The sequence below is a fragment of the Tasmannia lanceolata genome, unplaced genomic scaffold, assembly GCF_043159265.1.
Source record: "Tasmannia lanceolata isolate RefF3 unplaced genomic scaffold, GAP_Taslan_0.1 ptg000037l, whole genome shotgun sequence".
NCBI classification, from domain to species: Eukaryota; Viridiplantae; Streptophyta; class Magnoliopsida; order Canellales; family Winteraceae; genus Tasmannia; species Tasmannia lanceolata.
In genome coordinates this window covers 2,188,032-2,260,120 of record NW_027518714.1, presented here as the reverse complement: position 1 = coordinate 2,260,120, position 72,089 = coordinate 2,188,032, and the positions used below count along the sequence as shown (strand labels likewise).

The following is a 72,089-nucleotide window of genomic DNA, read 5'->3' as shown; positions in this document are numbered from 1 at the left end:
TTGGGGTTATTAGGTATCAAAATGGGGTTACCAATTTCAGAATGGGCTTATCAAGTCCCTGAAAATTGGCCGAGAGTTCTGGAGTTTTGGAAGAGGGTTTTCAAGTCTTTAGGAATGGGGTTATCTAGTATAAAAAATGGGGTTACTAATTTCCGAATGGGGTGATCAAGTCCTTGAAAATTGGCCAAGGATACTAGAGTTTTGGAAGGGGGTTTTCAAGTCTCTGGGATTGGGGTTATTTAGTATAAAAATGGGATTACCAATTTCCGAATGGGCTTATCAAGTCCTTGAAAATTGGCCGAGGGTACTGGAGTTTTGGAATGGGGTTTTCAAATCTCTAGGATTGGGGTTATCAAGTATCAAAATGGGGTTACCAATTTCCGAATGGGCATATCAAGTCCCTAAAAATTGGCAGAGGGCACTAGAGTTTTGGAAAGGGGTTTTCAAGGGACTTGATAAGCCCATTCTGAAATTGGTAACCCCATTTTGATACCTAATAACCCCAATCGTAGAGACTTGAAAACCCCCTTTCAAAGTCAAAACATGTTTTATATGCCAAAGGGTATTTTCGTTCAGCTTTTACTGACAAGACAGATTTTGTCCCCCATTGGTAATTTCTGAAAAGCCTGGGTCCAGCTGATAATTCTGCCTAATGTTTGTCCCCCATTGGTAATTGGTCCTAAAAAATAAAAATAAAATAAAAATCAAACAAAGGGCAAAAGTCCTCACTCTTTCACATATTTGCACCCCATGCCACCTACCTATTAACTACCCAAACAGCTCCAAACTTCTTCAAATTTACAAAAAAATGCCATTGGGCTCAAAAACGAGATTTCCTCTTTCCTATTGCATTTTCCCCCAAATCCTATTTCTTTGCCCTAAATCCTTTCTTATAGGGCCGAATCTCTTTGAAAAACCTAAAATCTTCCCCTAAATCCGTCATCCCCTCAAAAATCCCCATCAAATCTATTTATTGCTTGGTTTACATTTGTTTTCTTCCAAAAATCTCACCCAAACCCGGTTTTCAAACCCTACAAAGCTTTGATTGATCCTTCCCAATGGCTATTTTTGCCCATTCCCCTCTATAAAAACCCCTCAATGATCCTCTTTAAGGACACAACTTTCTCACAGAACATTCTCACACGAGAAATCCATAGCTACAAGCTCCCATTCCCTTCAAACATCTTTTAAGCAATTTTCTTCCCTTTTCTTCATTTGTTTTCTACATTTTTCTCCACTTCAATCACGAGGCAGCGACAAGACGCCATCTCTCAAGCTTCAAACAGGGTTTCCGAAACCCACCTTCATCATCAACTTCTGTGAGCTTCATCAGTTCATTTACAAACCTAAACTTACTTTATTTATTACTGATAGCAACTTATATTCCTGCGTATTTTAGTCTGCCACAACAAGCAGCGAGTTAATAAGCTTTACATATCTTTTAATCACTGTGTCCACCTTTTGCAATCTCATTATTCAAGCATAACTAAAATCCAATCTTCTGTCATAAACACACAATTATTTTCAGCCACATATGAGATGCTCTCTTTCTAATTGGCACTTATATCTATTCGTTGTCTGAATTTTTGCACTACTGTTTTTCATGACTCGTCTGAACTTTCAGAACATGTTCATATTATTGTAATTAAGTTCTCCAAACGCATAGTTACTCAATTACATTGCAGGTTCGTGTTTCTTTATCACTTGAAGAGATAAACAAACCCTTATTCGCTTACAAAGAAAAAGTCGGTGGCTATACCATCTCTGATTCGACACAATATAGTTGTCTTGCATACTGACCGTACTATTTAACCTCAAATTTAATCTATTATAGGAATCAAGCCCCTATTCTTTCACATGCTAAGTTCCCTTAACTGCTATATTCTTCAGTTTTGATCCAAAGTTTAAAATTTTCTCAGCCGTTATTTGACTCACACTCAAAGATTCAAAACTCCAAAATTTGTTTAAAAGTTTTCAAATTTTTATAAGTTTTCACTAGGTTTTTAGAAAACCTAAAAAATAAACATTTTCTATTTTGCCATGCCTTCCCACCCAAGTAACGGTGGTGGGAAATAAGGCAACTTTCCCAACACCTTCCTTCAATGGCTATAGTTAAATCCATGATTTACAAATGCATGTGTTATTCAGCTTTCAGTTTCTTAAAGTTAAACACAAACCATCTTAAAACTCCACCCAAATGTTTTGTTTCTTTTGATTGTACAGTTTGAACTGAAGCTGTATCAAAGCAATTAGTCTTCCATACTTTATTGGGTTTTCAAGGGACTCTACGAGAAACTCTTTGATCCCACCATGTATGCTTCATTCTAGTACAATGAACCCATCTTCTCTTTCTGCTGGAAACATACATAGGGGCATGTTTGTCCCAAATTCAAAATTTTATCTGCAACCAAATGGCAAAAAGTTTTATGTCCTTATTCAAGCATCGTCTTTAAGAAAATAGTTGTACCTAAATCATTCTTTGAACATGCTATGAAACCCTTTACAAATGAACAGACCCAAAAAATATTATGTAGAAATGAAAGTCAATGTTATTCTTCTGACATTGCTTACTCTTCATTTGCTATCGGAGAAAATTTTCAACTTGATGATGTAATTGAGGCTCAACAATTCAATAGAGATACTTTGAATGCTATATTTGAAGTGGCAAGAGAGATGGAAAAGATTAAGAAGAATTCTCGTGTAAGTAAAAGTTTGAGAGGCTATCTTGCCACGCCCCGACCCCACTGTATAGATATTGTCCGGTTCTGGGTCACCTACCCTCCCCGGTTTTGTTTTGCAGCAGCACTAACCGTGCCCGACCCACTCTGCGGGACCCGCCCCTTGAAGATGCTGAAAATGCGTCTACACAGGGCGAGGGGAAATCCACATATATAGACCAGTAACTTTTCCTCCCTTTCCGATGTGGGATCTTTCAATCCACCCCCCTTAGGGCCCAGCGTCCCCGCTGGCACACCGTACTGAATGGGAGGTCCCGCTCTGATACCATTATGTCACGCCCCGACCCCACTGTGTAGATATTGTTCGGTTCTGGGTCATCTACCTCCCCGGTTTTGTTTTCCAGCAGCACTAACCGTGCCCGACCCACTCAGCGGGGTCCGCCCCTTGGAGATGCTGAAAACGCGTCTACACAGGGAGAGGAGAAATCCACATATATATATCCCAGAAACATTTCCTCCCTTTCCAATGTGGGATCTTTCAATATCTACACAGTGGGGTCCGGGCGTGACATAATGGTATCAGAGCGGGACCTCCCATCCAGTACGGTGTGCCAACGAGGACGCTGGGCCCTAAGGGGGTGGATTGTGAGATCCCACATCGGAAAGGAAGGAAAAGTTACTGGGCTATATATGTGGATTTCCCCTCTCCCTGTGTAGACGCGTTTTCAGCATCTCCAAGGGGCGGGCCCCGCGGAGTGGGTCGGGCACGGTTAGTGCTGCTGGAAAACAAAACCAGGGAGGGTAACACAGTGGGGTCGGGGCGTGACATATCTCATGGCCACTCTCTTTTATGAACCCTCAACACGAACTAGGTTGTCCTTTGAGTCTACCATGAAACGGTTGGGTGGAGAAGTTTTGATGACAGAAGATGCATGGGAATTTTCATCAGCTGCCAAGGGGGTGACACTTGAAGGTAACATTCATTCATTACTTACATTGCTCAATTTTGGAGACTGGTTTTTTTTTCTTTGAATGGGAATTTTCTTGATTGAGCTTCATGTGCAGATACAATAAGAACTGTTGAAGGATACTCAGATATATTGTCATGAGACACTTTGAAAGTGGTGCTGCCAAAAGAGTTATTAATGCCGGGGATGGTCCAGGACAGCATCCAACACAAGTATGTATGTATGACATCGTGGTGGTTAATGATGTTTTATAGCAGGGGTAATCAAATTACATGCCTTGCACTTTTTATAGAGGATCTATTACTTTTGCTTATCATTCAAAAAAAAGAAAGAAAGAACTATTGATTTTTTGCTTTCTGTAAATATCTCTTTTGACAGCCTTCTGGCTTCTTTGAAAAGCCTAGGGTGCATTTGTAACTGGAAATAGCTTGTTATAGTAATTGTTATTCCATTGTAATGATGCTGTTAGATTTATTTTCATATTTACTAGAATTGGTCTTTTATCTTGTTGTATGGATATATTAAAAATACTCGCTTGCTTCCAATGAAACATGACTCTAGGGTTGGCATGTTATGAGTGAGTTGTGACTGTAGGCTTGTTTGAGCTTCTCTCAAGCATTGTGCTTTTTATGCGGCCGTGGGCTCATGCTATAAAATGGATTCATTAAGTGGGGCAGATCAAATGACGCATCTCTCTCTCTCTCTCTCTCTCTCTCTGTGTGTGTGTGTGTGTGCGCGCCATTTTCAAACATGGAATATACGGTACAACACATAAACACTGACACGCGTGCACATGCAGATGCATGCACTCAAACAAACACATGCACATCTCATTATGCATGAACTAGCACATATGCACCCTGATTCATGCACATGCACATCCATGTAGTCATGCACAAACCAAATACACTTCAATTTTTTTATTTTCATTTCTGTGAAATTCTGTTTATAGAAATAGATAGTCCATATACTTTTATTTTTAACAGGATGACATAAAAAACTATCTGACATCTAAGGGGGTTTGAGTGGGAAGAAAGCAATGATCTGATGGAAGTGGCTTCTAAATGTGATGTGGTTTATCAGACGCACATTCAACAAGAAAGATTTGGTGAGAGAATTGATCTATATGAAAAGGCTAGAGGGAAGTACATTGTGGATGGGAATGTGTTGGGTGTGATGCAAGGGCCCTCTTTATGCAAGGGCTAAAGAATGGCCCCTGAATAGATCCATGTCATTAAGTGCAACCGAATTCAGTTTCTCAACCGGCTTTAAAAATGGCGTGAATCTATTCAAGGGCCCTTCTCCGGCCCTTGCATAAAGAGGGCCCTTGAATCTATCATTCCCCTTTTCTCTAATATTGTGTTTTTAATATTCTGTTGTGTATGTTGTTGTAAATCACGGTGGATGTGGATGGTGACCTGAGTGATGCATATTTTAGACAAGCAAAGAATAGCCTCTATATTCGCATGGCTCTATTAAAGCTTCTACTTCTTGGCTGGTGAGGGTATCAAATCTTATTAAATTTTTGATAATCTAATTTATACTTGCTGATTGCATGTTCATCGTCAGTCAGCAGAATGAGCTTACAATAAAAACGGAATGGAGACAATAATTTGGGATTTGATGGTGTTTGCTTTGTTTATTTTTCTATTTTCCATTCACAGCTCAGTTGATTGTTGATTGTGTCCCTACTCTTTCTTTGTTTCTTATAATAAAGTTATTATTATTTAATTATTATCATTATTTGGTACATGAAGGACCAGCAGCACTAGGATCTTTGCATATCTTTTCGTCTGCAATGCTGAATGATTCTAAGGTGGATTATGCTAGTCTTGCATATCTTTTCCTCTCCCATTCTATTCCTGATTATTCCAAAACTAGTGAAATCCAGCTACGGATATAAATAAAGTGCGTGGTTCCAATTCTTGAGCTTGCTTAATCCTCCCCCTCATTATACTTTGCACGCATCTCTGTGGTGGATTTTTGTGCTTCCAAGCCGTGCACCCTCATCTCCTCCATACTTGCAAGGGTTTATTTCGGGCCAAAGTTCTTATCCTTCCTAGGCATTTGGCAAAAAAAAGGCCATTATTTTTCAACCTCAGCTTCCTAGGATCAACAACATTGCCATTGTTTTTGGGTGCATTGTTGAACCTCCTTCCAAACCCCTGGATGCTTACTCCTTGTCTTCTTCCTTTCCTTCTTAAACAAGGTTTCATTGGAGCTTTTCCTTTTTTTAGCAATGTCACCGAAGATATTAAGACCTAAAATGCATATTCATCTCCGAAGAGGTGATAAGACTACTTCCAAGGGAGCATTAATTGCCAATGTCATAGTGAGCCCAAGATACAAAAGAATGAAAATTTATGGACTCGGCCAGGTACAGAAAGTTGACTTGTTTTGAGTCGGGATAACATTCCATCAATTTCCTTCTGTATATTGAAGGAATTTGGGGGACAATGTTTACACCCATTTTGGTCATGAACGGTCGTCGAAGACCGAATCAACTTGGTGCTGACTCACTGAGCTTGAGTCAAAGGAGTTACAATGCCATCCTTCTGATGATAATCATTTTGATTTTTCATAAGATATCATTCATACATTTTCAAGATGTTGCTGTGCATTTTCGTGGTTTCAAGTGATCTATGAATATTATTACAAGTGATTTGCTAGGGACCCTCGCAGAAGGCATTTCGCTAACGGCATGTTGCATGAGATGGTCCCTAGCAACTCCCTTATTATAATCATGGAAAAGGTGAGAGGAGTGGAGATGTTTTGGCTATCGTTTGTTACAATTAGCAAGTGATTTTAGCTCTTCGGACTTTTTTTAACACTATCCAAAGATGAAGGTTTAGACTTTGAACCCGAGTCAATGAAGATTTAGAACCAGATCTTCTTCCACTAAAGGAGACCCAGTGCCTGCGTTTGAGGATTTTGAAGCTAATGTTGCTAAAATATAGCCATGAAGTTTACATATAAGCATTGGATGAATGATGATTTCAAGTTTTCAATTTAATTGGTTGTAATATAACTTAGTTGCACGCGGTAGTCTGGACAGAGAGACTGAACATAAAGACCGAAGTGAAAATGGCTGAAGATAGTCATTATCACAGTTTTAGGCTTTTTGTGGGGGTTCGAGCTCTCCTCCTTGTTTTCTTAGGGTGATATTTTTTGTTTTATGTTGTAAAAATGAACATAAAACAAATTTTACATCCAATTTTACGTCGAAAGGAACGGAGCCAAAACGCATTTCCGTTTCCTATGACTTGCTAGTCAAGGAGTGTCAAGCCTAATGCCAACCACCTTTAAATCTCTAAACCCTAGAAACCCAAATTTCCAAATTGGGCCTGGTTGGAACTAATTTGGTTAGGGTTAGCATAGGGCAAAGACAAAAAAAGACCCATAACCCTAAAATTTTGAAAGCACGATAAAAATAGGGGCGTGGGACATTGGGATGGGGTAGGGTTCGTGTCAGGCCTGGCTGCCCAAGGTTTCAATGATAAACCAACCAAAAATTAAATCAAGTTGGCTTTTCCAAACCCTAACCGAACCCAACCCAACCAAAGGAAATGCCAACCCAACATGGGCCGAAATCAGGTAGAAACCGTCAGGGTCGGGCTTGAACCCTGCCCAAGTTACACACTACTATTTTCATTTTCACGAGAATTTATATGATAAAATGCCTTATAAACATGTACTCATCATCCCATCCTTGATATTTAATCGATCCAACAACAGCTCACTTTTTGAGGAGCTGCTGTTTGATCAAATCTCAGGGGTGGTGCTTCTACCGTACAACCTTTATGTGTTTATATGGCCTTTCATCATATAATTTCTCCCATTTTCACATGAAGAATGCTTAACCCAGCAAAAGTCAATTCAACCAATAAGGAAAATGAAGAAGGCAGAAAGTGAATATATACCATTAAGAACGATCATAACAATGGATAGTGTGCTAACCAGACGATAAGTCGTTACATAATTGGCTATACTTTAACCCACATTTATTTACTAGGACATAATATTGAGCAAGAGGTCCTTAGCAACTTCAGTCTCTTTAGTAATTACCAGGTAATCCTGCAAGAGAAAACAAACTTAGATGGAGAGAGAGAGAGAGAGAGAGAGAGAGAGAGAGAGAGAGAGAGAGAGAGAGAGATTTACTTAAATTGGTACAGTATTACAGTTAATGTCAGGGGTGATGGGGAAATTGAGTTTAACCCCACACTTAGGAGGAAGGCCAGCGGCACGGTCCAAATTGATCCGAGAAAACTTCTTTAGATCGTCCTTGAGACACCTGCAGATAGCTTGACGATCCGCCTTAGTTTTTCCCTCGTTCTTCAAAACCACAATCCCTTTGCAACACGCAGACGGGCATTTGTTCGTCCTATCTGTCAAGTAACCCAGGCAAGGGGCAAGCTCGGCAGTAACATTGTCACATGAGATATCACCCATAGCTAAACCACAAAGTAGCACGAGAATAGCCAGGGAGGCGAGACTGCGACGACCCATCTCCATAGCCTTTTAATTATTGATAATTCTTTCACTAAGAGGAGCTCAAGTAGGGCTAAATTCTATGTTTAATGTAGCTTAAGGTGTCATGAGGTGTGCTTTATATAGGTTGTTGTGGGCAAGAACGAGGGAGGAAGATTTTGCATATCATGGTATTTTCATGCATGCTCCCTTTTTTCTTCTTCTTTAGGTGGGTACATCATGCATGCTCCTGATTTCATGCAAAGCGAATGAACCTTGTTGAGAATTTCGTAAGGGAAAGCGTAGTCTAAGGATATGTTTGTTTGGACGTAAAATTGAGTTTAAATTTGTTTTTCACCCATTTTTAGGTCGAATGAAAGGGAGTAAAAGATAAATAAAAAATAGAGGAATTGGAGGAAAAGAAAAATTTATTGTTAACAAGTTAATAAAAAAGAGAAGCAAATTTACATTTCATTATAGGAAAGATAACAAGATAAATTGATAGAATATATCCTAAAATTACTATATGAGATTTTTTTTTTAACAGTCACTGTTTTCCTTGGGCTAAGGTTGGATTGCACGAAAGTAATTTGTTTAGGAAATTAACTTTTTTTATTCGTGCACCCTATTAGCCTTTACTAATAGGGGCTCAAGTTAGCCGTTTTAATCTGTCTTTTTCTGGTTGTTAGAGGTCTTTTGTATATGAGGTATAAATTAAGTGTTCTGAGTTAAGACTGAAGCAGAGAATGAATGGCTAACCGAAGGAATGATATCTTGAGGCTTAGGAATTTTTTTATTTCCATAATTTAGAGTGTGAGGATAATTTGTAGGGATATCATTGAAAATTAATGGTCCACGCTAATAAAACTAGAGCAGCGGTGGTTCAAGTCACTTTTTTTCATGTGTATTCAAACAATGTCAAAACATGAAATTTTTGGAAATTTTTTTTGAACTTTTCCAGAAAATGCCTGCAATCCAAGCAGGGCCCGAAGGACAAAAAAAATCCTGTTATGGACCCACTGCCACGTGTATGGAGATTAGGTACATGAATATTGTTGGCCATCAAAAGTTTGTGAAAGTTGGTGGTGGAATCTCTATGCATGCCGCGGAAGCTAGTATGCACGAAAAACAAAAAAAATTCGATTTCCACCAACACAACCAAGATCCTGGTTACTAGATTCATATTAGTGATGAAACGGAAATACAAGAGCAAAAGAAAGCTCACAATTGATTATCCTTTTTTGGTTAATCGCTGCATGATCTAATCTTCGCTAAGTGTGCTCGACGTTTCTCAAACCCGAACTCTCCTTCAAACGTCGAAGTAGTGGCTTCTATTGCTTGCAAGGATGAAATGAGGAAGAAGATGATCATTGGGTTCTAAACCCAACTTGATATCTAAGAGGTACTTGGTTTTCAAGAACTGAAAACCCAAATCAAAACTATAACTAGAGCCAAGATAGAACTAGAACTTGAGCTCAAACTAGAAGGGAAAGAGAGAGAAAACTAAGAGAGGGAGTTGGACGAATTTCACAAGGGAAGGGGATGGCTTGCTTGTCTATTAAAATTTGTACACTCCCAGCACCATTTTATAGAGCTCTCACAGGACTTCCTTTCCCACTAGGAATCCCTCTTGATTTTGGAAAGTGTGTGCAATTACAACACTATCTCCCATCAAGTTTCCAACTTAAAAAGAAAACAATAAGGGGCAAAAACAATTTTATAATTTTTCCATGGTTGAAGTGTGTAGAAGCCTTCCAAACTCGAGTGGGTTTCCAAGTTTAAATTCAAACTCTCTTTCCTTCCAAAATTCCAACCGATAGGAATACACCATTCTAGTAGTCAATACTCAATAGGATTTCACTTAGATCCCACTCACTATGATTCAACCTTTAATTATGCACATGCACAATAAACCAATTAACTACCAACCAATAAGATTTATGCTTCTAACTTAAACCCTCAACCAATAGGATTTAAGTATTCATTGAGCACATGTTAATTAAACATAACACTGCCATAATATGGTGTATCTTTTTTTCTATTAAGTGTGTATGCACCTTATGTATGGTGTGTGTCTCATTCTGGTGTGATATACAGTTTATCCAATCCATTCCTCGCGCGCAATAAAGTACGGAACCCGGATTGTCCAACAATCCTTTAAGGGTCTAGCGAGTTGTGAGTGGGATCGTCGTAGGGATCCAATAGTCATTCCACTAAGATCTCACACAATGTATGTAATTACGACCGCATTAGGCAAGTGGCCCCCACCAGGACATTACCCTGAAGAAGACCGTCAAATCTAAATACCCTAAGCACTTCCAAGTGCATGTCCTTCCTCTAATCCTATATTTATCTAGTTGGATCCTACAGGGGGTGGGCATAATTTACCCCCTGTGCCCACTCAATGGTATACCTTTCAATCTATCATTTTAAGTCCGCAAATACATTTGCTAATTCTTTTAAAATTAAACAAAAATTTTCAAAACCTTTTGATAGACACTTTATCAAATCGGTTGGCTAGCCTTTAACTAAAGGACTTAGCTGAGATCGAAACCTTAAATGCAATTCCTCTTATAAAGAGGTGGAGGATCGATTTGTTGTTGGCCATCACTATTGATCCCATGGGTTTGTCCAATAAGACACTACTACCCTCTTGTAATTCTATTTGGACTACGGTTAGTTAGACCAAAGGCATAAGACTCGCACACAGATCAAAATGATCTCTTAGGTCTAAGGACACATATGTAAGTGTCCTATATGATGGAATAGCCTTATCAAGTCATTGTCCACAGGTTATTCCATTAGGTGATCCGTTCAGTGCGTGATTCAATCATCGCACCCATTCCACCTGCTTAGGGTCCACTACCCCAATAACCAAGATAGGCCACCCAATGCGTATATGGAGTAGGATCAATGCCGGTTGTGTCAGGTACGAGGTATCCAACCCCAACCCCAACCGTGAACATTTTAGGTTTGCGAAGAACCGGAAGGTCATATCTCCCTACCACATAATCTTTATGTGCATGACCTTTCCAACGATGCTACCCAAGGACTAACATATGTCAAGAAGCACATCAGAATTACCCAATAAATGACATGAAACAATATTTTATTCATTAAGTATAAGATTCAATACAAGTTGAGTTGGCTTTTAGGGCACATACTCTAACAATTCGACCCATTTGTACTTGATCTTATGCTCATAATGCTTACATGTAATGGGATTTATCACCACCAAGTGAAAGGTAGAGAGGTGTGCATGCCGTTGATCTGATGGGAACGGGCGGCTAGGATCATTCTATGAAGGTGGGGCCAGTGGCAAACCAACCATTGTCTATATAATGCTCGTTTTCTTTAAATGAAGGTGTGCTTGTTCTAAAAGGTTCTCTGTATTATCAATCTGAGTCTGACATGGTTATTATTAAGAAAACGTTCTATCTTAATGTAGATTAGTTTATATTAGCCGAGTGGTCTTATCTTGAGTAGACTTGGCAAGAAGTGACCCGGACCCGCGGGTGCCCGTAGAGAAGAAGTGAAACAACAATTTTTTTTCCTTTTTCCCGTAGTTTTCATATTTTGATGCATTTTTTCCGTAATTTTTCCATAGAGGTACATTCTTTTGGTATTTTTCCGTAGTTTTTCTAATTTGTAGCATTTTTTACTGTAATTTTTCTCCAAAACTTAGCACCTTATCCGCATGATTATTATTGCTAGCCCACCTTTGTAGAAAAGTACTTCCGCCCATCCTTTGCAGTTTGCACCTGCCAAAAGTCAACATAAATGACTATCATCACATGATCACGTGCAATTGCAGAGGACGACACAAAGTAGACTTTAGCGAAGGTGCTAGCAAATCCCTATAAAAACAACAAAAATCTTAAAAAACAAAAAAATAAATAAATAATCATTAAAAAAAAGGGTGACCCGCGGGTCCACCCGGCCCATACGGGTAGGGTCAGGGCCAACCAATTAGTGACCCGTAAATTTCCGGGTTCATTTTTTACCCGGCCCGTTTGACCCAGACCCGTACGGGTCGAGTGAAACCCGGCCCGGCCCACCCGTTTGCTAGGTCTAACCTTGAGCTTATAAAAGAGAGGAGATGTACTGATTCGGAGAGAAGCAAATAAAATCTTCCATGAAGCTAAGAAAAGGAGGATTTCCTACCTCAGGGTGACTAATTGTTGGGTGGTTTCGACAATAATGAGCAAAGGTAGTGTTTGTTGTGAATGCTACGATTAAGCACTCATGCATTACTATGGGAACTCTCAATTCTTTGGCAAATACTATCCTCTTTATCATTTTTTTGCATGTACCTGCAGTAACATTCAAGTAATGTCCTTTGGCAAATACTATCCCCTTTATCATTTATTTGCATGCACCCGCAATAGCATTCAAGTAATGTCCTTTGATTCATTTCATAGCTTTATAAATAACCTCGGCACAAAATAAGAAGGTTGTTTAAACATGCATAGGTCAACTAAATGGTATTCCTATAGCAACTGGGGCTTTGAATTTTAAGTTCATGGGGTAGTATAGATCCATAGTGGGCGAAAATTCACATATTTGATCTGTGTACTTGGGTTCAAAGCCCTATGAGCTATTTGTTTACAGGATTTGTGAATTCCTCTTTGCATATGTCGAAACAGCCCACCCATGGCATCCAAGTTGATTGATAATTTGAGTGAGTACCAGCTTAAAATTACGATAGAGCGGTTTATCATTGTCTACTCAATGGACTTTATTTTACAAAAGATGATAAGAATGTGGCCAGGAAACGAATTCAAGACCATATTACTAGCCATTATGCCTTCATGCAGGGACTCGTAGCATTCAATCTAAAACTGAGGTCAAGTTTTTTGAGTTACCACATCATTGTGGGATCGTGACCTTTTGCCTCGAATTTGTTTAAAACAACAAGTATTCTCATTCACAAATGATGCAAGAGGCTTTTGTAGTCAGCGTGGAAATTTCACTCTTGTTGTCACCCATGGCTTTTGTTGCAAGAAAATAGCCCCATTTTCATTTTTTTTCTAGCAAACCATATTTAATCAAATACTAGAATACAACTATGTTACAGGATTTCATAAGAAGTACACATGGGATTTCCAATATTTTTCAGAAAGTACAGCGGGGTGCACTTCTTACGGTGATCCAAACTGTTCATTTGATGGACCACAACGTAAATAGGTTATAATCCGTGAAACATCTTCATAAGATGATCCTAACTCTCCGATATGTGGAGGGATTATACATTGTAGAAACCCCTGCAGATCGGATGGTTAGGATCATCCTAGGGAGATGCTTCACTGTACTGCTATTTACACTGTGGCACATCAAATGAATGGTTTGGATCATCGTAAGAAGTGGGCCCCACTGTACTTTCTAAAAAATACTAGATTTCTGGCACACACGTCATGTAAAATGTACTATGCTACATATTTAGAGGAATGCTAAACTAAAAGGCGCCCGTGCAAAAACCACCGCAAACAGCACCCTATTGAATGAGCGTCATTACCTATTCCATTATTTCCATATTTTATGTGATATTATCAATGCAATTGATGACGTGGATCCAATAAGGGCGCCCCCCCTTGGGGGTGGTTTTTACAAAGGGACCTCCCAATTAGTATTCCCCTCGATATATTGGCTTTTTGGTTGGCTGCTGAGCGGATTTTGATGACGGGGAGTGATATATATTCACCACCTTTTCTTCTCTTGGACAGCCTGTATTAATGCCTACGTTTTATATTACATGGGGATAGCCCAAGGTAGAAAAAAGGGGCGAATATATCATTCTCCATTTAGAATTGTAAAGGATATCATTACAATCTAACCTAATCTAATCTAACTACTATATATATATAAAGGCGGAATCGTGGGTTAAGTTCTTCCACCCTTTGCCGAAAATCCCATCTATATCCGAGCTGTATTATGCCTATTCTCTTTAATAATAAGTTATGATATTAACTACTTTCTTTACAAAAAGTACCGACACGGGTACCTGTCTATGACAATTACGAAAAAAAAAACCAAGTAGAGGCAAAGACATATGAAAATGACGAAACAACTACTTTATATTAGTCATGGAAGACACTTGCAAAATATTGACGAATTCCAGGCACCTCAAGAGGAACAACAATTATTGAAACCTCTATCGATTGGAGGGCTAGGATAATATTAAATAATATTAATAATTATTGAAGAGGAACAACAATTATGGAAACCTCTATTGATTGGAGGGCTAGGATCAGCCTATATCGATTGGAGGGCTAGGATAATATTAAATAATATTAATAATTATTTAATATTATCCCGAAATTTCAGCCAAAATTTCGGTCAAAATTCTATACGAGAAAAATAGTCGTTCATTGATTTAGTCGGATTTCAGGTGAAATCAACGAAATCCGTAAAAATCAATTTAAAAGATACTTTAACTCGGTCAAAATTTCAGTAATTTTGGCCGAAATGTCAAGATAATATTAAATAAGGGATAAAATCTATATTTTTGGGGATATTCCTTAAATTTCGGAACGAGATTTCAGGGGGAAATAAAATTTCGATCGAAAATTTGAAAATTCGGTTAAATTTCGAGGCCATACCATTTCGGGTGGACCGGATTTGGATTTCGGTCGAAATTTCAAACCATGCTTAAGAGCAAGATTTTAAATTTCAATTTAAGTTTCGATCGTCTTGGAAATGTGGACGTTTCGGTAAAAGGTAAAGTAATACTGTTTTCCCTATTATCTGAATAGATCCTAGGTAGTTGTTCCTTTTAATCAACTCCAATATTAGATAGCCACTTCATTTTGCACTATTTGAATTGATATTTGGGTCCCATGTGCAACGCACGTGCATTTTTCCTAGTTAGTACAAAATGTAAAGAAAAACAGTTTGAAAATGGGATTTCGTTTGGAAAATAAAAAAGGTTAGACATGATCGTTGATTTGACCATTTTAAAGGTGTATTTATTGCTTTTATGGGGATTTGAACCCCTTCCTTTGTTCTTTAGTGGACGTGGCTCCATTGATTGATGCCCCTTTTTTTTTTCCAAAACGGATTCCCATTTTCCTAGCAAATCTCAAATGTAAAATAGAGGTGACATTATCAAAACACGACAGTGTTGCCGTTATTTAAGATTTACAAGTGTAAGTTGGATTTGTCACCATTTTTATGGGTGCAACTCTGGCCGGTTGGGTTGGGTTGAGGCCAACCTTAGCCCAACCATATGACCGAATGCCTCAACCCTAACCCTCTCCCTATCCCGACCCAACCCGCCTTTAAATCGCTCAACCTTGACCCACCCTGAATTTCCAAACTGGGCCGGGTTGGATTGGGTTGGAATGAATTGGATTTGGGTTGGCCCGGGTCAAACACATAAAAAACCCCATAAGATTTTGAAAGTGCGATAAAATTAGGGGAATGGGTTTGTGTCAGGCTACCAAAATTAAATTGGGTTGGCTTTTCTGATCCCTGACCCGAGGAAATGCTAATCTGAGCCGAGCCAAAATCAAGTTGAATCAGTCTGCCTCGGGTTTGAACTCAGCCCAAGTTGCAACACTACCATTTTCACGTGAAGAATGCTTGACCCATCAAAATTCAATTCAACCAATAAGAAGAAGGAAATTTAATTCAACATATAATATTAGGAACGTTCATAACAATGGATAGTGTGCTAACCAAACAATACTTCGTTACATTAGTGGCGTTACTTTAACCCACATTTATTCGCTTGGACATAATATTGAGCAAGTGGTCCTTAGCAACTTCAGTCTCTTTAGTTACGAGTTAATCCTGCAAGAGGAAACAAAGTTAGATATATAGAGTGAGTGAGAGAAAGAGAGAGTGAGACTGACCGAGGACGATGTTGGGGACCTAGGTAGAACTCATACTTAAAAGCTAGCCTTTAAGGGGATGGTGCATGCCCAATCAAGCCCTTCCACACTTTCTTTCACTTTTCGGATGTGGGATCTTTGCTTCCGCATGGAACTCCCAACAATCCTTTGAGGGTGAGTTCTTCTGGGATCCCCAACGAGAGAGAGAGAGAGAGAGAGAGAGAGAGAGAGAGAGAGACCATCCACATCTCTTTCACTTTTTTGATGTGGGATCTTTGCTTTCTAGTGGAGCCCTCAACAATCTCTGTCCAAAATTACTTATTGGGACCCGGGTAGAGCTCACCCTTAAAGCTAGCCTTTTAGTTAGTGTGTGTGTGTGTGAGAGAGAGAGAGAGAGACTTGGTGCAGTCAACGCCACGGGTGATAGGGAAATCAAGATGAACCCCACACTTAACAGGAAGATCAGCAGCACGTTTCAGATCAATCCCGGAAATTTTGTTTAGATCATCCTTGAAGCAGGTGCAGATAGCTATTCGTTCCGCCCTAGTTTTCCCAATGTTCTTCAAATCCACAACCCCGTTGCAACACTCTGGTGGGATATCGGTCTTATTGTCTCTCAAGTAACTCAGGCATGGCTTAAGCTCTGAAGTAACTGTGGCACATGAGATTTCATCCCCCATAGCTGACCCACAAAGTAGCACGAGAATAGCCATGGACGCGAGAATTTGGGCCATTTGAGCTTTTAATTATTGCTAATCTAGCACAAAGAGGAGATCAAATGGGGTTAAATTGAATAAAGGATGTATGTTTAATGTAGCTTAAGGTGTCATAGGGTGTGCTTTATATAAGATTTTGAGGAAAGAAGAGGGAGGAGGATTTTGATCACCATTTTATTTTCATGATCCTGATCATTTCATGCAACGCGAATGACCTTGTTGAGAATTTCGTGTGGGAAACCGTAGTTCGGCCCTTAAGGCTATGTTTGTTTGGACGTAAAATGGAGGTTAAATTTGTTTTAAGCTCATTTTCCGTCGATAGAAAGGGCATACCAATGCTAGGGTCAAGCGGTAAAATAGCCGCTTTAACCTACTCGGGTTTCTATTGGATAAAAATCCTCCATTTTAGCACTCATTGATATCCAAAATCCATCGATTAACTACTGTTAGAAGAGAATCCCTAATTAGTTTGTTGCATTACATTTTCTCTTTGTTTGGTTTCTCTCTTTAACGAGTTACCTTCATTAACGCAGTTAATTGCGTGATATTTTGATGCTTTTCTTTACTTAATTTACCAACACTGCACTTATAACAACCATCAAAATCACACCTATTTGATGTTTCTTTCCTTAATTTACCAAAACTACCCTTATAACAACCATGAAAATTACACCCATCACCAATTCAGGATCTTTAAAATATCAGTGGGTTACTGGCTATTTTAGTCTACAAAAAACACATCTCTCTCACACCCTCAAAAAGCAGTGGGGCCCACATTTTTTGGGTGATCCAAACCGTTCATTTGTTGGGCCTGATGTAGATAGGGTGGGCGAAGAAAGAAAACCTTCTCCGTAGGATGTTGCTAACCCTTCGATTTGTGGAAGTTTAAAATGGACGGCACAGTATAAAAACTTCCACCAATCGGAGGGGTAGGATTATCCAATCAAGAAGACTTTCTGGGCCCACCCTATCTACATCAGAGTCCAATAAATGAAAGGTTTGGATCACCCAAAAATGTGGGCCCACCATATAATTTCTTATCAGAAAATCATAAATCATCTTCACCGTCAATCCAGACCGTTGCTTCATAGTTTTTCCACTGCCCATTTGACAACCTCAATTTTGATGGTTAGACTAGTTCCCTTCGGAGCGAAATCTGATCCATGGAATTTCTCAGATTCAGATCTTTACCAGCATTTTCTTATTCTTCTCCTCCTTCATCTTCTAGATTTCTTTCTTCTCCTCCATCTTCGAGAACCATGGTTTTGCAGGATTTTTAACCACAATTAAAGCATTGTACTATTTTTGCACTAAAACAATGCCAAGGCGCCGTTAAAGCTAACTTTAGAAAGATAAAAAGTAGCGGAAAGGGAAAAAAGGCAATTAGTAGCGTTAATGACGGTAACTCATTAAAGAGAGAAACCAAACAAAGAGAAAAAGTAATGCAACCGACTAATTACGAATTCTCTTCTAACCATAGTTAATAGAAGGATTTTGGATATCAACGAGTGCCAACATGGAGGATTCTTATCCAATAGCAACCCTAGTAGGTTCAAGCGGCTCTTTTACGGCTCGACCCTAGCATTCCTCTCTAATAAAAAATGGGAAATAATATCACCATAACCATGTTTTGGTATTTGCACTAACCCATCTTGTCTTTTATTATTTAAAGGAGAAATTACATGGTGGCCGCCCTTTACATATAAAGGGCGGAAAGAGAAATTTAAAGAGCTGTCAAATGGCATTACAGTTCCCAAAAAGCTTTCACAACTCAATTAAAAATGAAAATCAGCAAGATTTGTCCAATTATTAAACCATGGTTGCGCTGATATCATTAATTTCCCCTAAAAATAAAGGAATTTGTGAAAAGGCAAATTTTAAGTTAATAAAAAGTAGAAGCAAATTGTAATTCTTCATGGGAAGGATAACAAGGTTAAAGAAATAGAATAGATTTTAAAATTACTATATGAAAAAAACTTTTGGGCAGTACGTCATTGTTTTCCTTAGGCTGGGCTTGGATTGGAAGAAAATCATATACGGCTAGGATCATTCAATGAAAGTGGGACCAGTGGCAAACCAACCATTGCTATATAATGCTCGTTTTCTTTAAATGAAGGTGTGCTCGTTCTAAAAGGTTCTCCGTACTTTCAATCTGAGTCTGACATGACGGTTAATTATCTCATCTGAAGTTGAGTAGTCTTAAGAAGTTTTATCTTATATTAATAAAAGTTGTTCTGTCTTAATGTAGATTAATTTATATTAGTTGAGGGGTCTTATCTTTAGCTTATAGAAGAGAGGAGATGTACTGATTTGGAGAGAAGCGGATAACATCCTTCATGAACCTAAGAACAGAAGCTGGGTATCTTCCTATCTTTTCCATTTTAAATATAATCTACCATGGCAAACTTAGTGTTGAACTGATTGTTGGATACGAAAATAACGAACAGAGGTAGTATTTGCAGTGAATCGTCTGATTAAGTAGTCATGCATTACGATGGGAACTCTTAATTCTTTGGCAAATACTATGGTTTTTATCGCATGTATCTGCAGCAGCATTCATGCCCTTTGATTTCTAGTTTTAGAGATGGCCTTGGCACAAAATACGAAAAGGTTGTTCAAACATGCTTCTGCCAATAAGGTATTCCTATAGCAATTGGGGTTATGGATTTTAAGTTCATAGGGGTAGTACGTTTAGATCCGCTTGAAATTCACATATTTGATCTGTGTTTGGGTTCAAAGCCCGATATGAGCTCTGCGTTTAGAGGATTTGTAAATTCCTCTCCTTTTAATGTCAAAATATTCCTAGGCCCACCCAATGGCATCCAAGTTGATAGATAATTTGGGCGAGTACGTTCATCTCCTAATGGGATGTACGATTAAACCAAAATTGGGTTCATCCGTTAAAAACTATGTTAGAGTGGTTTATGAGTGTCTAAAGAATGGACTTTTAATCAAATATGTGATTGTGAATACACCTATGTTACGGTATTTTATAAGAAGTACAGGCAGAATGTCAAGTATTCATCATAAAGTATAGTGTTCCAAACCGTTTATTTGATGGGCACAAGGTAAATAGGTTGTACCCTGTAAATCATCTCCATAAGATGATCCTAACTCTCCGATCTGTGGAGGGACTGTACATTGTAAATAATATATAAGCCAAATCACTCTTACATTTTAAGACATTTGATAGGGGTAAAAATAACCACCCAATCGGTATACTCCACTTGTCAAAGGGCCCCCATTCCCATATTCAACACAAAAACCCCCACAAGAAGTGGTATTTACGACCCATTGCCACCCACTCAAGGGCAATATTGTAATCATACCGCAAGGGAAATTACATATTAGCCGTAACACACTCAACCACTATAAATAGGGGTAAAACCCAAAAGATAAGGGACACGATTCCCAAAACTTATTATTTTCATTGAATTTTCTTTATCTGTTGCTGTTACTGACTTGAGCATCGGAGGGCCTTCCTGGAGAACCCCCTCCGGATTGGTCTTCTAACCGTTCTTTCGTGTGTGTGGGATAAAAAGCAAAGACAAAACAAGATCGTCCTTTCACTCTTCGCCTCCAGCTCAACCATTTACAGATTTTGACCGCAACAACATTTATTAAAGTCAATTTCCTAATTTAGAAGGTGATCCCCTAAAAAAATCATAAAATCTTATCTCATTTACTCCTTTGTCTCTCAGATATTTACGCCAACAAAAATCCTATGGAAGAAAATGTGTGCCATTAATCCCTACCAGATATTACGGTAACACAACTAGAAAGCAACACAACTTTTTTTCCCTTTTTTGGAAAGATTTAGCATGGATCGGGTGGGAAAAGGTAGAGGTAAAAACTAAAGATTACAATAGGAGATACAGAAAAATCACAATTAGCTTGATAGTTTTGTACCATCGGTCAAAGAGCGAGAATTTTTTTTCACGTTATATTTTAAATTAAGCGCAAAGCTACCCAAAAAATGCGCTTTAAAAATGACAAAATTTTCCACTATCTAGTTCACGTAAAGGCATGACAATAATCTACAAAGATATTATCAATATTTACGAAGAACGCATTAATGGTGTTAAAGACTTAGAGGAAACCATGCTCAGTCCTTCAACACCTACAACACCTGGATTTCCTTTTGAAGTTCATCTCCGTTTTATCTAAACCATACATTAGGGAAATGATATATTCACCCACTTTTCTTCCCTCTACATGATTTTGCTCTTTAGTCTAGTCTCTCCAGATGAAGATTCCATAATAATATGATGGGAGATTTATGTATCGAGAGAGTCATTTAAGAAGCCAATCAGAATGGCCAAGATTCATAAAACACTACAGGGCCGTTGGATACGTGAATTTTAGAATCTAGGTTTTAGTTTGAAAACAGTGTAAAAGCGAGTTCATGGTCAAGCCGTTGTATGTTGTCCGGACAGTGTTTATTGGATTTTAAGTAAGAAATCCAGGTTTTGGAAATCTCTCCCCCATCCTGAGATTTCTAAAACTTGGAAACGGGACGATCTCCTACTCTCTAGCTCAACGGAAAGAACGGCGTGAGATCTGAAAATAACAGGCGGTCTCCTTCTTCTCTCATTTTTCATCTAGGATTTTGAGGAAATCCAAGATTCTAAAATTCATGTATCCAAAAGGCCCCCATTTCTTGAGATAAAAATGATTCCACGAGCTGGATGTTAGTAATGAGAACCCTTCCTTCTAGTGATCACCATAGCCAACGAATGTAGATGCCTCTATTCACAAGCCAAGCTTGTCACGAAGATTTGTTAGATTGTGAGCATAACATAAACACCCATGAATTTCATACGAGATTAATCATTATTCATAAGGGTGCCCCCCCGTGAGAGATTGCTCAGAAAGGTGGGTTACAATTGATAACATGAATAGCAGTGTTGACAGCTAATCTAAATTATAAACCATCTATCACCATTCACCAACCTCAGGCAAAATCAACCTTAATTGTTGTTACTTGTTCATAACTTACAAGGGTTAAGGTCCATATATGGGATTTCCAATGTAAGAATGAGCCTTTGATCAACTTAAATAAATCTAAATATCATTCGAGGAAAGTGTTGGTGAGCTTAAGCGCTATCATAGATAGGGTGTGTGCCAAAAATTAGCTCCATAGGATCATCCTAACCCCTCCATTTGTGGAGGACAAAAATGGGCAGATTTGTGAACAAATAATGTATGTCCATTTTGACCTTCACAAATGGATGGGTTAGGATGATCGTATGAAGTTGATTTTTGGTACACATCACATCTATGTAAGGGCCTTTCAAATGAATGCTTTGGATCATCCTAACAAAGTAGGCCCCAATGTGATTGGACGCTTAAGCTCACCAACACTTTCCTCATATCATTCAACATTTCAATAAAGAAAAAATAAACATAGAACTAATACCTGCCCCTTTGCACCAAAACAAAGAGAAGAGTAACAAACAAATCCATCTCTTATTACGTACTAAGTTCGAAATTTGAGAAGAGTTTCATTTGTATGGCCGAACCTATTTGGGAACTCTTGTGGCGGGAAAAGGGCCATTAAAGAGAATGCATGTATAAGAGCCCACTCTCATCTACACCAATGCCAAATACACTACACTTGTCTTCATTTTTTCCCTCACCCTTCATCTGCTTTCAAACCCTCTTTCTCTTTCATCTTCTCTCAGCTCCCATGCCCTCTTCATTTTATAAGTATCCTCCTTTTGTTCTGACTTTTCCTGCCCTAAAATTCCTTTCTTCCAATCATCTTCTCATTTTATAAAAATCTAGGGTTTGTCTTTTCCCCAATCTTTTTTACTAGGCTAGGGCATCTAGCTAGGGTTTCATCTTGGCTATCCAATCATCTGATTCTGTAAAACTCTAGGGTTTATCCCTTTTTCACAAATTGCCTGTTCTCTTACCATTTTTTTCACTATTTCCTTTTTTAACGTGGCTAGGGCATCTAGCTAGGGTTTCATCTTGGTTTTCTTATCCAGCTCTCTCGAATTTCGGACAACCTTGCTAGGGTTCTTCTTAGAATTCTCTGCTCAAAATAGGAGAAGAAAAAAAAAATCTAACGGAATAAAAATCGTTTTCTGGTATTGCTAGGGTTCTTCCTAAGAATTCCCTCAAATCATTTGCGAAATGGCTGAGGCTTTTGAGGATGAAATGGAGCATACAGTGACAATCGATGAATATATCAAGGGCGTTGAGCAACAAGAATTGGTATAGTTTTTTTTTTTTCTTTTTTTAGTGGAATTGAGGGTTTATTTATTAAAAAATATTGACATTTACAGTACCTTTTTTTTTATATCTCTATCGTTGATGTGGTGCTTATGGAATGAAGTTGTGTTTTTTCCCCCCATGTTGCTACTTGATTTTACTGAAAATTTTTAGGAAGCTGATTTGGTATTGGGAGGTGATGAGGGCAATGAGTGCACCTACTCAAAGGGATATATGAAGAGACAGGCGATTTTCTCGTGTCTAACTTGTATTCCAAATGGCAATGCTGGGGTCTGCACTGCCTGTTCCCTGTCTTGCCACGACGGCCACGAGGTATTCAATATCCTATTTTAGATCATTTCTTATTTTCCTCATCCAAATGACATAATTAGGGTTTCATTCGCGAAGTCATATTTCATAAATGCGGGTTTACATGGCATTTTCCAGACATTGTATTGAATCTATACTTGTAGGATACGAAAGATTCTAAATGGATCACTATTTCGCAAGAGATACATCCCTTCTTCAATTCCTCCCATGTCTCTATATTTCTCTCTTCTTTTTTTATTTTTGAATGAATTTATAAATGCAGGCTTAAAACTTTCATTTATATTAAAGACTGGAGCACATGTGTTATGATACAGCTTCATTATTGCATCACATGTCTGTGGCCATGGGGTATCCAATAATCATCTTAATGCATTATTTCTTGAGAAATAAAAACAGGGAGATGCTATTTTCACTCCCCCCCCCTCCCCGCATTAAGCCCACGCTCCCCTAATAACGTGATTCGACGTGAAAAGTGGGCAACTTTAACTCTTTTTGGCGTCAAATCAAGTCATAAGGGGGGCGCATGCGTAACGCAGTGGGGGGGTGGGGGGGTGGAAAATATCGTCGCCCTAAAAATATTGGTGTCACTGGTTAATGCCTGTATTTTAACTAATTCACGTGTTATTAATTCCAACTCATCGTACTCAGCATCAGCACTGCATCTAGCTACCAATTTTGCTTGTTATCCACCTCCTATCGATCATGCTGTCAGCCTAGTTTGTATCCAAGACTTCCAAAATGGCACCTTCACACATAAAAAAGGATCTTCCTGTCGAGGATCTTAGATATCTCAAGATCTTGTTTACAGCCAATTTATATGAAACGAGGAAACACGCATACAATTACTTGACTGCCCCAGCTGTATAAGCTATATTTGATTCTGCGATTGTAGTGAAACTTCCGGCCAATATCTAATACCAGCTTTGTCCATAGATTATTATTTCATATGATAACAGCTCAATTGAAAAAAAAGAAAGCTTTATTTGGTCATAACACGAACTAGTAAAATATAATCATGGCTTTAAATTTCCCCGAAATGTTTCCATTTCCATCCCCACTGAAATGAAATTTGAAAGATTTCCTTTTATGTCATATTCCCCAAATATTGACCAAAATTCTTCAAATTCGCTCGAAATGATCGAAACGACAAAAAAAATGGAAAGATGTTTTTATTTGTATTTCATTTCATTAATATAGAGAACGTTAGTAGGCAACATCATTGAATTGCACAACAAAGTAACCGTATCTTATGCATGGGATGTCGTATTGGCATCGGACCAATAATACCTCGTAACTCTATGTGATAATGGAGTATAGTTGGGGTCCTTAGAGGGGAGGCCCGCATTGTACTTTCTTATACTTTAATACATTGTCCTTCTTAATTGACTTTATTGTTCTAGACATGCGTGGCAAGGCATGTCACTAGGTGTTCGATGTGATTAAGCCATTATGGATGGCTTTGTTGCTTATGTGATTGTTTCTAAGTATGTATTTGTGCTTATTTTGGCATTTCCCAAAATTTCATCTTGAAATTTCATCATTCGCATATATTTCCATGCGTTTTCTTGATTTTACAAGATTTCCACCGAAATTTCCACCCAAACTGAAATGTTTCTATTTCCGTGATGACAGAAACCGAAACCATAATTTAAAACCTTGAATATAATCTTGACCACCTACATTGGATGGTGGCGATCATCCTCTCTCTCTCCACCCAAAAGAAAAAGGAAAGAAAATAACAATAAAATTTGGTGATCAATGACAAGCATGGTTTCCTCACCCTTTAGTAAAAAATTCAAAATGACCGCCTCCGAATTCTCCTCATGGTGAATGTGGTGAATGGTAATGTAAAGCAAATTGAAGATATCAAAATCTTCCTAGTAGGATCTGCTAATTTCCAAGGATATTCTTCAACTTACTTATCCAATTAATTATATTTAACAACCCTACTACCATAGGACCTTGAGAATGAGTTGATTGTAATATCAATCATTTGCTTAATAATGCTAGAAGCTCAACCTGCTTGAATCTTAACTGCTATTGGTCCATAAAAAAACAATCTAAGCTCCCCATTGTTTCCGACTATAACCCATAGAAAGTGGTAGGAAAGGGGTTGTCTGTGAGGTGAATACGGAGAAAGCTTTGATTTGGTGTAGGAAAATTCTGGATGGGGCTTTGATAGCTAACGGGCATGTGGCCTTCTATAATAGAAGTGGGAGGAAGGGGATTATCTGTAAGGTGGATATGGAGAAAGCTTATGTTCAGGTGGGGTGGGGTTTTCTGGAATCTGGATTATTCTGTGTATGATGAGATTCAGTGGTAGATGACGTTCTTGGATAAGCAGTTGTGTTTCGTCTGTTTGGTGCCCTATGTTGGTCAACGGGTCACCTCGTAGTTTCTTCCAGTCTGGCAAAGGTCTTCACCATGGAGATGTACCGTCCCTTTTTCTCTTTGCATTATTTTTGAGTCTCCGAGTAATTGATGGACAAGTCCAGGGCTAGCGGTCTCATTGAGGGTTTCAGAGTGGGCTTTGTAGGGCTGTGGAGTCGTATTTGATCAATACAGAGTGCAACTTCCAAATTATAGTAGGAGATATGCTCCTGCCTTCCATATTTGATCAACAATTTTCATTTCATGCACTCATGGGACGACTTCCAGGTTCCTCTTTATTTCACTTGTGGAGTTGTATTTGCTACATTTCATCCCAGCCTCTAAATGCAAGAAATTCTGTCATTCCTTTCAACTGCATTCTTGCTGGCTCTAGCAAAGACTCAAGAACACACTAGGGCTATTTGTGCTAATCTTAATTTTCTACAAAAATTATAATCTCACACAATGCTTCCTTTCGATGATGTTCATTTTTTTATGATCATCCAAGTCTTAGATGTGAGATTAAGGGGGAGATAACTGGTGACGAGTGAGTAGAAGCTATGGGAGAGGATGAACACAGAAATTTCAGAAATGGGGTGGGGGAGATTCTCAAAGCTTACTCCATTCTTATTGATATGAAGGATTCAAACGAGGCGGATATCGAGGCATTGTTAACCAGTATAACCTTCAAAGAGGAGTTTTTGTGGCCTTTATGGATAGAAGTTGACTTGCAAATGTTCCAACTAAATCTCGAGGGTGGCCAATGATGTGATGGACACTCTTGGTAGAAAAGAAGTCAATAGGAAAGTTATAGGCTTGGCATGGGATAGGATTGCCTCTTGTGATTTCCATGTAGTGGTGTACTGCACAGTGGGGTTTAACTCTTGTGGTTTACTTTTTCTTGTCATCTATAGATGTATCCAGGAAGGTTCATCTAGGCTCCACTGTATCTGCCTTCACATAAATAACATCTCTGTCAAAAGCAGAAAAAAATGCCAACATAGTTCTGCTTTCTAATGAGTTTTGGGGGTTTCAATGTAAATTTAAAGCTTGTTAGATAAGATCAGCAACCCAAACAACTGGAGATAATTCCATCACTTTCATAATTTTATACTGCATGGTCACGATTCATAAAAAAATTCTGCATCGCGATCGAAAGCTCATGCATTCCTGGCCTCTGATGTTGGTCGTTCTGTTCTATAATTTTTTTGCATGGCAGTGATCACTGTTTCCTTTTTCTTGTCCGTTTTTCTTTACCCAAGGAATTGCTGTGTTGTTGCTGATTGCTTCATAATTTTCTTACAATTGATACTGACATTTCTTCCTGCTACTCGGATAAGATTGTGGAATTGTGGACCAAGCGAAATTTCAGGTGTGACTGTGGAAATTCAAAGTTTGGGAAGTTCCTCTGCAAGCTTTTTGCAGATAAAGACCCAGAAAATTTAGAGAACTCTTACAACCAGAATTTCAAAGGTTCCTATTGCACCTGTGCCCGGCCTTATCCTGACCCAGATGCAGAAGAACAGTCAGAGATGATTCAATGCTGCATTTGTGAGGACTGGTTTCATGAGAACCATATTGGTCTCAAGTCATCTGAAGAGGTTAGCTGGAAAATATTTTTAATCTTGCTTGTTTAGTGCTTTGAATATCCCCACGTTTAAGGTTTTCGCTATGATTTCTTTTGGCACAGGCCTGTTCTTTGGTCTCTTTCTGTTCAAATATTGTTCTCATGATTTTGATATTTCTTAGTAAATTTGTGAGCTCGTAGGTATTGTATATTAGCCAATTGCAAATCAGAATCGGAGCAATGGCCATAAAATTATTTTTTGACTGTTATGAAAGATTTATGTTTCTGGTGTGCCTGAATGGATTTCTTTATCATTGGACTGAATTTTTACTCTTTGGCTAATGATATGCTGGAATATGATTAATATCATCTATTCATCTCCTGTACTACAGGTACCAAGAGATGAAGATGGAGAACCATTCTACGAGGATTTTATCTGCCAGGAATGTGCTCTCGTCTTCTCTTTCTTGAAACTTTATCCTAATTCCATTTGGGTGCCAGCCAAGAACAGCAATGATGTCCCAGTAATCACTAGCGGAGAAGAAAATGTGTGGGAAAATGGGCCCTTAGCTTGTGTATCCTCTGTGATGCTTGAGAATGGCATTCATACATCTGAGAAACAAGACATGGGTGCTGCTGTAATGGATGCTGATTCTGAAACTGGGTTGATTGATAAGGATGCCCTTGGAAGTAAAAATTCAGAGGAACATCTGGGTTTAAAGCAGGAAAATGCTTACGCCAACAATGCCGCATCAAGCTCCAAATGCATAGTTGGAGTTGATCAAAGTGTAGCTTCAATTGTTTCAGAGAAGAAACCCATGTTCCTTTCTAAAAACTGGAGAGGCCTTCTTTGCAGGTGTAGTACTTGTGTCGAATTATATGCCCAAAAGGGTATTGGCTATTTGATTGACAAGGAGGACTCACTCGTGGAATATGAAAAGATGGCAAAGGAGAAGAGGCAGGAGAAATTGCAGGAACAGGAAGGAGTTGAGTTAAATTTTCTCAATAAGCTTGGACATGTCCAGAAGATTGAGATTCTGAATGGCATTGCCGACATGAAGAATGAGCTATGTTCCTTCCTGGTATGTCTTCTACATTCTGAATTATTTTGGCCTGCATAGATTTTATATGAATAATTATTTGAGGGAGAAAGCTATAAGGGGAATGCATCAAGTTCGATGTTCTTTCATTTAAAATTTAATGTTTGTACGTTTAATGTTTATTTGTTTACAGATGCATACAAGTGCCCGACCACTGCTTATATAATATAAAATGCTAATAATGGTTCTTGAGCCTTGCGGTTAATGCCTAGTCCTAACTACACTTCTGGTGGGTAACTGAGTGAGGCCCAAAGTTGGTCCATGGGCAGTCACGTTGAGCCCAACCTTGCACAATATTGTTAGACAAATACTTTCCCTGTTGAACTTGCCTCCCTAATCGTCATTAAGTGGTAGTTATCTTGACTGAATTTCGATGTTGAAAATGTAGCTTGGTTTTCACTGTTGATTTATATTGCATTAAATTGTAATAAATTCTCCTACAATTTGCACGCCATGCTTTCATGATACTATGCATTTCACATTTCAACCATGTTCTTTTTGGTAATTTGTACTATTTATATGTTTCTAATGTTCTTCTATTATCTTGGTACATATAGTGGTGGTTAGTAATGTAATAATGCATCTTCACATGATTCTCATATTATTTACTGAGTAGTGTTGACACGTTTAATTGTTGGTGCAGTCATGAACTCATGATTGTCTCCTTGACTAACACAAAACTATCATGTATTTGTACGGGTTACATAGTGCAGAGACATATTGTGATATTGGTGTAACTATGCGTCTATGCATAGCACATGCATACTTATCTATACATATGCAAATTCTTTCAAAAAGCATGTCTGAACATCTATATTCATTTTTGCATAGACCTGCAAGGCATGGATTTCCATGAGGTTTTCTAAGCTCGTTGCGTTGGACCTTCGTTGCACCAAAATCAGGCTTTCACTTTTTGTGAATGCCTGAGATAGATATCAAATACAAAGAAGGCTATCTTTTTTACTTTTTGTGTGGCTAACTTTGTCACGATGGGCTTTAAATCTCTATTTCAATGGGGTCCATCCTACAGCATCACACGTGTTACTTGGCATGGATTTCCATGAGGTTTTCTAAGCTCGTTGTGTTGGACCTTCGTTGCACCAAAATCAGGCTTTCACTTTTTGTGAATGCCTGAGATAGATATTAAAAACAAACAAGGCTATCTTTTTTACTTTTTGTGTGGCTAACTTTGTCATGATGGGCTTTAAATCTCTATTTCAATGGGGTCCATCCTACAGCACCATGCATGTGTTATTTAGCATCAACATTGTGCTTGGAGGTTGTATCTTTTGCATAATATTGCCCCCATGATAATCAAAGTGATATTGTGTTATTTTTTGGTCATGCTTTAATTTTGTACTTCTTGGGAAATTAACTATGGCATGTTGACTTCAATTGAAAATAGCATCCACATGATCATTGATGCTAATTTTTTATGACATACTAGCTAAATTGATTGGCGGCCTTCAATTTTGCGTCATAATGTTGGGCTGGGGTGCTATTGAGGTCTAATGAAGATAATTATTTAAATTTTTTGACGTGTTAGTTATAATGGTTAATTCTTTGTTAATATTATCTTAAATAGCTACCATGTATATGATAGTTGATGCCAAATTTAGATAATGATTTGTATTCATTGCTTTGTATCTTATTTAATGTTTTGTCTATATTTTTTCTACATCTATTTCTAAGGTTTCAGGGTTCTGTTTCGGTATGTGTTTTGGTCATGAGTCATGATAGAAATAGAAAAATGTCGGGTTTGGACGAAAATTTTGGTAGAAATCCTGTAAAATTACGGAAACAGTTGCAAATGATGTAAAATTAAGATGAAACTTCAGGAAGTGCTAGATAAGCATAAATACATACTAAAACCTATCGCATAAGCGAAAAAAAAAACCCACGCATGATGGTTTAACAACATCGAACACCTAGTGACATATGCTGTTGCACATTTGTGGTAATTCAGTACATACCGCATTCTACATGTAATTCATATAAATATTTATACATAACACATACACTACATGTTACATACAATTCATTTATTTTTTTGAAATGGCAAGATGATTTCATTAAAGAAGGAAGCGGACCGAGATGGACCACCCCCAAATTACAGAGGATATTACATACAATTCATATAAATATATTGATGTAACACATATTTGTATAGCAATACCACTAATACATTTATTGTTTCTGCTTCGGTATCTGCTTCGGTGGGGATGGAGACAAAAACATTTTGGTTGTTCCATGTTGGTTTCGGTGGAAATTTAAAACCATGTCAATTTACACATTTTAAGTTTTGAAATTACCAATTTGATGTCTCATCCAAAATAACCAACCGATTGGTATTTGTAAAGATTCGGCTGAGAAATTTCCAAATTTTTTCTTTATTGATAAGCCGAGATGTTTTGCAGAGCTAAGGATGTTTTATATATAAATGTAAAATGATATTGAGACCGACAGTACAACCGATGGGAGAGCCCAACAATGAGAATCTGCCATGTGTGCAAAAAATTACTTTTTGCAGATTTACCTATTCCTAAGGACCGGGCTTACTGCACTTTGATGTTTGTGTCCGAAACCCATTTGTTCAGTCCCCTTTTTGGTTGTACTCTCGGTACCCCTAGCATTTCTCTATAAATTGATTATTTAGATTTTAATTATCTTTGTGATGCCATTTTATGTTTCCATCAACCTTACAAAACGGTTGTACGTTTAAGAATCACCCATCCAAATGATATCAGCAACTCACAGACTATTTGTTCCCTTTTCCGATCACATTGTGCGTGTCTTTTTCTAGCAAATGTATATATACACACATGCATATATCATCTATATCCATGTATACATACTTATTTTAAGTTATCAGCAAGTTGAAGCTATTTGTTCTCTTTTCAAATCACATTGTGCATGGCTTTTTTTAGCACAGATGTATATGCACTGATGCACATACTTTTTTTTTTTGAAAGATAAAATATACACGTACAGAAATCCTCTACATCTATGTATACATACATATTTTAATTTTTATACTATATGAGGCTTGCCTTACTACCTCAAGGCATTCGTCTCATTTCCTGGCTTCTTTTGACCACATCAATCTCATATGGTTTGGTGATACTAGTAGTTTATTTGTTTTTTTTTGGTTTTTTAATTTCCCAAGTTTCACGCAACCATGCTTGAGTTTTTAGAGCTGTTTGTTACTTGAGAATAGATTCCTGTATAACTTAGTTATGTGGTTAATAGTTCTATGCTTATGTTCCCAGCAAATCGTCAATCATAATGATTCCTAACTAATACCTTCCTTTCGTGAGAACCCACTTCCTATCCCTCTTGGTATACACTATTTCCCTACATTCTGCTACTTGATTCTATCTCATACTGTGTAAACTGTGTTTCTTGCACCTAGAGAACGACTAGTTTAGAATGATATGCTTAATTTACCACTTGGTTTCTGCAGGAGTCTTTTGACTCATCAAAGCCAGTCACATCTGCCGATGTACACCAGGTCTTTGAAAACCTTGCCAAAAAGCGCCAACGAACACAGTAAGTATTTCTCATATCCCTTTCTAAGGGTGTTGCTCTCCCAAATGCAACTGAACCCACTGTTGCTATTTATGGATCATACATGGGCTATACAACAGTCACAAGTCATGTATAAAGTTTAGTCGGATTTAAACTCAGAATGCTGTGGATTATTATGGATTATGGTCTACAGTCAAATTATGTTGTTAATCACAATATGTTGTTCATTCGAGTTTTTTCTATTTCACTGCCGCTATAATAATCTTAGGGCCTGTTTGGATACCTCATATTTTGTATTTGGATTTGGTATTGAGTTTTGGATACAAAATGAATAGATCTGCCGGCTCATGTTGAGGGAGAGAGAGAGAGGGAAGGGGGTACTTCCTACTGCAGGTGAGAGGTTGAGGAGCAAAGAGGGTGGAGGAAACTGCCAGTGAATTTCCAATTACTTATTTCCACAGCATATTTGGAAATCTGATTTTTTCCACTTTCAGTCGCTGAATTGGAAATCCAAGGATTTGATCCGGATCCAATTCACAATGCAAAAAGGGCCGCAAATGTGAGAAATCCAAATCAAAATCATCTTGACATCCAAATGGGCCCTTAATGTTGGAATGATTTTGGATTCATTTCCACGGGAGTATGAACTCTCAGAATAGATATAGGCTTCTTTGTGGTAGGGTTTACTCATTTGGGTCATTTGTAGGAGTTTTACTTTATATATTAACTAAGATCCACATCTATATATTTTAACAGTCCTAAATCTGAGTAAACCTGTGGATTTGACCCGCGTATGTTTGTTCTACAATGGTTCAGCTGTCACTGCTAAGTTTAGGGAGTGTGCCCACTGAGTTGGAGCTTGGTCTTTCTCTGTCTTTTGATACTGGGTTTTGATTGTTCTACACCATAATATAGTTGACTGTGGGTTAGCATGGGTTCGGGTGGAGTGGGTGGGACCACTCATCAAAGATGAGAAGGAGGTGGTTATCCAGTTCTTTAGCCGGGTGAGATTTTTAAGGGAGAGATTTTCCCCAATTTGGGTTGAGAGTGGGACGCACCCATTAAACATGGGATGGAGGCGGTTTTCCCATTCTTTAAACTAGTGGGACACCCCGGGCGATGCATGGGGCGAAGAAAAACCTAGAAGAAAAACCTATGCTTAATTTTTTTTTTATATATAAATAAATTGACCTGCTCATGTGAAAAAAATTGTAAAACAAATCTAGTCTGTTGGGAAAATGAATAAAAAAAGTACAAATTAGTGTAAAATTCAATAATGTAAAATCCCATAATACAAAGGTCAGAATGAAACAATCAATCATACAGCAAAAAGGTCAAGAGGGAATAAAATCGCTGTATCTTCGACCAGATTTGCTTTCCATAAAAGGAATTGGGATACAACAAATGCAAAATCCAACATGAATCAGAAACTCTCCGGCCACAAGCCATAGATATTTCCCTAGCTAAAACCATTTTATTAGTAATTAGACGCTGAAAGAATTCAGCAGAAAAGCAGAACTACTGATCATGTTTTATTTGATACAATTCTCATGCTTAATACCATTTCATTTTCGAACCTAAAATAAAAGAAAAATGAATTACATGGCTGTTTGCATCCTAATACATGAGTAGGTTCCAAAGTTGCAAAGTTTGTTATGCAAATGGGACTTTGATTCCAAATTGCCCTATCTCACTTCTTTCTACAAAAGGGTGTAATAGAAGCCAACCCTCACCAGGACATGGTGTGACAACCAAAGTTCAAATACATACTTATTGTAAACCCGAAGGGAACCTCAAACCACCACCATTGGAGACACTTTCAATCTCAACCTGATATAAGGCTACAAATCACCACCCCACCATCTTAAGTTACTTCAGAACCCAAAGCTACCCAAACCAAGGAATAGCCTTAAAGAAGTTCCTTATGAGAAACCAACCAAACCATAACATACTGCCAAAAATGAAGAAAATATAAGTAATTCTAGTATTTGATTTAACTTCATTTTGGCTCCCATTAAAGTTTTTTATCTCATGTCCATGAGCTAGTAGCTTCTGAGAAACAACTGCATTTCGTAGGAACACACCCACACACAAAGAAAAAGGAAAAAAAAACTCTACAGGATCATACCACAAACCCTATAAGCTGTGGCACCATTAACTTCCATAAAGCTCACTGCTGCACATAGTCTACTAAATGGGATATGGCAAAATAAATCTTCTAAAATAGATGGTTTAGGACCCTGTTGGTGTAGTCATAACTGTATTGCTGGCAGGCTGAAGTAGAATACCATCAAGAAATTCCAAATTAGAAGCCATGGACTCTGCCTGAAATCAATACAGTACATGTGAAAGAGTGTCAGTTAAAAAACCAAAAAACCACTGGCAGTGGTTGGATTTTGGAGAGAGAACCCCGCCATACATATGAAAATGCAAAGAAACAGAATTCTAATTGATGACCTTAAGGAAAATCTGATTAGCTTGTGCATTACCTTTATTTATAAAATTATTGTACTTATATAGCATGTGGACTCCTAATTACTATGGATAACCAAAAATAAATAAACTTTCTACAGTAATTGAATTCCATGGTGTATTGGGTTATAAGATACATGGATTTTATAAAATGTTTGGCAATGGATTATAGATCTTTGCAAACATAAATAGTATAAAATGTTTTAACAATATGTTCTTGACGCATTCCCTCAAACAGCTGGTGCTGTTCATCTAATCAAATCATACTAAAATGTATAAAAAAAAGCAAAAAAAAAGAAGCAATGGGTCAAAAAACAAATGCATCTAAATGCAGTGCTTTGATAATGACACTACCCTTTTCTGACAATCACAATCTTCTTTACTCTGCACTTTCTCGATTAGTTTGCCCTTTCGAATACCTCAACAACATGTATCTCCTCTACCCTTTCATTCGTTATGACCTTTAGCGCATTCGTGTTGGAAAATCCGATTACCTTTTCCATTACCTTTATTTATAAGATTATTATACTAATGTAGCATGTGGGCTCTGAATTACTATAGATAACCAATACCAAAATACACAGATGGAGATATGCCTAGAGATTTCATACCCATTAACTATAGTCGGCAATATAATTTTGTCTCAATAAAACATTTCATCGAGCAACTGACAGGTATTGCTTGCATCTGCTCAAAATAGGGTAAGGGTGAAATTAGTAGAAATTGCAATAATTTAAAAGCAAGGTAGTTATTTAACTTAAAACCATGAGAAGAGTTGCAAGAACCAAATAAATTGCCGATGGAAACCAAAAAGAGAGAAACCCAAAATGAACAGATCATATCCTTTGAGGATGAAACACTTTTTGCCTATCTTCATCTAAAACAACCACAACCTTAGGATGCAAAAAACTAGAGTATTTTTTCAACTTCTAACTAGTAACAATGGCATGGAAGTCACAAACGGACTCCTCTTGGGAAACCATTGCATTCATGTATGTATTTTACTGGAGACTTTCCCTCTACTACATATGTAATATACACACTACAATCAACCAACATCTAATAAAAAAAATGCTGCTTCAAATAGACTTCATTGTTATAAACACTTGCAGTCAAGTATGAAGAGATAAAATCATTGCAATGTCCATCCAATGTTCACATATTTTATCATTGAAGTGATTTTTGGCCATCACAAGTTTAGCCTGTTGGCTGTTGCCCTTGATCCTATCTCCTGGGATCAAGTAGGGTGAAAAGGTGCGTTAATGATGTCTTTAAGCCCTGCTGGATTGTCCAGTGATGGACCATTAGATCAACAGTCCCAATCAGTAAGCAGATATCAGTCATTTTGACCACTATTAGAAAACTCTCTCGAGTCAATTATCGCCTGGTCTGAGTTGACTCCCTTTTATATTGGTTGAGTTGTTGTCCTAGATAAAAAATTTCTAACATTACGTATACGTTCTCACTCACCATTGGTGCCTCTATTAGAGTAGACTCAGTCGTCTTGATTTTAAGACAAGACACATTTGGCTGATGCCATTCAGTCTTAACTCTTAACTGTGGAATACTAGTCGGACATATTTCCAACACTTCTTTGAAATGTCACCGCCATTAATGAATACCCCAATATACTCAGAAACATACGTAAGGAAGTGTGTCATCATCTCACTTCTTTTCTTCTTTTTTTATGTAAAAAGATTACTCTTACAGAGTTGAAGTTTTTAACTTTTTATAAGCTCATGTATATAAAAAAAATAAATGCAGTGAGCCCACATTATTGGGGGATCTAAAACATTCCTTTGTTGGGGCCCAAAGTGCGCCTCAACATCTTCTCCATAGGATAATCTTAACCATCCAATACATGGTGATCTAAAATGGATGGCATTCTATAGAAACCTATGCAGATCGGATGGTTAGGATCATCCTATAGAGACTATTTTTGAGGCAAGATCTATCTATGTCGGGGCCTAAAATATAATAGGAAATGATACATTCCCCCCCTTTTCTTCTCGAGGCCACCCTCTTTAGTATAAAAAGAGTAGTCTTAAATACACAAATGGCGTTGCCGAGGGAAGAAAAGGGGGTGAATATATCACTTCCCAAAATGAATGGTATATTCGATCACGGAATAATGTGGGCCCTGCATCATTTTTAGATCTCGGACATTTATTCGTAATCAAGACTGTTGACATTGTTTGATAAAAATACTCATTTTCTGTGAATTTATTATCAAAAGATGTGTAAAATATCATTTCCTATGCACCTTAACACTAGTTAGCAATACCCCTTTTTTTTTTTTTTTTTGGCAAGATGGGGTTAGGCGTCCCGTATGTAAGATAAAAGGAAGGGAGATGATTTTTTCACTCTCCTGTAGGATTATGCGCCCCCCTTTTAACGTGATTTTGACCTCAAAAGCGTTTAAGTCTGCCCACAATTCCGCTAAAAAGGGGGGTGCATAATCCTACAGTGGGGTTAAAAAATAATCTCCCTAAAAGGACTACAAAAATCAACAATTTAGCTTTTCTTGGAAATGAGGCTTGTAGATCAAAATTGAGAGGATCGTCCGATCAAAATGGGTTCAACGGCAATTGGGAGATCATCAAGTCTACACAGCACGTGTGGGGCCCAAAAAGAGGATGCTGGGCATGTGATATGTAAGTGTGAATGCATGCATGCATCACTGGTGATGGTTGTTCTCTCGTCAACTTTTCTCTCCCATGGAGACTAAGTCCGAGATCAAACGTTCAACAATGATTTAATACAAAACTAGTTTCTCTTAAAATTAATTAACCTACCTCTCTCTCTCTCTCTCTCTCTCTCTCTCTCTGAACCATCTCCAACATTTGGGATTATGTCCAGCATGTCGCACTCGAGGGCGAGTCGGTGAGAGAGAATAAATTAATTTCTTTTATGTACATATTAATCATCTTATTATTCTAAAAGGGAACCTATCTCTTCATGTAAATACAAATTACAAGTCCAATGGTTGCCTCTATATTAAATTCTCATTTTGTTTCTTAGTATTGTGTCATTCCACATCATGCTTACACACGATTGTTTCTTAATTTGAATTTAGGCCCTGTATGCTTTTCATGGATTTTTTTTTGTGTGGAAAAGTTTCCCTACATGCTTTTCATGGATTTTTTTGTGTGGAAAAGTTTCGGAAAGAGGAATATTTCTAAATTTTCCTACTTTTTTTTCACACATGGGAAAATATAACTTGAACCAACACTATTCAAGTTTTATTTAGAGGGACCTTCAATTTATGATGATATCCCTCTAATTTAACCATGATCATATCATTTCTCTCTAAATCATGGAAGGATTGTCAGATTTTTTTTTATTGAAATCCAACTATGGCCTTAAGTTGAAATACTTTTAGTAGGAAAACACCTCCAGACATGGACCAGACAATTTAATAATAACAATTATATTACATAAGAATAGTATAATTATTTTATCTATTTGGGCATCATTTATGAGCTTGACAAAAATTAGAGCTATTTAACTCGTAAGAATGACTACAACTCATTTTACTACCAATGGTTAAAGCAAATTTTTTGGCCCAGTTTGTTTTGGATTTAGAGAATGAACTGTGAGTCCAAAACGGATTATTTGACTCATAAGATTATTACCAATAGGCAATGTCTGTTTTGGATTTTGACAACCGATTATTGGACTCAGATTTAGGCCCGTTTGTTTTGGATTTTGAGAAAAGATTGCGACTCCAAATGTTTAGGCCATGTTAATGTAATTTTTTTGTTTTGATGACATAGGGTATCTCCACCCCAATTTTTAGGGCGGAATTATTCCCTACACGGATGTGCGCAATCACCCGTAAACCATTTGCATCGGGTGAGCCAGGGGGATTTGAACTCACGTCAATGGGGAGCATATCCATGATTTAGGCCATGTTTGTTTCAGATTTTGAGAACCGATTTTGAGTTCAAAACTGATTACTGGACTTAAATTTAGGCACGTTTGTTTTAACTTAATTTTGAGTCTAATAATCAGTTTTGGATTCAAAATTGATTCTCAAAATCTAAAATGAAAGGATCTTATTTTTGAGTCCAATAATCAGTTTCAGACTTGCAAAAGCGAAAAAACAGGTCCTTAAGAAATTTGAGTCCAAACCCATACATGTGTGGCTCTTCGGCTTAAAGTCCTAGTATGCTCCCCAGAGATGAGAGTTCGAATCCCCCGCATCCGGAGGGAATTGAATTAGTCTCACTCTACAAAGTGGGGTGGCCGGGACACCCTACGTCAACAATTTTTTTTTTTGAGTCCAATAATGTTTGGGATTTGCCATGGACTATTGCAGGAAAGCATTTCAAGGGCCGGCTGTAATAAGACAAAATATGTAGAAAAGTAAGCCTATGTGTCTGTTCTCCCATGCAACAGCCAGCCAGCCAAATGCATTATGCGATGGTCCCTTGCAAATTCTATGTTTTGGACCTATAATATTTTCTCAAAGTCCAAAACAAACAAGGCTGTGCTTATCCATTTTCTTTGTTGAGGCTGTTGGTCTAATCCTCGAGTCTATTTGAAAAAAGTGAAGAAATGAGAGAGAGACAGCACCTAATTCCCGGGTGGAAAAACTCGGTAACCATCACTTTCTACGTAAAACGACACTGTCTCCTCCTTTTCCACAAATCACTCCATAGACAAACAAAATCCAAAAAAAATAAAAATAGAAAAAGATTGCCAAATATTAAAATGAAAAGAGAAAGAGAGAGAAGAAGAAAAGCTGGTCCACTCGCATGTGCCTTGGCTTTGAATCTGGGGCAGATCAACTTCTGAATAAAAAAAATTCTAAAGTCCTTTAAATACCCATCTCCCCCTCCTCACTTGTATATAGTTACTAGTAGAAATCATATTCCCAGAGTGTGTAATTTGGTTTTTCAGGTCTGGGGAATATGGGCAATATCTTGCTGACGTGTACATATTGTCAAGAAACAGAGGTGAAGCAATATCAAGTAGAAGAAGAAGATGAACAGCCAAAGGGTGGTTTTAGGGTTAAGATCTTAGTGACCAGAGAAGAGTTGGATTGGTTGATCTTTCAGTTGAAAGAGAAAGAAGGGAGGAGATTAGAGGATGTTTTGGTAGAGATTGAGAGAGGGAGAGAGAAGGCTGAAGGGTGGAAACCTTCTCTAGAAAGTATAATGGAGAACCCTGAAGTTCAGACAGTTGAAACTGGTAGATGAATCTTCATCTTCTTTTTTAACCTTTTTTTTTTTTTTTTTTTGGTTCTGTTTGTTAGGCTTTAGTGGTTTGTAACATATTGAGCCAAACCTTGTAATTAGAGCTCTCTTTTTTTCACCACTGTTCTTAATCTTTTTCTATGTCTTGATGTGTCCTCTTGTATGGATACATACTTAAATGATACACGCATACATGCACATGAATGTATGTAGATTGTTTTCTCATTTTCTTTGCACGGTTATGTGGAATCGAGACCGTTGATCTTCCTGAACATCATAAGATGACCCACATGGTCTTGGTACAATCCCAAAGGGACATCCTATGAGTAAGATATAGTACTACAGAAATCAACGGTTTGGACACTCTTGGCGAAACGCGGATTCTGGATAAGGGCCTAGGATCATCCGATCAAGGTGTTGTTAACAGCATTTGGCCGGACACATGGTTGCGGTTCAGATCAACGAATCTGATCACGCAGATGAGGCCCAAATGGGACCCAATAAATGTCCTTTAGGTAGGAGCCTACCAACTACCAACCCCTGAGAGAATGACAAAAATAGCCTTATTCATAGGAAATTAAAAGCAATTTCCTACAGTCAGGCAAGATGCCGTTGCCAGGAATTCGTCTTTGTCGGCGAAAGGGTATTTTTAAATGACTAAAACATTATTTTCGAGTTAGGTTTTACTTTGGGGTATTTGTTGAGGACAAGCCCAACATATCACGTGAAAGAGGAAATGTATATGATGAGAAAACAATAATATTCTTTGTTAATGAATCATGCGGTGCCCAAATATATTAATATTAGGACAAATATTGGAAGCAAAAGTCTTGTGGAAACCACCAAAACCGCTCCTTCTATGGCCTACATCTGCACGGACAATCCTAGTCCTCGGTTTATTTGAAAGGTTAGGATTATCTAAGTAGAGATTTTTAGGCCATGACCCATTTATGTTGGAGAGCAACAAATGGTGGGGGCACCAGATAATTCATATTTGTTTGCTTCTTGGCTCAGTGGTCCAATTGGGATCGAGCCAACAACCTCAAGGTTGCAATACAAAGCATCCTCTCGGCAATAGGGTTCCACCACTCTTCATACATGTTGACTCTTTATTTGAAAAGAAGTCTTTTTGTAATTCAAACTTACAATGGGGTGTTTTTAGTAATTTTATGTTTGTTTTTGGGCTTCCCTCCAAAAAGACTAAAGTCATGAGAAAACTTTAGTCCTAGATGGGAAGTGTGAGAGGATGAGAGTGGCCATATATATACTTTCACTCTCTTAACCTTGTAAATGAGCAAGAGATTATGGGGATCCTACGCGCACGGATCGCCCACTTGGGTCCGGTGGGCTTTTGATCTTACCACGCGCGCGCGTGGACCTAAGGCTTTTCTTTTTCTATTATTTATTTTTCCTTTTAACGGTCAAGAATTTATTTATTTTGTTTTAATTCTTTTTTTACCGTTTGAGATTCCTTAATCGTGGTTTAGTGACCGTTTGGAAAACGTCTCTCACGCACTAAAAGAGTGAGACGTTTCATCATAACGGATCGATTATCTTTCTATATAAATCGGTTTTAGAGAAAACAGAAGATCATCCTTGACGGATTCTTCTTCTGCTCTTTCTCTTCTCTGCCTTTCTCTCTGGTTTTCTGCTCAAGGCTTTTGGCAAATATAAGCGAGTTCTTAGGCATCCGGGCTGCGTGAGTGCACACCCCTGGAGCGAGAGTTGTTGTATCCTGGAGGCATACGCCGAGACGCCCATCTGCACCGTTGATTCGTCATAGTGGGGGTGAGATTTGCCTTAAGGACAACGAAGATTCTTCGTGCCTCAACTCGATAAGTGATCTAACGATTTCTTTTTCCTTCACAGATTATTATTGCAGAAAATAGTATTAGTAATCTCTGTCTTCAAGTTGTGAGATTAATTTCTTATAAGGTATTTTTTGAATCCTAAATTACAGATTTGCACATCAATTTTTTTTCTAACATTCTTAAGGCAAATCTTCGATCTGTGATCTGTAATTTTTTGGGATTTCGATTAGTGGAAATTACTCATCATGGCTTCCCAAACCGAAAGACCGGAGAAATTTGACGGATCGGATTTCGGTAGATGGCAGGAAAAAATGCGATTCTTTCTGACTTTTCTAAACCTAGACTATATCTTGAAGGATCCTGATTCATTACCTGATGAGGAAGAACCTGCAAGAACTCATCTCACTGAGAAAAGAAAAAGAGATAACTATCTTTGTAAAGGTCATATACTGAGTTGTCTCAGTAATCAATTATTTGATGTATTTTTTAGAATTGAGTCTGCAAAAGTGTTGTGGGAAATTCTAGAGAAGAAATACCTAGTCGAAGCAGCGGGTTCTAAGAAACATCTAATTGGAAAATATTTTCGATATCAGATGATAGATGGAAAATCCATTATGGATCAAGTGAATGAGATCCAATTGATTGTTTCTGACATTCTTGCTAGAGGGATCAAAATAGAAGAACAGATCCAAATTGGTGCAATTATTGAAAAACTACCACCTTCATGGGAGAAATTTCAAGACACATTATTGCATGACAGAAATGATTTTTCTCTTCAAGACTTGTTTGTTTATCTTAGAACTGAAGATGAAAATCGTTTCAGAAAACTGAAATCTAAGGCCTATGAGTTTAACTCTAAGGCAAATCTCACTGAATCTTCATCTGGAAAGAAAACTTTTTCTAAACCTGCATCTGGATCAGGAAAAGGTCATTTCAAGAAAAATAATAAGGATTTCAAGAAAAAGAAGGGTAACTGCTTTGTGTGTGGGAAAGCAGGTCACTATGCTAAAAACTGTCAGAAAAATGATAAGAAGAAAAACCCTCAAGGAAACATTGCGCCTCAGGCTAATGTGGCTGAAGATCAATATCTGTCGGCCGTAGTATCTGAAGTGAACCTGGTTAGTAACGTGAATGACTGGTGGGTGGACATTGGTGCCACCAGACACATCTGTAGTGACAGAAGTGTATTTTCTTCCTACGAGCTTGTAGGGGATGGAGAGCAGCTTTTCATGTGAAACTCGTCCTCATCTGTTGTGACGGGTAAAGGAACAGTGCTGTTGAAGCTTACATCTGGAAAAGTTCTGAAGCTCTGTGATGTCCTTCACGTACCAGATATAAGAAAGAATCTGGTGTCTGGGTCACTTCTGATCAAGAAAGGTTTTAAACTGGTTTTTGAGGCTGATAAATTTGTAATCACTAAAAGTGGTGAATTTGTAGGAAAGAGTTACTCTAGTGAGGGCTTATTCAAACTGAATGTAACTGAGAACATTATGAATAAAGCTTCATCTTCTTCTGCTTATATTACTGATTCTTCTTGTTTATGGCATGGTAGACTAGGTCATGTTAACTATGCATCTTTAAAGAAAGTGATGACAATAGGTTTAATTCCTAAAAGTGATCAAGTAGTAGAGAAATGTGAAGTATGTGTGCAATCAAAGTACTCTAAGAAGCCTTTTCACAAAGTAGAAGAAAGAAAAACAGAACTATTAAATTTAATTCACAGTGATGTATGTGACTTAAACAATGTTTTAACTAGAGAAGGTAAAAGGTATTTTATTACATTTATAGATGATTTCTCTAGATATTGTACTGTTTATCTTATTAGAAATAAAGATGAATCTTTTGATAAATTCATTACATATAAAACTGAAGTAGAAAATCAGTTAGAAAAGAAGATCAAAATTTTAAGATCTGATAGAGGTGGTGGATACACTTCTAATGCTTTTAGTGAATTTTATGAAAAACAAGGCATAATACATCAAGTTACTGCACCATACTCTCCACAGCAAAATGGAGTTGCTGAACGTAAAAACAGAACTCTAATGAACATGGTAAATTCTATGTTAGGAAGTTCAGGATTACCTCAAAATTTATGGGGAGAGGCTCTTCTCTCTGCTTGTTATATTCTGAACAAGATAACTTTTAAAGATTCTGACAAAACTCCTTACGAGTTATGGAAGAATAGAAAACCACATTATAAATACCTTAAAGTGTGGGGGTGCTTAGCTAAAGTTAGGATTCCAGATCCTAAAAGTACTAAGTTAGGTCCTAAGACTGTTGATTGTGCATTCATTGGATATGCACAAAACAGTAGTGCATATAGGTTCTTGATTTATAGGTCAGATCATGTTAATATGCAACCTAACACTATAATAGAATCAAGAGATGCTGAATTCTTTGAAACCTTATTCCCTTATAAGACTAGTCTAAATGATAACACACTTAAAAGACCCATTGAATCTATAAATAAAGACCATCTAGTGTCTGAAGAATCAATAGAGCCTGGAAGAAGTAAAAGGGCAAGAGTAGAGAAAAACTTTGGTCCAGAGTTCATTGCCTATTTTCTAGAAGGAGATCCAAAGACATATAAAGAGGCAATGTCCCTTCCAGATTCTTCATTCTGGAAAGAAGCTGTCAAGAGTGAAATAGACTCCATTTTGAGTAATGGGACATGGATCTTGAGAGATCTGCCTCCTGGTTGCAAACCTATTGGTTGCAAGTGGATCTTTAGGAAGAAATTAAAAACTGATAGAACTATAGATAAATATAAAGCTAGATTAGTAGCTAAAGGGTTCAAGCAAAAAGAAGGAATGGACTTCTTTGACACCTATTCACCTGTAACCAGAATAACTACAATAAGAATTTTAATTGCCATAGCTGCAATCTATAACCTGGAAATCCATCAAATGGATGTCAAAACTGCATTTTTGAATGGTGAATTAGATGAGGAGATCTATATGGATCAACCTAAAGGCTTTGTAATCCAAGGCCAAGAACAAAAGGTGTGTAAACTTATAAAATCTCTATATGGTTTGAAACAAGCCCCAAAACAATGGCATGAGAAGTTTAATAGTGTGATGCTATCAAATGGATTCATAATAAATGAATCAGATAAATGTGTATACAGCAAATTTAGTGGGGATAGTGGTTTTATTGTTTGTCTGTATGTAGATCATATGCTAATCATCGGAACAGACATTAGTGTAATTAAAGGCACTAAAAATTTTTTATCGAATAATTTTGATATGAAAGATCTGGGAAGGGCAGATGTAATCTTGGGTATCAAAATTAAAAGAAACCCAGAAGAAATAATTTTATCTCAGTCTCATTATGTAGAAAAAATTCTTAGAAGGTTTAATCAATTTGATTGTAAACCTGTGGCTACCCCATATGATTCTAGTATAAGATTATGTAAGAATAAAGGAAGTGGAGTAAATCCACTTGAATACTCTAGAGTTATAGGGAGTCTAATGTATTTAATGAACTGTACTAGGCCAGACATAGCCTATGCAGTAGGTAGACTCAGCAGCTATACCAGTAATCCTGGTAGTGATCATTGGGAAGCTCTAATTAGAGTATTCAAATATCTTAAAGGAACCATAGACTATAGTTTGCATTTCACTAAATATCCTGTTGTACTAGAAGGGTATAACGATGCAAATTGGGTATCTGGATTTGAGACCAAATCAAGGAGTGGATATGTTTTCACTCTAGGAAGTGCAGCAGTTTCTTGGAAATCAACCAAGCAAACGTGTATAGCCAGATCAACTATGGAGTCTGAGTTTATTGCTTTAGAAAAAGCAAGTGAGGAAGCTGAATGGCTTAGAAACCTTCTAACTGATATTTCATTTTGGAATAAGCCAGTACCGGGTATTACAATCCACTGTGATTGTCAAGCTGCTATTGGGAGAGCAGGTAATAATGTATATAATGGTAAATCCCGACACATTCGTCGGAGACATAACTCCATAAGACAGTTGTTGAAGAATGGAGTGATAACCATTGATTATGTAAGATCAAGTGATAATATATCAGATTGTCTTACAAAATGACTAAATAAAAATTTAGTCATGAGCACATCGAGGGGGATGGGGCTGACGCCCACTGTTTAGATCACCTATAACAGGAACCCAACCTATCTGACTGGAGATCCTAAGAAGTAGGTTCAATGGGAAAAACAAGTTATTTGAGTGATCTGTTTTGCACCAAGTTGTATGTGAATTAAGTTCACTAAGCCTATCCCTATGATGTGGGTGCAACCTGTAACAAAAAGAGGATGAGTTGTAGGACTCTTAATGTTATCTATAGCTGACTAGCTGATTGTCAGTGGGGTGCGTAGTTACAGGGCACTCCTGATAGATACACCTATATGAGTGTGGAAGTGTGGCCGCTTCCTATGAGAATGGGCTAATTTCTCTAGAGCGCTCATGAAAACAGGACATAGCACATGGCCGAAAAGTGCGACACCGTATGAACTTGCTTATGCCTTCTGTGTTGTGTGTGTGGTATGTTGTCTGAGTTTATTACTAAAAGTGCTTGGTTCAAGACGTATGTTCACCGAGTACTTGATAAACTCGATATACCTACACTAAGTAAAGGTTCAAGTCCAAAAGACACCTCTACTGACGCATAACACATCTTGCCTTGATCAAATCTATTTACATTTATGATTTATTTATTTCTTGTAATTTTGAATTAGTGGGGGATTGTTGACTCTTTATGTGAAAAGAAGTCTTTTTGTAATTCAAACTTACAATGGGGTGTTTTTAGTAATTTTATGTTTGTTTTTGGGCTTCCCTCCAAAAACACTAAAGTCATAAGAAAACTTTAGTCCTAGATGAGAAGTGTGAGAGGATGAGAGTGGCCATATATATATTTTCACTCTCTTAACCTTGTAAATGAGCAAGAGGTTATGAGGATCCTACGCGCACGGATTGCCCACTTGGGTCCGGTGGGCTTTTGATCTTACCACGCGCGCCGCCCGGCCCGGCCAGGCTTGGCCAGCCGCGCGCGTGGACTTAAGGCTTTTCTTTTTCTATTATTTATTTTTCCTTTTAACGGTCAAGAATTTATTTATTTTGTTTTAATTCTTTTTTTACCGTTTGAGATTCCTTAATCGTGGTTTAGTGACCGTTTGGAAAACGTCTCTCACGCACTAAAAGAGTGAGACGTTTCATCACAACAGATCGATTACCTTTCTATATAAATCGGTTTTAGAGAAAACAGAAGATCATCCTTGACGGATTCTTCTTCTGCTCTTTCTCTTCTCTGGCTTTCTCTCTGGTTTTCTGCTCAAGGCTTTTGGCAAATATAAGCGAGTTCTTAGGCATCCGGGCTGCGTGAGTGCACACCCCTGGAGCGAGAGTTGTTGTATCCTGGAGGCATACGCCGAGACGCCCATCTGCACCGTTGATTCGTCATAGTGGGGGCAAGATTTGCCTTAAGGACAGCGAAGATTCTTCGTGCCTCAACTCGATAAGTGATCTAACGATTTCTTTTTCCTTCACAGATTATTATTGCAGAAAATAGTATTAGTAATCTCTGTCTTCAAGTTGTGAGATTAATTTCTTATAAGGTATTTTTCGAATCCTAAATTACAGATTTGCACATCAATTTTTTTCTAACAATACATATATAAGATAATTTTCACAGCTCTTGCAATACTCAAGATGCTATCAACATCCACTCAAAAAAGTGTAAAACAGAGTAGTGCGGGTATCAAAATATGGTAGTGAAAATATTGGTCACATACTTTTAAATATCGCCAACATATCCGATATATAGTTTTAAATATGCTATCACATACTCTTCATACATATATATCCGATCTATATTTTCTGATATTGAGAACCTGGCATGGTTTGGAATTAAACCTTTCGCCATCTTCACTAGACGATGTGTTCCTTTGACATTCCTTATATTCTTCTCTGTTATTTAGTGGTTTTCTCACAAACATTTGGCAATGGGAATGTTGACGATGTGTTCATTTAACAGTCCTTATATTCTTCTATATTATATACTGGTTTTCTCACAAACATTTGGCAATGGGAATGTAGTTAGGCAATCAATCGCACTAATCTCCATCCTTGAACTAAGATAGCCTTGTCGGGCCATCCTTTGATTAGATGTCATTTCTTGCATCTCTTTTCGCATGGGCAATTTCATCTCTCTGTCTCTCATTATTGTGTATTCTCCACGGGTTCGAATTATCGAATTGAAATATTTCATCTATTAGACTCTTATCTTTATTCTGAATAAAGAGATATTAGAGATAACACTATTGTGAAATGATATCTGCAATCCCTTGTTTTGATAATGGCACTCCATACTTTATTAACCAGCATTCTGATTGGTTGTTGAGAACACTATCTTGAAAATTATCACAACTTTACAAGCTGATTATTAAAGCACAAAGACATGTTGTCACAAGACGTAAAACTAAAGCAAAGATTAAAGAGTATGGTATGGAACACACATCCCACAAAATTAATGTTGGTAAATCTCACAAAGCAAGAAACAAATAGCCTTAGGGGGACCAGTGCAAGGTAGGTAATTTATTTTGGGTTGATTCCTCCTAGAGTATTGTAAAGTGGTGGTGAATTAAAACCTAAAGCAGTATTCATCACGGAGTAGATTGGCCAAGCAGTCTTCTCCTAGTTACCCCGTAGAGTAGTGGTACGTAAACAAGTAGAGTTAGTCTGGTTGTTCACCTCGAAGAGTAGTTGTACGGGTGTCATTAGAATATGGAAAGGTATAAAAAATTCAACAACCAAAAAACTAAAATTTTGGTTTGAAATGTAAACATATTGTTGTGGAGGCACTAAAGACGGACTTGTACCTACCAAAAAAAGAAAGAAAGAAAGGACGGAGTTGTCAAGTTTGAAATGTGAACACCAAATTGTGTGAACTATAAGACAATTAGCGCTACTTACTTCCTAATAAAATATGGGACTGTGTCGTTGATCTTGGACCATAGGCTCTGACCCTTTTGCATTTGTAGGATTGCAAGGGATTTGCCTTACCTAATATCATTAGACAACAACTACTTTTACGTACCAACCTTTCATAACCCAGCAATAGGATTTGCCAAAAGGCATTCTGCGGATGGTCTGTTGAATCTGACAGCAGCCATAGAGACTCACTTTTCAGCAGATTTTGTCTTCATTCACGAGGTGGGCTGCTGTCAGGTGCAACAGACCATCCGTGAAATACTTTTACTATGGACGCTAGCAAATCAATCAACAGCAATATAGATAGGTTACTAATGTTCGTACTATCATGTCTTGGTAATAAGACGATTCCACCTTGTCTTTTATAATGTAACCAGTTGTCAAAACTACTATAATTCCCAAAAACCGCCGAGTAGCTAGTTAAAAATAGAAGACAAGGTGAGTTCATCTTATTATCAAAATACGATAGTATGTTTTGATAACGAGGCGAACCCACTGTGTCCTTTATTAATTGACTAGCTGTCAAAGGTTAATACGATTCCCAAAAACTAATGTCTTTTATGCTCTGTTTGGATGCCGGGTTTTTTTTTTTACCTGGGATTTATGTGGGTAAAGGTAGGAGACAAAAGAGGGGACAAACATTAATTAGAGAAAGATATTATGATGAGTGGAGAGAGAGGGTAGAGAGAGAAAGAGAGAACACCATTTTCAAGAGAAGATTTTGCTGATGTCAGCAAGAAAAAGCTGATGTGACCACTAAAACTTTACCCACATAAATCCTGGGAACAAAAAAAACCTAGCATCCAAACAGAGCATTAGGGTGATGATATTTTCACCCCCTTGCAGTACGCAGTCGACCCATTAACGTGATTTGACGTCAATGCGCACTGTAGGGGTGAAAATATCATTGCTGTGTCTTCTATTGTATAATCTGGCTGCCTAAGGTTACGGATTCTATTTTTTCTAGTGAATCCGACACATCATTCTCCTTAAAAATGAGAATCATGTATATTTTCTAGACCTGACAAAGAGTGACCCGGACCCATGGGTCGACCTGGCCCACCCATAATTTCCGGGTCCGGGTCGCAATTTAGTGACCCGTTTTAGTTTGACCCATGGGTCCAACAGGCCAGTCAAAACTGCTCCGGGCCGGATCGACCTGCGGGTGCCCCGTTAAAATGTATATTACTTTTCGAGGAAGAGTGTATTTTCGTCACATCACTTGAATTTCTATTTTCAAATGCTTTTTCTTCCTGTGTGGTGCAGACATAATACTTTTTCCATTTCTGTAGACAAAAGGAAAAGAAGATAGTTGGTAGAGCGTGGGTATCAAGAAAAACACAGAAAAAGAAGAATGGAGTGAAAGCTATTAGAGAGAGAGAGAGAGAGGAATGTAAAGACTTTTCAGAGGATGTGACACATGGCAGAGGTTTTTTTTATTTTAGAAAACAACCAAAATTCTTAAAAAAAATACGGGTGACCCGCGGGTCGACCCGGCCCATACGGGCCTGGTGTGGGTCAAAGATCCGTGACTCGTAAATTTTTCCGAGTCATTGTGAGCCGGCCTGTTTGACCCGGACCCGTACTGGCCTGATCAAACCCGGCCCGGCCCACCCGTTTGCCAGGTCTAATATTTTCCCTTTATCCGTGTTTTTTTCTGAACTTTTTATTATTAGAAAATAACAGTCTGTTCACTCTTGATAAAAACCCTACCGTCTTGACTCATGTAAGTGGAAGGAAGAACGTGTGAACCGCGGCAAAAGAGAAAAGGATGGATCACGATCTTTCCCCCTTCTTCTTCTACTCTCTTAAGCTACACCTCCACCTGGGGCATATGACCCGAGTGGTGCCATTGATGGTGATGCCGAGTCAATGGGATCAATACCAAGCAACCTCTTTCCACCACATTCTTCTCTTTCTCCTACTGATGAGCATGATCCGAACTAACACACAGATAGAGGTTATGTAATAAAGAAAGCGGACCCCGCGGCTCAATGGTAAAGATATCCATTTACAATTAGGAGAGGTACAGCTGTGGTATTGAATTAGTCTGCATGAGATATTTGCTATTGGAAAGATTTCGTCAAAGCTTTTCATGAATACACACATACATGTGTGCGTGTAGAGAGAGAGAGAGGAATGTTTTCGAAATTAAAAAATCGGAATGATGAGTGGTATATAGATTTATTATTGATTTTAACTACAAAACGGAGATAGGGTATTTCAGAAAATTGGGGTTTTTTTTTTGCAAATGAAACGAAATTGGTTTTTCATTTTTGAGAAATTGTCAAATATGAAGGGGAGGCCGCCATGTGGGCGTGCACAGTAAAACTCCCCTTCCTCTTTATATAATAGATATATATTTATATAATTAAGTTTTTTTTTTTTTTCTTTAATAAAAATCACCGAATCCATGAATCCTACTTTTAAAGGTTTGCCGAATCGGACACGTCGATTTCATGTCGATCCCCGACAAGCGAATCCAAATCCATGCATGTTATTATAGTTCACAAAAAGCTCTAACAAGCCGGTTTAAAAAAGACAAAATAAATTGAAAAGGCTGTGCTCTAAAAGTGCAGTGGACGTATATAGCTATATCATCCACACCATTAGATATTTTTGGGTCTTTGATAGGTTGTGCTCCAATATCAGCTTCATGGTCATAACCCTCTAATTTGAATAGGATTTCGGGGCCCGATACTTTGGGTTGGGGCCAAATAAATTGCTTTTTCAAAATTGCTCAGACACCCCTTTCTCATAAAAAAAAGGAACACAAGATCAACAAAGCAGCACGCATATAAAGACTAAAACAGATGTGTAGCTTTATGCATGCAAACTGCAATGAACGGAAAGCTAATTTGATTTTATATACATACTCTCATATGACTATATTACATCTAATTAGTTCTTAGAAACTTGAACTCGGACCCGACTCGGCCAAGGCAAAAGGATGAGTCAACTCTGGTGAGTCAAAGGAGCTTTTAAGAAGCTATGTTGATAAAACTTTTCCAAGGTGATTGATTCAACTTGAAATAGCTAGTAAAAAACTGACTCAAAAGAGATTTTAAACAGTGCTAACAATTCTCTGGGATGCTCTCAAGCTTTGGGCTCCAAGCATCAGAACAAGGGTCAAGAGGGACTACTAGACTCCGACGATTGAATTCTATCTTTCTTAACTCGCTTCTTAGATCCTCAAAACTCGCTCCTTTTCCTTGGCACTTCAACATTAATTGAGCTGCCTCCATCTTAGTGAGAACAATCTTGACTCTTGTAACCCCTCCCTCAATTGCATCGTGTGATCTCATCTTCATTTCATCAACGTTACACTCTTTTCTCTCTAGAAAGTTATCAGTCGTACCCAAAGGCACAACAGAGCCTTTAGATCCTTTTTTATGGGTACCAAAGCTTTCGCCCTTCATATTCTCTATAGTTTGATGATGGTTATAATCCGAAGCCTTCGGATTCTTCAGTCTCTTAACTCTAACTCTTTCTTCCCCTGTAATTCCATGAAAGCAAGCATTCAAGGAGTTCCCCATATTTTTTTTTGTTATAGGGAGAGAGAAGTGTCAAAGTGCATGAAACGGTAGAGAGAGAGAGAGAGAGAGAGAGAGAGAGAGATGATTTGTGAAACTGCAACACTGGATTTATATAGAGGAGAGGTAATAAATGTTGATTTGGGAAAGTGAGACACTGGATTTATATAGAGGAGAAATAATACTGTAGGCAGGAGTGGTGAGGGCTTATAAGAACGTGAGAGTCAAAGTAGGGAGACGATAAATTCGCACCTCCTGTAGGATAATTCGCACCTCTGTAAAGGAGTGTATGTGGCAGACTTCAACACTTTTTAACACCAATTCAAGTTAGACGGGTGCGAATTACCCTAAGGGGGTGCGAATTTATCATTGCCCATCAAAGTAACGTTGGAGGAAAAAATTTCGGGTCGTTCCCGTCAGTCCCTCAGTCTACGTCGAAGACCGTCGAAGTCAAGAGATTGGCAGGCCACGTGAATTACCCAAAAATTGGTCATTAGCATTTTTATTTTTTTTTGATAGGTAAGCTGGGTTTAGGCGAGACCCCTACCAGATAACATTAAAAAGATAGAAACATTACAAGGGGGGCCAAGAGGCCAGAACATAAGGGCCGACAGGTCGGGCTTCAGCCCTTACAATCTAAGATACAATGATCCATTCATGTCTTCAATTACAGCTGAAAGGAAGCTTTGAGTAGCCAAAAAAACTGTGGAAGAAAAGCCTTTATGTGGGTAATTCCTTTTTGACAGTTGATCCGCAGGGCAGTTTCCTTCTCTCCAAGAATGGGAAATTCTCCAATTCAGATGATCTAGATAGCTTCTGATTTTCTAAGGGTTTGTTTTTGCTTCCAAGGGACACGTACAATTCCAAGGATGATATCCACCACGAGTTTTGAATCCGATTCGATCCATAATTTCAGACAGTTCATGGACAGGGCAAGGACGATCCCTCTTTTAATAGCCTGCAATTCCAGCTCATAGATTTCCTTTTTGTCTACATTGATTGAGAAGAGATTTTTAATCATACCTTGATTATCTCTGATAAGGCCCCCCAGACCACCTAAAAATTGGTCATTAGCATTGATCTGAACGGCGTAGCGTAGGTGGTCATGTGAAGCAAACCAATTTTTGGGTCCCTTGATATGGTTGGCCATCTCTAGACAATAGAGGCAGAAATATTCTCTTCATATGTGGCTCTAGATCAATCCTAAACGTTTATTTTTGGGTCGCACACAGGGATTTGTATGCACAGTCAAGACCACTGATCTTGTCAACAAGCATGAGACAGCAAAAAATCACGTAAATTCAATCTGAAAGATTAGTGACTACAAAAAATCAACGGTTCATATTTTGCAGCATGAGGCTTGTCGCTTCAATCCGAACCATCCATTCTATTAGCCTTGATGTGGATCTCTTGTAGGCCAAAAAACATGCCAATTATGCGTTCCTAATTTTCAGTAATGTGTAATTTTTTATTTTTTTTCAATTGGAACCGTTGCCTAGATATAGTTTTTGACTGTTCATGTTCACTAAGAAAACATAATATTGGATGCTTGAACCAAGCGATTGCCATGATTTTCGCGCTATAGGAGATCGATAGCAAGATCTGCCAAATGGACGGTTCAGATCTATCACAGGTAGTACCCACTACGTCGTAGCCAGCACGTACGCATCGTTGTATTACTATAATGTCTCCTCCCACCTAAATATGAGTGAAAAACATGTTTAGTCAAAGTTTGATCCAGTTTACGTAAATTAAAAGCCAGAAATGTCACCATCACAGCCAAAGCATTCTTTTCAAGGGAAATCACCAAGTAATGAGGACTAATTTTCAACGGAAATCACAATGAAGACTAACACTGTCGTGTTTTTATTTGGAGAATTCTCAATCACTTGAATCTTGTCTTGTTTTTTAATGGGAATTCGCATTTTAAAAAATTCCCACTCCCTGCCACTACTTAGAATTCACGCGTAGCCCCCCCCCCCCCCCCCCACACACACACACAAAACATATTATTATCTTATTAAGTCGTGATCTCATGTGTTTTTTAAGATTGAATTGGTCTTCCCCTGCCAAAAAGGAAAATCAAACTTTCAACTAATGGGCCACAGTTTTGGAACCAGTCATTCCACAAATCACATGCATATGGTTGATTAGTCAAGCGTCAAATGCATGGTTAGACTTTCTTTTGCATGAACTTTCAAAGCATTTGATTACTAGTCTTTACGATAAACATGTCATTTCCATGATACTGTTTATTTCGCGTCAAATAATAGGAGTGATAGAAAGAACCTACGGGTTAAAACCTAAAAATAAAATCAGATACAGTTAAGATGTGATACTTGAGAATTTATACTGTGGACGTCGGTGCCCCCTGGCCAGGCACATTTTTTGGGTGATCTAAGCCATTCATTTATTGGGGACCTAAAAGAGATTGGGCACATGCCCAAAAGACTTTCTCCATATGATCATCCTGACTCTCGATCTGTGGAGATTTCTATTCTTAGACGTCCATTTGAATTTTGAATCCTCCACAAATCGGAGGGTTAGCATCATCCTATGGAGAAGTTTTTCGGGTTAAATCCTATCTACGTCCGGGCCCAACAAATGAAGGGTTTGGATCAACCAAACGATTAACAATGTGAGTCGTGGTGAATTTTTGGACAGCAAGTACATGCACGGCCGTGTACCAGATAATTTCTCAAAGAAGGAAAATACTTCCAAGACGAGACCCTCTTTTGTTGAAAAAGACGTAAGTGAAAATGAGTAGAATACCCTTGTACAGGGTCCAAAGTTTGACAAATGCTCCTTTTTTTTCACTTGGGACAGCCAGCTCCAGTGTATCAACGACTGCAGAGGGGCTGCTGTTCTTCACCTGGCATAGATTCAAGGGTATGGACGCCCTTTCTTTTTTTACCATGTAAAAAGAGGGGGCGAATTTATCATTTTCCAAAAAATAATCCTGGAATAAGTGTATATATGCCCTTTCCTGTTTATTCAATGCAAGATTCAAACCTATTGACTTAGGGTTCTTTCTTGTCTTTTTGTACACTTGTACTTATCATCTGCTCCCGTTTTGTTAGCAGATCTCTAAAAAAGAAAAGAACTGCCAGGAAGACACTGGCGTCTCGGAGGTAATTAAAAGAGCATTGGGACAAAGTTGCCTTAGGCCTCCTTACTAACAGACCTTCTTTTAAGTATAAGTATTTGATAAAATGACAAGTATTTTTTTTTTGTTGGGTAAGCTGGGGTTAGGCAAGACCCCTACCTGATATCATTAAAAAGAGAAAGAGTACAATGAGGGGGCTCAAAGGCCAACAGTTTGTGGGGCAGGCTCCAACAAAACCAGCAGCAAACAATGGAAGAAACCATTGAACAGATAAAGAAACAGACGAGAGAAGGGCTCCTCAAGAGCATCCCTAGAAACACAGCATATGAAAATAAAATAGACATGGGAACTAGAATCTAGTATACAAAGTTTCAGAGGAGTCATCTATGACAAGGGCCATCAGATGATCAGGGGGCAGGTTTGAGGGAGGAAGATCTTCTCCTTTGATGCAACAATTAGTTTTGGATAAAAGATCTGCAGAGTTGGCTTCCCTAATATATCATGTACGTTGGAAACGTTTTCTATTTAGGTGGCTCACATTTCCAGCCCAGGCTATGATTTCATGAAGATAGAGGAGGGGGACAATCCACACGGTGCCAAGATATCAGCTTGATAAAACCAAAGATATTTCAGAAGCAAGACATAAAATCAGGCAATTTATGCCCTTGCACCCACAACATGGGGCAAAGAAATCATTTAATCACTATTATCCATTCAGCCTACATTACTCTCCAATAATAATGAAAATAATAATAGAACAAGAATGTAACTCAACAGAGAAACTGCCAACATGCATTGGGGAGTGTCAAATTTAAGAAATCTGCAGATGCTCCAGAATCCAAGAGAACAAGCAAATCGGTTATCCATCTAGTAACACCCACAGCATGGGGTCTCCTGCGAAATCAGATGATACTTGTACCCTCGACACGGAGTAAAGTGATCATCTGATTTCCTACATCAATTAAGCATACATGACTTCACAATCCATTCATCGCAGAATCTTATATTTTCATCTTGCATTCAAAGATCAAATCAGCATCCAAATCATAGTGTAAAAATGGGCCGCATATATGATAAATTCAAATCAAAGAATTTGATTCGGATTCACATCAAAGTGCAAAAAAGGGCTGCAAAGAAATCAAGATCAAAGATCTGATCTAGATCCAAATCACAAAGCCAAATGGGCTGCAAATATGAGAGATCTAGATCAAGAGATCTGATATGGATCCAGATCACCATGCCAATGGGCTACGGATGTGAGAGGTCCAAATCAAGATTTTCTCGGCATCCAAACAGGCCCTAATGGTGAATAAAATTCTTTTTCAAACATGATCTGGAGAGAGGGTGATAAGATTACCTGTTGAAATGGTGACGATCAGAGACAAGAATCAGATCTATGCGACGATGACGCTCTTCCTTTCTTCATGACCTCCAATCTGAAATTGTCGGGATGGAATTGCCGTCGGAATGGATTGCTAGAAATTAGAGAGGATGGTCGAAAATAGTAGCAGAGAAAATGGATTTGCAGGGGTTAAAGGGAAAAGATGATGGGTTTGGGTAAATGAGAAAAGGGTTTGAAATGATAAAGAGGTGGCTGCTGTGATTAAGAGAGGTGGTCGGATTCCGGCGAGAACCCCCACCGAGGAAGGAGAAGAAGGAGATAGAAGTGGGCGGCTCGGCTGGATGCTATGGCGGGAGATGGAGGTGAAGTGGAGGAAGGAGATGAGTGAGGATGGGGGCTACTAGAGTGGTTTGGCTGGAAGTAGGGTCGGAATACGGCAATGCCATGCCGAAGAAGATGAGGTTGGGGTGATTGGATTCCGGCAAGCTTGCCGGAATAAATGGGGATGCTATGGTGGTGATGGAGAAGAGGGTTAGAGATAGGGTTGGATGGAGGATGTGACCGGATCAACGGTGAAGAGGGTTTGGTGGTCGGATTCCGTGGTGGTGGCGGGTTATAGAGGCCGGAGACAAGGTGGGGGTCGAGCGGCAATGGAGATGGCCAGCGGATGAGGGGGAGAAGAAAATGGAGGTGGTGGCTGTGATGGATGGCGGGGATGATGGTGGTCGGAGGTGGCTGGCCGGAGATGGTGGTAGATTTGGGGAAGAAGAACAAGAAGAACCAGAGGGAGGTGGGTTTGGATGACAACACTGATGGTGGAGATGAATAAAAGAGGGGTATTGGCCGAAGATGGTGGTGGATTTGGCCGGAGGAGAGGTTTTTTCTTCTTCTCTCCCTCTCTGCGAATTTTGGTTTTCCCCCTTTTCTCTAGAAAATGGGTCGAATGCCTCCTCCCCCCAAAAAACCCTAATTCGCTTGGGTTTTTAAAGAAAATGGGGAATGATATATGCAGACCCCCCCCCCCTCTCTTTCCATGGACAGCCCTTTCTAGTGTATGCAAGACTACTCTTTTACTCTATAGGGGGCTGCCCCGAGCAAGAAAGGGGTCACCAATTTTAAAACATATGTCTACCTTCTCTTCCTCCCCTGGACAACCCTCAAGTGCGTTTTATAACTACTCTTTGATGAATAAAGGGGGGACTCGGGCAATAGCGGAGGAGGAAATTTTTATGGAAAATATCTCCCTCCTCTTGATCCTAGCCCTTCAAATCAGCTTTTGTTTAAGGGCTGGGATCAAAGGAAGCCTAACTACCTAGGATTCTCCTCTGGCTAATTCTAGTCCTAAGGCTCTCACTAACCTAGCTTAGGGCCTAATGGTGACTTGGAGGGGAAGAAAAGCATCTTCGCAAATTACGAAATTGCCCTGGTTCAGGATAATACACCCCCTAATTATGTTACACACTAATCTGCATACCCTATATCTCCCTGGACAGCCCATTACGGAAAATTTGAACTGGTTTTCCAGATTCCAGCGCACCCTCATTTCTGGCTAAATCACCACCCTTATTCCTACACCACGCTATGCTACAAACCTCGCTCATTTGTTAGGCAAACCGAGACGGATTCGAATGAAATTTTACGGGGACCTAAATGAGACCCTAACCTATTCTAGGAACAAATTTGGGACATTAAAACACTAGTTTGATAGGGTTTCTATCATAACGACTCTATTAGGATTCGGTCAAAATGGGGTGTCTACAACAGGGTTTCTTACTAGTATACAATATAGCAGAAGAGAAAATAAGAGAATTTTTTGAATTTTTTGAAAATTCTATGAGAATTACACATCACTTTTTTTAACAAATGCACCCATTCAACCCACATATTTTCAATCCTACCCCCTACTTTATGCTTTTTAACAAAGGCACCCATTAAAGCCACATAATTTCAATCTTACCCCCCTCTTTTATGGTTTTTTAATAAAAAATCTATAGGGTGATCTTAACCATCCGATTTAAGAGGAATTATGGAAACCTCTATAGATTGGAGGGCTAGGATAAGCCTATGGAAATGATTTTTGGGGCACAACCTATTTATGTTGTGTTCCATCACATGGACGGTTTGGATCAACCTATGACGTGGTCCGTACAGTTCTTTGTCGGCCCATGCATTGCACGGGGTTTTTTACTAGTATATATATATATATATATATATATATATATATATATATATATATATATGAGGAAAAGGATTGTACGCTCGACCGTACCTAAAGTTAGGTACGATAGAGTGCCAAATCACATGGGTCCCCCATTTTTGGTGGGCATCTAAACCATTCATTTGCAAGGCCCCATCATAGATAGGGTGCATACCAAAAATCAGCACCATCGAATCATCCTAACCCCTCCAAAACTGGAGGCCAAAATGGGCAGATTTGTGGACAAACACTGTCTGTCCATTTTGGCCTCCACAAATGGATGGGTTAGGATGATCCTATGGAGCTGATTTTTGGTATGCACCCTATCTATGATGGGGCCATGCAAATGAATGGTTTAGATGCTCACCAAAAATGTGGGACCCATGTGATTTGGCACTCTACCGTACCTAACTTTAGGTACGGTCGAGCGTACAATCTTATTCCTCTATATATATATATATATATATATATATATATATATATATATATATATATATATATATATATATATATATATATATAACTTGCCGACATCGAGTGTTAGATACATTTTAGCAACACCATTCCACTCTATATAGCTTCCTCTAAACAATTTAGGATGCGCCAATTGATTTTCTGGCTATGTTAATTTGAGCCTGATCCAGTACAATTTTTGGACCATATGATATATAAACCATTTCCAAATTAGATCCAATTGATCCAACTATTGTGCCCATGTCTTGTAAAATGAAGTTCGGACCTTTTGGGTCTATCAGATCGTTCGGTCCACTGACACCCTACTAAATTTGTGAAAATGCCATCCAAGAAGATAACGCCATACATATTATATCACCACGTTTCAATGCATACCAATAGCTTTGCGAGATATTGTTTGGCTGTCAACACAAATGGCATCCTCGAAGATATGGTCATACAGATTATATCACCACGTTTCAATGCATGCGAATATCTTTGCCAGATATTGTTTGGTTGTCAATACAAATGGCATCCTCAAAGATAACGTCATAAAGATTATATCTCCACGTTTCAATGCACGCCAATATCTTTGCCAGATATTGTTTGGTTGTCAAATTTATTAGTGTCACTGTATGTATCGTCAATTTCGATGGCATTTTCCCTATATAACAAGGCCCCTTACCCTACCTCTACCTAAGCCTTTTCTACTTTCTTTAGATAGTTTTCATGCCAAGCCTCCAAACCAAGCCTTTTTTGGTATTGTGGAGGGTCGTTCCATACGAGGTTCTTGTAATGATCCAACTCGAGAGAGTCCTTGGCAAACGATATTATGGAATGGGTGATATAGGAAAAGAAAACGTGGGGACATCGCAAGCAAGGGTGGTCTACTTCCAAGCATGGTTGTCTCAGTCGGCAACTTGATCAAAATGGAGGTAAACAAAGAAAATTCATCCATTATTTGTGTTTGTATGTTTATGTATATGTCTGTGTCTATATGTGCGCACATGTGTGTGCTCATGTATTTATGTGTGCTTGTATGAAGAATTTTAGAAAGGGATTTTTATCTATTAGTATTTAGTTTATAAAAAATGATTAGCAAAAAACAATAGAAATTTTTAGAAAAAAAATCTATTAAGTATTTATTTTTGTTGCAAGCATTAGATGAACTTGTTTTCTTCAAAGTGACCTTTTGAGTAATGCTAAAAAGGCAATGTTTTTGTCTGATTTTTTTGTTGTTGTATTCCTAAATTTTTTTATTAAAAAAGTTGTGTACATATATATGTGTCATGCGTCAAAGAGAGTACAAAAATAAGCGGCAAGTCAGATTGTCGCCTGAGAACTATGCCAAGAGGATGTGACCGACATCGAACAAAGACTTGTCCCCTTATTATTATGCCTCAAGTGGGTAGACTGCCAATGAAATTTGGTCGGCGACAAGATTCGACCCGCTGCTAAAAAGATCTAATCGACATACAATTAATTAACAACGGCATTTGGTTAAAAATGTATCCCTCTATATTTTATTCTATACAATTTGAAGTTTTATAGGAAGAAACCTTTTACAAGAAACTAGTGTGGGTATTTCAAGTTGTTTTTTCTTACAAAAGGCAATGATGCGATATAAAACCCTGATCTAAAACCCTGCTCTACCACTATCCCCTCTACAGATGGTACTGCTCCGATGATTATTGAGGCCCCCATGACTCTAGACAACTTGTCGGATGCAGACCGAGCTTTTGTTGATTCATTGATGGTCTAGATGACTCCACCCTTTGATGGTCACAACCAGATTTCTTCATCATCTGATGCAGTCCCTCCAGAGAGCGTGCCACCCTCCTCTGCTAATGATCCACCGGTTGCTGCTACTCCATCTGCACCTACACAGACCGATTCTCTTGTTGCACTAATAGCTTATGATGGAGGGGACTCTTCGGAATATTTTCCTTCCCTATAATTATAGACATGTTAATTCTTTTAGTTATTTTTTAGATGATTTGGTAGATTCTTTCTTTATTCTTTTTGGGTATATATACATTGGTTGATCCTCTTTGGTGGATTTTATTTTTGCTATACACATGGTTACACATCTTTTTTATTAGATTAGTGCTAATAGTGGTCCTGTACCTTTGGTTAAAGCATCCATCGATTATAAAATAGTGGAAATGCTGCTATAGAAAAATGACCCTCTCAAGTCCAACAAAATCGCGCATGTGTGCATTGTTGCGTGCCTTTTCCAATGTTTGAATCACTACAAGAAACACACTCATTGGCAAGAAACAAATAAGTTGCTGAAGTCACAAAAATTGTCGTTATATCTTTTTATCTACATAAGATGTTCTGTAACAATAGTTGGCATTGGTAAATCAATTTAGAGCAAGATTTTGTGATAGTTAACTAGTATATATATATATATATATATATATATATATATATATATATATATATATATATATATATATATATGAGAGAACATTTCCTATACACTTGTGTAGGTAAGTTACCTACACACTAGCTTAAAATACAGTCGGGGCCCACATTGTTTGGGTGATCCAAACAATTCATTTGAATGATCCTCACATAGATAGGGTGTCCACAAAAAATCAGATCCACAGGATCATCCCAATGGATATTTAATTCAGGGAAAATGATATCAGCACAACCATGTTTTGATAATTTCACAGACAATATGATAATTTCACAGACCCATATTGTCTTTTATTATTTAAATAGTTGTCAAGGGTTATTGCATCTGCAGACTCTTAAAAGCCCTCTATAATTGTTGGTAATTCCTATCTTTTCTATTAATAAATCTGGTAGGGGTCCTGCCTAACCCAGCTTACCCATAAAAAAAAAGGGTTATTGCAGTTCCCAAAAACCTCTTACAAACCAATTGAAAAGAGGGATTTGCTAGGGATCATCACATAAGGCATTTCACGGACTGGGAGCTGCATAAGAGAGAAACCACTAGACCTGTCAAACGGGTGGGCTGGGCCGGGTTTCACCAACCTGTACGGGTCCGGGTGGCACGGGCCGGGCACAAATGACTCGGAATCTTGCGGGTCACTATTTGGTGAACCCGGACCACACCCGTATGGGCCGGGTGGACCTGCAGATTACCCAATTTATTTATTTATTTTGCTGTTTTTATTCCCACACTATAATAGGATGATCCAAACTGTCCATGTGATGGGCCATGACGTAAACAGGTTGTGCCAAAAAAATCATTTCCATAGGATGATCTTATCCCTCTGATCTATGGAGGAATTGCATATTATTATTTATGGAAACCTCTGTAGATCGGAGGGCTAGGATCATCCTATGAAATGATTTTTGTGCCACAACCTATTATTTACGTTGTGTTCCGTCATATGGACGGTTTAGATCATCCTATGATGTGGTCCGTATAGTTCTTTCTGAAAAATAAGGGACAATAAGGGCTTTCACATATACAATCTACCGATGAAATTAATTTCTTTTTTACAAGCAAGCAGAGAGAGAGAGAGAGAGAGAGAGATGGGTGGAACGCATATGATGAAGCGCATCCCGCTTATGAAATTCCCTCAAAGGCATCCAAAACCTGCAGCGGGTATTTGATTTTTTATTCATGCGTTGGTGTTTTCCATCTTTTTTCTAATAGATCATCCTTTTCCCTGGGACAATTATCTAGGGTTTCATTTTTAAATCGTTAGGGTTTTAGATGTTTATTGATTGATGTTTCTGTTTTCCTGTAATCTGTAGCCTAATGTAGCTATTTGATCTACTTTTATTTCATTTCTTGTTTTTATTTCGTGATAATTTTCCAATTTTGGATTTTTTCTTTCCCCTCAGATGGGTTTTTATCGATTGTTTGATTTAGTTTTTGTGGATGGGAATTCCCAATTTTCGTTGTTAATGGCTTCTGATTGATCTTTGAAGTTGATTGAAGATATTGCCCACTTTTATCTGGGGAATTTGGGGATTTTACTTTTAGTTTGTAGAATGATTTTTGAATTGTTGGGATTGAGATGGCCCACCCTATGCATGGCACGTGTGTTTGGTGATCGGTAGTGTTGATTTGGTGTACCACTAAGAGAGATCAATTTTCAATTTTTTTTAATGACTGGTTTGGATATTGTACTCATCGCCTTGTTTTCTGGATCAGGATAGTCAGTTGATTGACATTGAAATACATTTTAGCAGATTAGTTCCCACAATATTTTTATGTCTATGAAGTATTATTGAGAGTCTACTTATGGAGGTAATGGTAATAGAAAATTGATTACAATTACATTGGGTGGTGAAACTAATTAACGAGATCTGTATGACAGTATGAGGATACCAACTCAATCAAACAGACCACTTTAAGTCTTTAGTGGGTTTGTCTCCTTGAAAGAAAATAAGAACACAAGGAAAACCATTCGAAAAAAGAAAAGAAAAAAAGAACACAAGGAAACATTGGAGCAACCTTGTACCCTAAGGCTCTGTTTGGATGCCAATTGCTCCAGCCTTAAGCAATCCCCAGGCAAAATAATGCACTTTTTGGTTTTTGTTTGCCAATTTAGCATCACAATCCATGGAGACTACCTGACAAGAATCATAGCTTATTATTGCTTGTCTGGTGATGTGGCACCCATGAGCTCTCCTTATACCCTCCATGCCTCATCTCTCCAAAACGGTAAAATTCTTCATGTAGAATTTTGCCTTTTCTCTCTTTCTCTCTCCTCTTTCTATATATTGGTAATGACACCCCCTCCCATTACTTACAGATTGACAACCAAACACTACTTATCACGATTTTACTAGGTAAATCCTTGGTAGATCAAACATTACAAAAGTTTGTCTCCTCCCTATTGACTACTTATACCACTAATCTACATGGTAAGCATTTGGTTCATACTCTAAATGTTAAACTGGATCTAAACCATTCAGACGAAGATTTCCAGTTGTTACACAGATGGCCTCCATACATTGTAAGAGTTGCCCTTGCTTTTCACATTTTTCTTTAAAAATGACAAATCATAATTCAGTGTCCCATATATATTCATGACTTTTCACCACAATTCCACAAGAGGGCATTATTGAATTAGGTGCAAGTTCGACTGGAAAAATCCTTTTGCAAATATTGCATTTTTCCTTCACAAAACTAGTGCATTCACGGGAGGAACCAAAACTCCAGCAAGTGGTATTGAATTGTTGCTCATTTGAAGTGGAATCACGTAAGAACAACTGGAAGCGAACTCCATCCAAAAACAGATTAGATGCAAATTTCCTTCTTTCCTGGTTAGTGTTCTAGAAAACCCCAAACTCAACAAAAATCCTTCCCAATTTTTCTAAACTTCCATTAACATGTGTTTTGATCTTAAAGAAGAAATCAGATTTGAGGGTTTGCAATGGCACGAGTTATAAGATTATCTGAAATTGATTCTTCGAATCGATTCAAATTGAATGGCGTGCTATACAATCTCAATTGTAGGATTCAAACTTTAAATTGTATGATTTTGATTACCACTATAATAGGAATTGCTTCGATCAAACATAACATGTCTAGAAATAAGAAGTTGTCCTTGATGTTTGCTTGGTGTTGCTTAGTGAAAACGAATCCCTTGTGACTGTCACTTTATCCAAGAAAGACATGGAGAGTGTTTTTGGGATGAAACTTGTTCTCTCGAAAAAAAAATAAATGTAATATGTGGATAACACAAGCAACAGAAAATATTGAAACAAGTGGTAGTCTGAGGTAAGTGTAGACTAGAACCAATTAAGTAACAAATAATCTTTAGATACAGTCTAAGTAGGCTTGTTTGGGTTCCGATTGGTCCAGTTCACTATGTTAACATTGTAAATCGAGGAGCAACGAAAGGTAAGAATGAATAGAAAAGAAAAGAAGATTTTGAAGAAGAAGAAGAAAAGAGGAAGAGAGGAGAGACAAGATTTCATGTGAAAGAAAGTTACACAATACGTATAGCTTTCTCTTTTATTATTAATTAGTGGGTTACACTGGAAATGAAAGAAATACCCTGCATGGGTAAAATACATAAAAATACTCTATTCTAACACTCTTCCTCTTGCTGAATTATAGATTTCAATCATATCCACCTTGCAAAGAATATCTCGAAGCCATTTGGCTGTCACTGTTTTTTTTTCTTTTTGAATGACATTTGTGAGATTAGGCTGCCATTGCTTTGGTGAGAATATCCGTCAATTGATTTTCAGACATGACGTCAGGAACAATGATCACCTTTTCTTCTACTTTCTTTCTGACGTAATGACAATCTACCTCTATAAGTTTGGTCTGTTCATGGAATACTGGATTGGTAGTAATATGAATTACCGCTTGATTGTCATAAAACAATTTCATAGGCATATTCACTCTCGCTCTTAGATCCCTAAGAAGCATTTTAATTCACATAAACTCACTAATATCATGGGCTATTGCTTTATACTCAACTTGAGCACTTGACCTAACAACAACTTCTTGCTTTTTACTCTTTCATCTAACCAAATTGCCTTTAACAGAGGTGCAATACCCACTAATAGACATATGATCATTGACAGAGTCGGCCCAGTCAGCATCAGAGTGCCCTTTTACATCCAAATAACCATGGTTTTGCATCCAAATAACCTTGGTTAGCATTCATGATTTCTTTTCCAGGCCCCTTTAAGATAGTTGAGCATCTTGTAGATAGTTTCATGATGATTCGAATGAGATGCATGCATGAACTAACTTAATACACTAATTGCATACTGGTACGAGTGATCATGAGATAATTCAGTTTACCAACTACCCTTTGTTATATATATAGGATTAGAGAGAAGCTCTCCATACTGATCATATAACTTACGGTTTTGTTCCATTTGATTGTTTGCTGGGTTGGCACAGAACCTTCATGTTTCTTGGAGTATGTTAAGCACATACTTCCGTTGAGATATGTAGATTCTGTGTTTTGATCTTGTCACTTCAATACCGAAGAAATATTTCAAATGCCCAAGGTCTTTGATATCAAATACCCTTCCAAGGTGTTCTTTCACTTCTTTGATAGTATAGCATCATTACCAGTTATGACAATGTCATCTTCATACACTACAAGGATGACCGTTCTGCTACCATCCATTTTAACAAACACAGAGTGATTAGCATAGCTCCTTCTAAATCCCATCTTTGTTATCGTAGAACTAAATTTGTCAAACCACACTCTTGATGATTGCTTCAGCCCTTGGAGGTCCCCATGAAGAAATGCATTATTCACTTATAGTTGATGAAAACAAATCTGTACTAAGAAGTCAGAAGTAAGATGTAATGAAAATGAATCTGATCTGAAACAGGTAAATTAGAATAAAGAGAGAAATATTTGGACGGTCTATAATGAGAAATAAGAAGTAAGATCTAAGATAATGAATCAATTTGAATTTACAGAATAGGTTGGATGGAATAAAAGATGAAAAAATATAAGAGACTACTAAAGAGAGAAGATAGAAGGAAGAAAAGGGCCTAGGTTTCCTCACGTATGATGGAAAGAGAAGACAACTATAAAAGGGGCACAAATTGTGGGAAAGGTACTGAAACACAAGCAAAACGACTAATTTGCTTGGAAAGACTGAGCAAGAGGAGAAGACTTGTTTTAGAATTGTAAGATCAAAGAAGAGAAGAGTATTGGAAGCTTGAAGAAATTGCAACCCATTTCCTTAGTCAGTTGATCGTAAAACTACAAAGAATGGACGATCAAAATTATATAAAACCCCGACTTAAAGCTGCTTTATGAAAAGCACAAAACAACCCTATATGTTCCATAGACTAAAATAATAGCAGATAGCAAGATTATAGAGGAACACATCTCCATCACTATGGGTGTGACAGTTTCTTCTATCTGTGTTTCCTTGAAGCATGAGCTAGACTTGAGTTTCACCTTCAAAGTCCGAACCATCAATACTTCCTAACCACTCAGAGCAGCACCACAAATTTTACAAGTGCCAAGGCGGTCCTGTTTTTGACAGTGCCGTTCCTTCATTTACGTCTACTATCTTTATCCTTGAAGCAGTAGTGTCTGTAAATAGCCTCGTTTGCTTACTGTGTGTATGCATCCAAACTGTGAAGGTTATACAAATAACAGTCATATTGATATCACGCTTCTACCATTAAAAAGCAAAATTGATATCATGCTTCTGAATAGAAATATATGTCGATACTTGCTGGATTGCTTTTCACCAGCAAGTCAAGAAGACTTTATTATTTGTGTTTGTTGGTTAGATGCAATTTAGAATTTACCTTTGGTATCTTCACTCTTTCTCGGGCTGTTGACTATTCATGTTGTTTTCCAGTTGCATCGAGCCCGGTCTACAGTCTTTCTTGAAAATTTCTGTGGATTGGTATTTGTGTGAAATCCATTTAAACTACTATTCTCATTAGCTCTGCTTGTGATTCCCATGTTTATCCAATGACTGAGGGAGGAGATGACTAAATGCTGCCATGTACAAGCTATGTAGCTAGCATCTGTTTTCTCGATTTTTAGGCAATTAAGCAATTTGCCTACTGATTTGAATCCAATTGCGTATAAGATTGCTGTCGATTGTGTATCCTCAAAAGTTTCCTTGTATTTAGTTAACTAGATGGAACTCTCACATATACTCAACTTAACTCAACTATGTACAAGCTATGTAGCTATCATCGGTCTTCTCGATTTTTAGGCAATTAAGCAACTTGCCTACTGATTTGAATCCAATTGCGTATAAGATTGCTGTCTGTATCCTCAAAAGTTTCCTTGTATTTAATTAACTAGATGGAACTCTCACATATACTCAACTCATCTCAACTAAGCCTTTGTCCCAAACTAGTTGGGGTCGGCTGATGAATCCTTTAGAAAATTTTCATGAAGTGAACGGATCTACCCGGTTCAAATTGACCAAGTCTAATCCTGACACTAATGGAACTCTCACATATGCATCCAATATTTTTGAACTCATGAACTTAGTGTTCAGTTTGCAATATTGTCACTCATTTAGGTTTCTTTGCATTATTGGCATTTAAAAAGAAACAAGAAGAAGAAATTTTTTGGCACACATCCATATCTCGAGCATATTGCCCTTTGAGTTTGCACTGTGAACAATAACTTATATCTTCCCCTAAGTGTGGATGCTAATCATTGTGTAGATTCAGTATCCCATTCGTCGGCTGGCAAAGCTCAGGAGAATTACTCTTTAAGAACTGAAGTTCCTGCCCCAACTACCAATGCTGCTGTTGGAGGGAAGGCTTCTCTTCAGCCAAAACGCAGACCACTTTCTGATGCAGAGATTGAAGCTATCATGGTACGTGGAATTAATTTCTTTGTTTGTTATTGAGACTTCTAACATTCATTTGTGGATTATGGGTTTTGTTTTTCTTTGTGGTCATTAGGGATAGGAAATACCTGTGATCATCAGGGCTTTAGAGGAACTTGTTTGCCTATTTGTTATTGGAACTTCTAACATTCATTTGTGGATTATGGGGCTTTTTTGTGTGATCAGGGGTTTATAGGAAGTACCTGTAGTTGAAATAGGTTAGAGAGATCTTACCAAGAGAAGAAAGGGAGAGGAAGGAGGAGAAAAGGTGGAAGAGGTGGAGAGAAATGAATAGAGAAGGAGGGGAGAGAAGAGATTGGGGCAAGGTGTCGTGTGGTTGTATATTCCACAACCCACCACTTTTTTTCATTTTTATTTTAAGTCGTGGAAGAGGGGAAACCCACCCCCACTTAACAGAATAAAACAACTTAACGCAAGGAGGGGGCATTTAATGTAAATGGGCCTCATCCCTATATTACAGTACTCCCCCTCACGTTGGGACACAAATGTCAACCATGCCCAACTTGCGAAGAATGTATAGGAGCTGCTCTTTACATATTACATACTCCTTTAGTAAGTATATTCACCAAGGCGTGCAAATTAGTTTTTTTTTTTTGAACAGTAGGTGTGCAAATTAGTCTAGCCTGTATCTTCTCTTTTTATAAAATGCTGATCCACTTCAATGTGTTTTGTACAATCATGCTGAATTGGATTGTGTGCAATGCTAATAACTGCCTTATTGTCACAGTTAGCCCGTAGTCTTAAATTTCAACGTAGTTAGCAAGAATTTGAGCCACAACAACTCACAAATCCCATAGGCCATCGACCTGTACTCTGTGTCTACACTGTATTGGGCCACAATCAATTTCTTCTTGCTCCTACATGTGACTACGTTCCCTCCAAGTAAGGAACAATAGCCTGATGTAGACTGTCGGTCTGTAACTGATACTGCCCAATCCATAACTGTACAGGCTTCTATCTTCATGTGGTCGCATCTTGCAAGCAAAATCTCCTTTCCTGGAGATGATTTTAAGTACTGTACTACTCTATCAGCAGCCTCCAAATGAGTCGTTCCTAAAGCTTGTATAAACTGACTAATCACACTCACAACATCTGCAATATCTGATCGATTGTGGGAATGGTAGATCAGTCGACCCACCAACCTCTGAAAGTTACTTGCATCAAATAATCTCAGACACCATCAACGAGAATGCGGGTGGAAACACTAATAACTCTTTTGGGTTTTAGAATAACCAAGAAAAACACATTTGTGAGCTTTTGCGTCAAGTTTGGTATGAAAATTATTTTGAATATCGACTAAACCAATACAACCAAGTATTTTAGGAGGAATAGCAAATAATCCTCCACAAGAATTTTGAAACCAATCATTTCAAAACAAAAAAAAAGAAAGAATTTTGAAACCGATAATCCTTGGAAGGCATACAGTTGATGAAAATTGTGGGCTACGGGTACATGTGTCACTTCAAGGATGCGTTTGTCATTTTAAAAGATGTGAATCTTAGTTTGTTCAAATGCTGTATAAACAGGGGATGGTCATCTCACCCATTTCAATGCTGCTAGATCACACGGTTCAAAAGATTGTATCGATAATTTCTTCTCTGTTGTCAATATCCAATTGCAGATGCTCGTGGTAAATTATATTTTTCTTATTAAAGTGACTAAAATGTTCCTTTTATTGCTGGTTGATTATATAAGGAAACACTGTCAATTTACAAGGATAGTGGATATTTTACCTTATTCTGGTACCTTGTGCCAAGAATTATTTATTAGGTGAGATAGAAAACCTTCAACCATCCGTAGAGATCAAATGCGGTTGCTGATTTTGTCTGCAAGCTTGACTGCCCTATTCATGATGATCCTACAGAACCGACTTCTTTCCCCTTTGGTTCACTTTTTCATTTCTGGTTTATACCCATTTTAATGATTTTCTTCTTCTAATAAGCTGCTAGGGGTCCTACCACTGCCCAGCTTACCCATCAGTGTGTATGCACAGAATTTGTTTCATTAATCAGTAGTAATCCAGTAATACAAATTGGTGCTTTCTACCAGTGGTGACTTTTATGGTGTTGGAGCTCTTGATTTTCTGCCCCTTTGATGGTTATGTTAGTGTCCGTCGTTGTGTTGTTATTTCTTTATGCCCCTTTCTCTCTTTACTTGACCACGTCGGTCTCCTTTGATTTTATTGAAATTGTCTACTATTAAAAAAAAAAATTGGTTCTTTCTTTCGATTTTTCTTTTCTAGATATTATATTCCTTTTGCAATTAAATGATTTTTAAGTGTATCGTTGGGTCAAGTATGAAATTTGCTCCTTTTGATACTATTTTTTTAATATTTATATTATTAATTTTCTTTTCTCTTGGAAATCCTTTAATGCATGTGCTATCAATATCTAATTTTGAGCATACAAGAATGGTTCATTTTCAGTTATATTGGATATTTCTTTATGCATCTGAACATTCTCTCTGACTGGTGAATTGCTTTCTTGGCAGTTGGGTGGAGTTTTTTGAACTTGTTTGGCTGCATTGAGAAACGTTGGTGATATGGTTCTTACTATTTTCGTCAAATTACATGAACGGCCTTTCTTGTATCAGCACAGAGTGTTGTATTTTACTAGCTTTTAAAAAATGATAAATTGCTTGAGAACTTAATTACAGGAAGTCAAGAAGAATTGAGGAAGTTAATTGTTTTACTACTTAGAATTGAGGAAGTTAATTGTTTTAACGGGTCTTTGTCAGTCTTCTAGTCACAAAGTATTTTTGCCTGGTTTATTGGTTTATGTACCCTAGCAGGTTTATTCGGTTAGAAGGTCTATTGCTTCTGAGCTTCGCTTTTAGCTTCATTTCCTTCCTTTTTGGCTTTTTCAAGTGGAAAATTTCTGCTTCTCATTAGTGGGTTTATCATGATTAGTAAAAATAATCTCTAATAATGCTAGTCTTCTTTGGAATCCTCATGCATTCTGCCAACCTGGATTTGCTCATTGATAATACTTGGTGAGATATTTTTGTTCAATGACATTGCAAACAGATCAAAATGACGTTCAGGACTTGGCGGATACCCTAAACCAGAGGTTTAGAACTTGGGGAACTCTCCGTGAAAAAAACATTTGGGGAAATGTTGGTGCTAGTGATTGGATGAGATTGAAGTGGTGATACTAGCGGCAAGATTAAACCTTAGCGGCAAGATTAAACCTGCCATTGATACTAGCGGCAAGATTAACTCCCCACAATCTACAATGCAATTTATGACTGCATGACACCAAAATCCGGGTAAAATGGCACTTGCATCTCGAAGTGTGTTTTTTTTTAAAAAGTCTTGTGACTTGTGAGAAGGGGCTTCAACAAGCGGTTGTTAGGGGAGAGTTTGTGATATGAGGAATAGGGCTTGCAACGAGCAGGTTGTTAGGGTGGTTTTGGTGGAAGGATCAATGACTTGTTTCATGTTTGTCGACATATTGATGAAGGTGGGGCCAGTGTCAGTTGACTGGACTTATGTTCTGCTCTGATAAAAAAAAAAGAAAAAAAGTGGGGCCGATCATGTGCACGTAAGATACTTAGGGCTCAAAAATGGTCTGTTTGGAGAAAACCTATCCGTAACCATCTTTTTAGCAATTTATTGTACCACGGCTCCTTGCCATATCCAGTAAAGTCTGGCGTGACTTTCTGTCTTCATCCTTGATTCTTAATCTAGGGCTAGACAAGCCTTGGAATTTACCTGGAACTTACCTCGTAGAGTAGTTTTAGGGAGTGTCATTACCAACATATATATAGAAAGAGAGAGAGAGAGAGCATTATTCCAAAGAAATTCATGCAAAATTCCACCTTTCTATGGAATTTGGCTTGGATTTCTTTGGAAGGAGACAAGGATGGCACATCAGCAGACATGCAATTATTTAGCTGGAGGGAGACTACCCTTGGTAGTCTGTAGTCTCCAAGG

The 72,089-nt window shown here is 38.0% G+C and overlaps 2 protein-coding genes, 3 long non-coding RNA genes and 1 pseudogene across 5 annotated transcripts; 4 read left to right on the top strand and 2 right to left on the bottom strand.

Moving 5' to 3' along the window:
• Positions 1 to 767: 767 nt before the first annotated feature.
• LOC143862356 (uncharacterized) lies at positions 768 to 5,133 on the top strand. The gene is made up of 2 exons (XR_013240269.1): positions 768 to 3,651; positions 3,744 to 5,133. It is a non-coding gene; the product is annotated as an uncharacterized LOC143862356 (long non-coding RNA).
• A 2,671-nt stretch (positions 5,134 to 7,804) lies between these two features.
• Positions 7,805 to 8,158, bottom strand: LOC143860264 (non-specific lipid-transfer protein 1 pseudogene; annotated as a pseudogene).
• Positions 8,159 to 22,165: 14,007 nt separating this feature from the next.
• Positions 22,166 to 32,057, top strand: LOC143861831 (PHD finger protein-like protein). The gene is made up of 5 exons (XM_077372768.1): positions 22,166 to 22,883; positions 23,055 to 23,213; positions 26,921 to 27,181; positions 27,540 to 28,229; positions 31,711 to 32,057. Exons 1-5 carry the CDS (start codon positions 22,803 to 22,805, stop codon positions 31,798 to 31,800), a joined length of 1,281 nt encoding a protein of 426 aa, XP_077228883.1. The 5' UTR covers positions 22,166 to 22,802; the 3' UTR covers positions 31,801 to 32,057.
• A 1,690-nt stretch (positions 32,058 to 33,747) lies between these two features.
• On the bottom strand, positions 33,748 to 35,605 carry LOC143862683 (uncharacterized). Its single transcript, XR_013240430.1, has 2 exons — positions 34,859 to 35,605; positions 33,748 to 34,100 (listed from the first exon to the last, which is right to left on the bottom strand). It is a non-coding gene; the product is annotated as an uncharacterized LOC143862683 (long non-coding RNA).
• A 23,926-nt stretch (positions 35,606 to 59,531) lies between these two features.
• Positions 59,532 to 60,861, top strand: LOC143862650 (uncharacterized). The gene is made up of 2 exons (XR_013240419.1): positions 59,532 to 59,775; positions 60,511 to 60,861. It is a non-coding gene; the product is annotated as an uncharacterized LOC143862650 (long non-coding RNA).
• Positions 60,862 to 62,270: 1,409 nt separating this feature from the next.
• Positions 62,271 to 70,845, top strand: LOC143862324 (uncharacterized). The gene is made up of 3 exons (XM_077373349.1): positions 62,271 to 62,429; positions 67,968 to 68,122; positions 70,646 to 70,845. The coding sequence occupies exons 1-3, from the start codon at positions 62,303 to 62,305 to the stop codon at positions 70,661 to 70,663; spliced, it is 300 nt and encodes a 99-aa protein (XP_077229464.1). The 5' UTR covers positions 62,271 to 62,302; the 3' UTR covers positions 70,664 to 70,845.
• Positions 70,846 to 72,089: the final 1,244 nt, after the last annotated feature.

What these genes read in the sequence shown, in the direction of transcription:
- LOC143861831 (XM_077372768.1), top strand. Translation starts at nt 22,803, where the DNA reads ATGGCTGAGGCTTTTGAGGATGAAATGGAGCATACAGTGACAATCGAT. An exon ending in GTCTCAAGTCATCTGAAGAG is followed by an intron (nt 27,182 to 27,539) that starts GTTAGCTGGAAA and finishes CCTGTACTACAG; the next exon opens with GTACCAAGAGATGAAGATGG. An exon ending in ATGAGCTATGTTCCTTCCTG is followed by an intron (nt 28,230 to 31,710) that starts GTATGTCTTCTA and finishes TGGTTTCTGCAG; the next exon opens with GAGTCTTTTGACTCATCAAA.
- LOC143862324 (XM_077373349.1), top strand. Translation starts at nt 62,303, where the DNA reads ATGAAATTAATTTCTTTTTTACAAGCAAGCAGAGAGAGAGAGAGAGAG. An exon ending in GCATCCAAAACCTGCAGCGG is followed by an intron (nt 62,430 to 67,967) that starts GTATTTGATTTT and finishes ATCATTGTGTAG; the next exon opens with ATTCAGTATCCCATTCGTCG.